This window comes from Canis lupus, chromosome 17 (assembly GCF_011100685.1).
Source record: "Canis lupus familiaris isolate Mischka breed German Shepherd chromosome 17, alternate assembly UU_Cfam_GSD_1.0, whole genome shotgun sequence".
Lineage (NCBI taxonomy): Eukaryota > Metazoa > Chordata > Mammalia > Carnivora > Canidae > Canis > Canis lupus.
This window is the reverse complement of record NC_049238.1, coordinates 54,149,141-54,210,088: the sequence shown is the minus strand read 5'-3', so window position 1 is coordinate 54,210,088 and position 60,948 is coordinate 54,149,141. Positions and strand designations below refer to the sequence as shown.

General features: G+C 47.0%; 2 long non-coding RNA genes across 4 annotated transcripts; both read right to left on the bottom strand.

Annotated features, from left to right (window-relative positions):
• Positions 1 to 1,607: 1,607 nt before the first annotated feature.
• On the bottom strand, positions 1,608 to 9,286 carry LOC119869814. The gene is made up of 3 exons (XR_005371911.1): positions 8,301 to 9,286; positions 3,218 to 3,368; positions 1,608 to 1,860 (listed from the first exon to the last, which is right to left on the bottom strand). It is a non-coding gene; the product is annotated as an uncharacterized LOC119869814 (long non-coding RNA).
• Positions 9,287 to 28,098: 18,812 nt separating this feature from the next.
• Positions 28,099 to 45,152, bottom strand: LOC119869773. 3 transcript variants are annotated; one of them, XR_005371910.1, is made up of 3 exons: positions 44,635 to 45,152; positions 30,360 to 30,496; positions 28,099 to 29,309 (listed from the first exon to the last, which is right to left on the bottom strand). It is a non-coding gene; the product is annotated as an uncharacterized LOC119869773 (long non-coding RNA). The 3 variants fall into 3 exon arrangements; XR_005371908.1 differs by having other exon boundaries at positions 30,433 to 30,496; XR_005371909.1 differs by having other exon boundaries at positions 30,433 to 30,496; positions 44,909 to 45,152.
• Positions 45,153 to 60,948: the final 15,796 nt, after the last annotated feature.

Below are 60,948 nucleotides of genomic sequence, written 5' to 3'. Positions count from 1 at the left end.
TATGGCTCATTGGTGGGCACCCAGTGAGACAAGTCACTTGGGTGATAATGAGTTTAACCCCATAGGCTTGTCACATGAGCAAAATTGCTTTTTAGTCCAGAGAAGAAAAGACTCAGGGGCATATGTTACCTATTTTCACATACCTGAAGAGCCATTCACTTAGGAGGGGTGGGAGTATAGGTTGTTGGGGGTAGGTTGACATCCTGTGAAGCTTCAGAGAGTGAAAAAGAGACACAGGAAAATCTGAAAGGACCAGAATTCATTTTATTTCTAAGAACCAGAGATGTACAGCAATAGGGTGGTCTCTCTTGTGAGAAGGTGATACTCCCATCCTTGGAAATATTCAAGCAAAGCTATCATTGCAGTGATCACCAAGGTGGGCCAGACTGGAGTCACCAGCTGGTTGGGGTCCTCTTCCACCTTCACCAATCAGGATATATCTTCTTAAAAGCCACATGGTTGGGATCCCTGGGTGGCGCAGCGGTTTGGCGCCTGCCTTTGGCCCAGGGTGCTATCCTGGAGACCCGGGATCGAATCCCACGTCGGGCTCCTGGTGCATGGAGCCTGCTTCTCCCTCTGCCTATGTCTCTGCCTCTCTCTCTCTCTCTCTCTCTGTGACTATCATAAATAAATAAAAAATTTAAAAAAATAAAAATATTTTTAAAAAAAGCCACATGGTTGATCAAAAAGGATGGCTCTTCCAGATGCAAGGCAGCCACTCTTGGTTAGAGTCCTAAGTGGCATTGTCACTGGTTACAACCTCTAAATAAGCTCTCAAAATCCATTTCAATGAATCTCTTGGATAATATATTACTTGTAGATAGTATTTTATTAGGATTAGTTTGATTTCAGGTGAAAAATGCCCAACTCACACAGGCTTATGGGGGGAATAAAGGAATTTTTTTTCATGTGACAAATATAATTTGTTCCTTTGATTCTGGAAGACAGAAGTGAAGCTGCTCTCAGAAACAACAGGTCAGAGCCTCCCTCTCCACCTCTGAATTCTGCTTCCTCTGTTCAGAACCCAGCGCTGTGAAGAATTCCAGGCAGCCTTCATTCCAGCTAGTAACCCAATAAAACAAAGGGACAAGCTCTTCCTAGGGAAGAACTTTGATTGGCTTGGCATGGGTCATGTGTTCACCCTTGGACCAATCACTGTGGCTAGACCTGGGTCACTTTCTCACTCCTTTGGCCCAGGTGGAAGGGCTCTATGATCAGCAGTCAGAATCACAGGATAGATAATGGGAGGAAGCTGCCAGGCAGATAAAACAAGAGCCACCCATTACTGGGCTTAAGAGCTTACAGAGCACTTTGTATGTATGTATGTATGTATGTATGTATTTATTTATTTTAGAGAAAGAGAGAGAGTGAGAGACTGAGCGCCCAGGCAGGAGGGGCAAAGGGAGAGGGAGAGTCTTAAGCAGACTCCACACTCACTGCTAGCCTGACTAGGAGCTTGAGCCCACCACCCAAGCAGAAACCAGGAGTCCCACACTCAACCACATGTGCCACCCAGGCACTACCCACCCCACCCCCCTCCCCCGCCCCAGTACTTTTGCACACATGATTTCATTTAATTCTCACTATTAGTCCTGTGAGGAATGCGGAGCACATACATATTTGTTCTTCATCGTATGATGCGATTTCACCTTACAGAGGCAGTTTGCCCCATAGTAGACAAAAATACTTTGAATTTCCTAAAAAACCTTGTCACAAGAAGGATAGATTGATTGAACGTCCTTTATTGTCATCTGATACTGCCCTTGCACACTGCCAGCTGAAGCTATTTCAATAACTCCTGATAGTAGAAAGTCCTTTTTGAGTTTTCTGATAGCAGGTCCCTGGGGAGCAGCTTGATTCCTGCACAAAAAGTAGATCAGTAGCATGGCCATCACTAGACTTCCTAGGGACCCACCTTTAGAAGCATAGGTCCTCCCTCTCTTCCCCAAACTCTTTCCTGGCTCTTTCTCAATCAGGAAAGTCAGACACCATTAGGAAACTTCAACAGGTGTTATTTCAAGCAGAACTGCACTTGGCACCAGGCCATTTACTTATTCGTGCATTCATTTTTATTTATTCTTTTGTTTATCCATGCAGCCATTCATTCACATACACAAAAATTGTGTAGAGCACCTGTATGCTGATTAGTGATTAGGCAAAGCAATTTTAATAAAGGGATCTCAAAATAGAATAGCTTAAGAAAAATTGTGATTTAGTTGTCTCTCATTAAGTGTCTGGAATGAGCTGTCCAGCGGGTGGGGTGGGGGGAAGGGGATGAGGGTTTGCTAGGGACTCAGTTTCCTTCCATCTTGTTGCTCTGCCATCCTGAGGGTATAGTTCTTTTCTACATCGTGGGAAGGGAGAAGCACAAAGAGGCAAGTTACTCCATGGTTAGGAATGTGAAGTGGAACCTCACCTCACTTCTGCTCGTACCCATTTGACAAAAACCACCTATGGCCAAGCCTAACTGCAAAGGAATCAGGGAATGTAGCTCTAGCTGGTTAGGCAGCCACATACTCAGCCAAGATTTACTCCCAGGAAGAATAGGAGAAGGGGTTATTGGGACAATGGTCTGCCACAACCTGCTCTGGCTATAGTGCACTGTGTGGGGTGGAATGGCACGAGCCTCACTCTCAGGGTGCTTGTAAACTGTCAGGAAAAGGGGATCCCTGGGTGGCTCAGCAGTTTAGCACCTGCCTTTGGCCCAGGGTGCGATCCTGGAGTCCCAGGATCGAGTCCCACGTCAGGCTCCCAGCATGGAGCCTGCTTCTCCCTCCTCCTGTGTCTCCGCCTCTCTCTCTCTCTCTCTCTCTCTTTCTCTCTCTCTTATGAATAAATAAATAAATAAATCTTTAAAAAAAATAAATAAACTGTCAGGAAAGGAATGCCTTGTTTCCCAGCAGTAACACAAGGTGATATGGAAAAAAGGTCAGGGGAGTGGGGCAAAGAGCATAGAAAGTTCACAGGAGGAAGGATGACTTGGACTTGAGATGCTTAGAACAGGTTCCTGAAGCAGGTGGCATTAGAGCTGGTTGGCCTTGGCTTGAAAGATGGGTATGAACCTGAACCCGACAATGGGTGAGGACAGCAGGCAGGACAAAGAGCAGTTACAGTTGTCAAGCAAGGGTCAGATTCTCCTGTGAATGTCAGATTCTTCAGCTACCCCTCCTGGACAGTTCTGAACACATCCCGACCCATGAGCCATTTATGTACCCACCTGCATTAGCATCTGCGAGCTCCTGGTCCCCCTTGGCCCTTCCTGGAAGACACAATGCCATCCAGATGTCTAGGACAGTTTTCCAAGTATGGCTAGGCAGTGTTCACTGGGGCCAGCTTCCATCCTTTTGGAGCAAGAGAGGCTGTGAGGCCTAAAGAGACAAGCCAGGCGGTGAGTCAGAGCCGGGAGACCTAGAGTCTAATAACTTAGTAATTGCAAACATTTTCAGAGCTTTGCTGTTTACAGAGCATACCAAATATAGAATTTGCTTTCATTCTCATCTCAACTCAGAGGGGCGGCTAAGTAAGACATCAGCTATCAAAATGCTTTCAAAAGTCAACAGAGCCACAGGATGGAAAAACATCATTATGGAAACACCAAAATCTTATTCTTGCAAACTCCATTGATTCTGAATGTGTGGTAATTTGCACAAGGGTCTAGGCCGAAAACCCTTTTTACACTCACCATAACTAAAAGGATTTGCTCAGCAAATTTCAGAGTGTGGCCAAGATGGCTGGGAGACATTTGTAACCTACGGAGGACAACTGTTTTCCGTGAAAATTGTGTCACTATTGCGAGAGTACTATGCTTCAATTAAGTTTGCATAGTGCTCTTTTCATTAAAGTAGGTCTGGTGGGACTTCTACAAGGCAATAAAACTTTGTTGGCCATTTGTTTGAGCTTCTGACTATGCTAAAGAGGATGAACATTACTAAGCAAATTAGTCTGGGGCCTCACAGAAAGAATTTAAGTGTTTAAGAAAAGGCAGGGCCATCATTTGGCTAGGATGTGGAAGAGCAGATTTTGGCGCTCGTCTGCAGTTTGGATTAATTTTGGCAGCAAAAGCTCTTCCTTTCTCCTTTCCCTTAAAATTGCCATAAATGTTCAACCAAGCAGAGGCATGCAGAGCAATTCTGGCCAAAGTGAGGTGTGTCTTCTCATCTATTTCTCACTGCTTCCCTAACTAGTTCTCAAAGCACCTTTGACCAGGTGCTGAAGAGCTCAAAACCTTGGTGATGGGTAAAATCTCTTTGAGCCCTGTGTCTATACACTGATGGAAAGTCACAATCCATAGCTGCCGGTGTTTATTTGGAGCTTATGCTGCCATAGGTCTATGCTGCCTGCGTGCTTGCACAAGATGAAGCCACTGCAGCTTTAGAGGGTTTCAGACCCGGTCCACAGTCACACTAACAGTACACGGTGGATCCAAGACTCATGCTGGTCTCACAGGTACAAAGAATGTGCTTTTATAACCATCGTCCCTATAGATGACACCTTGGCACCAGCATCCCCCTCTCTATTGGGTTGGACACGACTTAGTGGCCTTCTGGTCTACATTTGTAATATTTATGTCCTAACAAAACTCTGAAGATGAGGACCTCTCTTCTAACCATATCCTCTTGAAGCCTTACTAGGAGAGCATGGTGACATGGCCCTGTCCCCAGGGGCCCAGAGCCAGTCGTTGGAGTGGACAAGAACCAAGGAGCTCAGTTAATGGGAAACTAAGTGTATAAATGTACATAGTGTTTTGGGCACATGGGTGGCTCAGTGGTTGAGCGTCTGCCTTTGGTTCAGGTCATGATCCCGGGGTCCTGGGATCGAGTCCCACATCAGGCTCCCCACAAGGAGCCTGCTCCTCCCTCTGCCTATGTCTCTGTCTCTGTCTCTCTCTCTCTCTGTCTCTCATGAATTAAAAAACAAACAAACAAACAAAAAAACACATAGTGTTTCAAAGTGGAGACATTCTTGTGGGGAGCATGGGGGGCGGTCCAGAAACAGACATTGGGGATGAATATAGGGCTGATCAAGCTGTTTATGGAGCTTAAATTTGGTTATTCTATTTGAAGGTCATTCATTTATCAGACCTTTATTGAGTCTGCCTTCCATGACAGGCACCAGGCTCTGTGTTGAGGATACAGAAGGAAGATGAGACCGCTGCCCCTCAAGGGAAATGTGAAAAAAAATAACATCCAAAAAATCAGAATAACAAGAGCATGGGCAAGGAGCAGTCAGAGCGGAAGTGGCTGTGGGTGACCGGCACGCACTGCAGGGCTCTGTGGGGCCCATCTGTCAAGTGTTTCACTGCAGTGACAAGGGGGGAGTGATCCTTCTTGCTTGAAGGGTAGGAGTCAAGACAGGCTTCATCAGGAAGACTCTAATGAATCTTCATGATGACACTGCAGCCATCTTACAGACAGAGGAGATTTGGCCAAGGCATGGGGGCCCTTGGGAGAGGTCACCAGGCTCCCTCTGCAGCCTCAGGCTCCCTGGGCTGTTGGCTCCTGCGGCAAGGATTTAGAGAACAGGTCATGATTGATTAGAGGATTCAGAGGCTGCTTTCTCACCTCAGATACCCTCTCACTTTTGCAGAGGGAGGCCGCATTCGATTCGCGCTCAAACTCCTTCTGGCTGAAGCATCTAGTACTCTGTCTACCTGGCAGGCCCTCCCCACCAGGCACTGCATTCTCATTCCACGGCTCCCTGGGCCCGTGATGGGAGAGAAGCAGATGCACAAGAAAAATTGGAAGTGCTGGCTCCCAGAGTGTCAGCCGTAGGGAGTGGGTGACGGGTCTGGGGGGAGAAGATTGTCTAACCACATGGGGATATGCCCAGGTCTGGTGCTGAGCCAAAGCCTGTCATTAGCTGTGCCACAGCAGAAACCCTTTTCAAAACCCAAGAGGTCACTGCCTTGCCTCCTTAGGACTTTTCCTCAATGCCTTGAGTTTCAAGAAAGAGGATCTTACTCAGTTGCTTCAAGTACGAGGCTTGTTTCCCTGGGTGGGCTTGGCTATAAAGACAAGTGAGCTCTCGTGGGAGCTCAGGGAGCGTGCTTTGCTGGATTGCATGGCCATGAGAGGTGCAAGAGCCAGACCCATAGGACCCAGAACAGTAACAGCCAACTATCTGCCCCCGTCTTGGCCGCAGGGGCTTCTCTGTTCCAGGCCTCCTCCTGTGCTGCTGTTGGAACACCTGGCACCATACACCGCCCTGCAACTTGTGCCGCATCACCACCCCTGCCGCCTCCGTGGCCCTGCCCACCAGCCTACTCTCTGGATTTGTTTCAGTTTGTCTTGTTGTCCTGTAACCCCCGACCCCTCTCCTTATAACCTCCAGTTCCAATTCCTGCTGTTCTGGAGCTTTCTTGCAATAGTACTTGCCTGCGGCTGGTTCAGGTCGTCACTGACAGATGGTCACAGTACCATAATATTGAAGTTGCTTCTGATGAAGGAATGTCCCTTAGCAGAGTTCTTTGGGCTGGTGGCTGGACCCCCCATCCACCCTGAGGCTCCCCACACTGTGGCTCTTCACCTCCCTGAGAAGGGAGCATTAGGACTGTCCTGCCCAGTTGGGGCTCTGTTTTCAAGACACAGACTCTGAGCAGGGGGTCTTAAAGATTATCTAGTCCAAAGTCCCTATAGGCTGAGATTCCTGGTACCACAGCCTGGCCAAAGCAATGTCTAGCCTCTTTTTTAATTGATTTACTTTGAGGGGTGGGGAGAGGCAAAGGGAGAGGGAGAGAGAATCTGAAGCAGACTCCACACCCTACACAGAGCCTGACATGGGGCTCAATCTCACAACCCTGAGATCATCACGTGAGCCAAAACCAAGAGTCAGACACTTAACGGACTGAGCCACCCAGGCGCCCCAATGTCCAGCCTTTTCTTAAACACCCCCTGGGACAAGGCATGCACACAGCCCAAAGCAACCTGCTGTGACAAAGAACGAGGTTCTCCTCCTGAGCTTTCTGCCAAGGACGGAATCTTGGGTCCTGCTCTATCCTACCAGGGCTTACCACTTCCTCCCAGTTACACCTTATGGCCTCTTACATAACAGAAGACCGTTTTCTTACATTTTTTCCTCAGTACTAAGTTCCCTCCAGTTCTGACAAGCATTCCTCATGTGACTTATTTTGAATGATCTGAGCACAGGATCGTTCTCCTGGGAATGTGGCCCCGTTTGTTAGTGTCCCTTTTGAGGTGTGGCCCGGAAGAGAAGCAGTTCTGAGTGTGGGCTGACAAGTGCAGCCCTGGGTGGCCAGGCCTGCTCCCACTCCCGATTTCTTTCTCCCCACTAGGGGCTCCATGGTCCCCGCCGATCCTACTAGGGAGCATACGGCCAACAGCAATACTTCTGTTTTCAGGGTGCACGTATTGTTAAAATGGCATCAGCCAAAGACCACCAGGGACAACCTGCAGTCTGACAGGCACACAGTCAGATCATTGGTCTGTTCCCCTCTGGAGTCGGAGGAGCGGCCAAGAGGGAGGAAGGGAGCAAGTTTTGTGTCCCTGCAGGATTCTGAGAGGACCCCAGGGGAACAGGAATCTGTGGCCAAGGGGCTGGTCTCTGAGGTGGGGTGCTGTCTCGAGGTGAGGGCAGCCTGGCAGTTGGGAACCCTCAGTACCAGATGGGTTAGCGAGGTGGCTCTGGGCCACCACTGGGGAAAAAAGCAGTGGTCACTCATTTTCCAGCCACGGCGTGGCCTTGGGAGAAATGAAGTCTCCTGTTAACTTTGCAGCTGGTTTTATCCATGTCCCTCCAGCCTGATTAGCTGCAGGAATCTTCTTCTTTGTCAGGCTGAGCTGACTTCACTCTTTCAATCCCAGATGGTTTATTTTTGCAGTGTCTGTGTGGATTCTAGGGGCTTTATTTAGGTGGCAGCACACTCTGTCAGTGTTTACAAGGTGGTTACAAACGAGATGCCCGTGTGAATCATGCAGGACCTTCTGTTAGTTCTTGCATGGACCCTCTTTTTACTTGTCCCACTGTCAATCTGATTCAGACCCCCCCCCCACCAGACTGTGCCCACAATCTCCAAGTGCCTCCGAACTCCTCGGGGGCCCCAGGTCTGTTCATCCAGCTGTCTGCCGAAATGGCCCACTGGGGATCCAACAGGCTCCTGAGATGCAACACACCCCAACTCAACTGTCCTGTCTCCTCCACCACCCTTGGTCACTCCATCCTGCCTTCTAGTTGTTATTGGGTGCATTGTATATCCAACTGCCACCTCGTTTGGACCAAACAACCAGGTGTCCCCCCTAACCAAGATGCCTCCCTCACCCGTAGGCCCAACTGGTTTCAATCACCTGCCAATTCTTCTTCCTAAATGTCTTTCAGATCTGCTTCTCCTCCTCCTTGTGTGGGTTCTCTGATCCTTTGCTTGGATTAGTGCAAAAGCCTCCTTATCCATCTGCCCACTCCAGTCCCTTCTCCCTCTATCCCGCTGAATGCCCTGCTGCCAGAGGGAGATTTTTAAAATGCAAATCTGATCTCTCCCTCCCTCCATAACATCCTTTAATAGCATCTCATAACCTAGTGTGAAATCTGAAACATCTTACACAGCACATAAGGCTTTGCATCTGACAGGGCCCGTTTACTAGCACGTCTTCCCTTGCACTGGGTGCTCCAGCCACAGAAAGCCACCGGCAGCTCCGCAAACTGGCTGCCCTGTGTCTTCTCTGACCATCAGACAGGCCACTTCCACTGTCTGGGATGTCAGAAATATTAACGGCATGAATACAGTTACATTGCCATTTATTGATCACATCCTCTAGGTCCGGCACCCCACTAATGAGTTCACATGTGTCATCGTGGCAATTCCGTACAACAGATCCTATCATGAGGTCCATTTTCCAAATGAAGAAAGAGCAGCTTCAGAGAGGTGGAGGGAAAGCCAAGGCCACACAGCAGATAAGCCATAGGGCCAGGATAGGAATCTAGGTATCTGATGGACAGATTCTCCTGCACAGAGGTACCGTACACAACAAATCCTACTAGTCATGTTCTAAAACCCAGTGGCTGTATCTGTTTATTCCAAACCCTTCCCTGACCTCTCATTTGCAAGCAGGTAGCTAATTCCCTCCTTCCTGCCACTATGTCTGGTATAGCAGCCATCTCCCCTCTCTCTCCTGGGCCTGTGGGCAGTGCCAGCCTGCACATATAGCCCTCCCTGTCTAAGCAGCCATGCACTATCCTGGGGCCTGCCCACAACCCAGGCTGTGGCCGACTGACCCTGGAACAGACACCTAACCCCCAAGGCTAGTCCATGGGCTTGGAATATACCTGTGATGCATATGTTTATATGCCTAAATCAAGAGCAGGTCCAAATCAAGAGCATCTGGAAGGCCGTGTCGGCCATGGACATGCTCCATTCAGCTCTCTTTCAAAAGAAGGTGCTGAGGGATAAGTAGCTGACCTACAGGCCCCAGCTGCTACCTTTTGGATCATACCATGGTGTTCACATTTCTGCCTGCCTGCTTTTATTTTATTTTATTTATGATAGACACACAGTGAGAGAGAGAGAGAGGCAGAGACACAGACAGAGGGAGAAGCAGGCTCCATGCACTGGGAGCCCGACGTGGGATTCGATCCCGGGTCTCCAGGATCACGCCCTGGGCCAAAGGCAGGCGCTAAACCGCTGCACCACCCAGGGATCCCTGCCTGCCTGCTTTTAACCAACAAGCGTGCTGATGGTGCCGGAGCCAGTCCCTTCCTGCCCCACATGGGACTCCTCCAACGGACAGCCTTGGCCTAGAGGCTGTTGGCCTCAAGACTTTCTGCCAATTGCCCTGCGACCTGCCACTCTTCCTCCGGCTCTCTTCTCACAGGGTCAGACTGGTGTCCCCATCTGAGGGTTCTCCCCACCAGCCCCTGCTTCTCCCTCCTTCATCTTCCATAGGCATGTCCCCCAGGAAATTTCTTGCATGTCATATTCTGTTTCGGTGTCTGCTTCTTAAAGGACCTGAAATGACACGGAGGGAAGAAACCATCTTTAGGCATGTGACACATACCAAGTGCCCAGTCGATGTTTACTGACTAAGGGAAGAAATGAGCCACCTCCCCAACTATTGCTGTTCCTGCCCCCCGCCCCCACCCGCCCAGTCCATTTCTCTACCACTTCCAGATCAATCTTCCTAGAACATGACTTTGTGCCCGGCACTTCCTTTCCTTCCCCAAGGTAAAGTAATAGCAGATAAAAAAAAGAAAGAAAGAAAGAAAGAAAGAAAGAAAGAAAGAAAGAAAGAAAGAAAGAAAAAAGAAAAAAAGAAAAAGATACAATGTTTTAGGCTTTGTAAACCCGGTCACGCATCATAGAGATATTAATGATGTGGGATGTACCTTCTCTAATTACGAGTCTTTAAAACAAGAAGAAGTACAAAATGGGAGGATGACTTTTGATACTTGAGTAATGCAAATGGGTCAAGAAGTATTTTTAGAAAATCAAAATTTTACTAGAGAGAAAGTTCCTCCCGCCTCAACATGACCCTTGGCAAGTTCGATGTGTCAGGCTTGGGGGTCTGCTGTCTCCCCTCGGAAGAGCTCAGAACCCTCACTTACCACCTTAAGTCACCTGTTTTCCCCATCATTAGTCTTTAAATCAGGATTCAGTGCCTTCCATAGATGCCCACTCCCTGTGGCTGGCAAGGGCTGCCACCATGCTCAGTTCCAAGGGCATACTGTTCCCATCACAATTTCTGCATCCAGCAGCCCCTCAATGGCAATGTAGGCAATGCACAGCCCTGTGTGGATTCTCCTTCCCCAGGACAGTCTTCAGGAAAATTTTCTCCTCCCCCAACCCCCTGCACCAGACTCTATAGCTTGAAACCAGCCCAAAACTATTCCAATGTGATCAGATGCTTGCTGCCTTCCCTGGCAAATTTCCTTGAAAAAGACTATTCATGTAGTGTTTTGGCATGATCGTCCCAAGAAAGGGTTATAATAAGCATCATCTTGAAGACTTAAATACAGTCTCTGGTTCTGCAAATACCATAATGACAGACTTGCGTTCTCAGTCCCAGGAAATTTTGTGGGCACCAGAGCTCAGAAATGTCCTAGGCATGTAAGCCTTATTCTTCTTTGTGTCTGGGAGCCAAAGAGAAAATAAGGGGTTCCCAGAACTAGTTCACACAACACTCTCATGGAGGCAGGGGGAGGATCTCCACAACCGCATTTGTGTGATGAGAAGGTGAGCAGAATGCACCTGTGTGGGTTGCTCAGGGCCCATGGGCTATGGTACCGTGAGAGTGCAGCGTTGGGGGCGTGTTTCCAATGGCCAAACGCAGAGGCAGAGGGGAGGTCTGGGCAGATGGAATCAAGCCTCCTGGCACACACTGCCTGTGGTCAGAAATGCTCATGGTTACTGCTGGAACTGGAGACATTATGGCTGGAAAGACGTCAGGGGGTTACCGAGGGGTTAGCACACAAGCACCACCCAGCAGTGGACACCAGGCTTCCCTGTGCACACAGTCCTTGGCCATCCTCTCCTCTCTCAGTGGCAACCAGGAGCTTCATCTTGCCCATCCCGAGGCCTAAGGCCAACTTGTTCTCATAAGATCGACTCCAATACCTGTTTCAAATCCATGTGTACCCTTATGTTGCAGGTATACGTCTAATTGAGGAATTCAATGAAAAGCACAAGTATTTTAAAACCTTGTACTTTTGTTAGAAAAGAAGGAAGGGCCTAGTAAGAGCATGTCTGTTCAGTTTTCTTATAAGTCAAGAAAGTCAAGAGTTTGTAAAACCAGCTTTTTCGTGCACTGAGCTCCTAAGACACAGATAAAAGATACAATGGCATCTTCCTAAGGAAACTCTGGGATCCTGGTGAGCTGCTCTACCTTTTAGGATTTGGGCAGAGAGGGACACAGTGTGGGTGGCCTGTGGCTCTGGCTGTTGGGGGAACTGTCTGGGCCCTAGTGCCGGCACGAATGCTGTCCTGGACAGTGGGGTGGGGTGGGAGGAGGTGGGGCTGGAGTCAGTTCTCTGGGACTTTCACTGATAGGGGTGGACTGTCCACAGTTCTCTCGGAGCACCCAATTCCCTGCAGGGCAGCCAGGCTTTGGCCGGCTTCCAGGAAACTGCTGTGGTCTGACCTGTGAAGCTTCCAGGCTTCACCAGACGCGTGGCTTGGAAGGGATGAGGCAGAGGAACCCCTCCCCTGAGCAAATTCTCCGTGAATGGCACTTTTGCAATCATGTTTGCAGGGTGATATTGTGGCCCAGTGGCTGCTCAGATTAGATGAAAATTCATTACAGGAAGCAGGCGGAAACTGCAGGTCGCTTGGACCTGTTAGCAACTGACATCTTAGTGGTTGCATTAGTCTAATCTAGCTGCTATAACAAAATACCACAGGCTGGGTCTTCACACGGTTCTGGAAGCTAAAGTCCAAGATCAAGGGGTTGGCCAATTCGGTTTCTGGGAAGATCTGTCTTCCTATCTTGCAGATGGGGCCACCTTCTTGCTGTGTCCTCACGAGAAAGAGAGGTGAGGGGGAGAGAGAGAGAGAAAGAGAGAGAGAGGGGGGAATCAAGCTCTCTAGTGTCTTTTCTTGTAAGGACACTAATCCTAATAGACCAGGGCTCCACCCCTAAGGATCTCAATGAACAGTAACTACCTCCTTATGCATCCTATCTCCAAATTACCCTGGTACGAGGGCGTCGGCGTAGGATTTGGAGGAATACAATTCAGGCCATAACAGTGGTTGAACCAAGAGATATTCAGGGAATGGGGTGCCTTTTGAGGCGTTTCCTGCCCTCATCCCCTGGTCTACCCACACTTCAGGCTTCTTTCTCCATCTTAGAATCTGGCTGTGCTTCTGCCACACCATCCAGAGGGCAGGGTGGTGGCCCTGGAGGCAGAATGCAGGACCTCAGGCTGGCAGAGCTGCCTGGATGCAGCATTGTGTCCAGGAAGCCCACCAGCACCTTGCCCACTCTCATTTGTCTTTGTTCCCATCTCAGCCATGGGCCAGGCCCTGGGGAAGCCTGGAGGCAGGGTGAAAGGAAGCCGAGAGTGACAAATCTCATCTGTTACTTAGCAGAAGTAGGAACCCACCTGGGGACAGAACACAGATGCTGCAGGCTTCCTTGCGCATTTCATAGGTTAAACCACTGAAAACTGGGGTCCTTTGCATGCCCAGCCTATGATGTGGAGAGAGCTCATCACCAGCGGAGGCCAGGTTAATCTGCTAAATAAAAACAGGAGTGAATGAAAACCACTTGTCATTTGCCTAACGTTGCAAAGAGCTCAAATGATAGCCTCAGAAAAGGCTCCAGTCCCTGCTATTCTCTTTCCACCCTGAAAATGCTGCAGTCCCCCGTCCTGCTCCCCTCAGCCTGCACTCCCGCCTGGCTGTTATCCTTTCTCTGCCTGTGTTTCACTGTGGTGAAGGGCTACGCCCTTCCAAAGCTCAGGGGATGGTCCTCCAGTGTCAGAGCACCCAGCCATGCCGCTCAGACTGCCCCCACTCAAGAGTTTATTCTTCTAGCGATGAGTCACTGCTACCACCTTGTCCCGATGCTTCCTGCAAGCAGATAAGGCGAGGAAAAGGAAAGGAGGGGTACTCCGCTAGCTCATGTGGCACCTTGTGGGCCTGGGTGGGCTCCAGCCATAGGAATCTAGAAGGGATGGAACAGGCAGCAAAATGATCAGTCCTGCTGCCCTGGAATAGGGGCAAAAACCCTGCCTCCATAGGATGGGAGGGTCACATGGGGCTGCGCTGTCCCCCAGGTAGGGGACCACGGCAATCTCACTGAGACAGCATGAGCTTTGGGCTCCAGCAGATCTGATTTTGAAGTCTGGATCCACTGCTTCCAGCATCCTGGCACACTACCTAGTACCTGTTTGGGACTTGATTTCCTCAGCTATAGGATAGAGACCCCAATGTCCTTCATAGGATTAGCATGAAGGCTAAAGGGCATGGCCTCAGCAAAGCACCAGAGCGGTGCCCTGCATGAAACGGGAGCTGAGCCCGTATTAGGGTTCTCCTTGTGCCATCATCCAATGCCAGGACGCTGTCCTCAGAAATGTTCAGCCCACTGTTCCACCATCTCACAAAGGCAGGCTGCCACATGCCCAGAGACCGTGCTTCTTGCTGGGAAACAGGAACAGCTGGTGATCGGGATGGGGGCGAGGGGTGGGGGGTATGAGCCTGTGCACCCTGGACCAAGGGGGCCCTACGCACCCTCGTTCGTTTTATCTCAACACTGTGTTTGGCAATGATTTATTAGCTAATTCTCACATCTCAAGCTCGTGGCAAGAATTTGAATCCCCTTTTAAACGCAGTTCTTATCATCATGCAGCTCCATAGTCATTATTCAATATTTATTATGTTCAGGGCCATCTTCCAGACACTATATATTTACTTCAGTCTGGAAAGCTGAAGGCTGGGAGGGGCTGCTGGCAATGTCCATAGTGTCCCAAAGGGCAAACAGGGCTCCAGGAGCAAGTCCTTATCCACACAATCTCAGCATTGGAGTTTAGGGAGGGATCAGTGACATTGGAGCAAGGGGACTTTTAGGTTAAGTGAAAGGAAATGCTTTTCCTTTTCTAGCAAGTAATAAACCCACAGAATTCATTATCCAACAGGGAGTTGGATGTAAGTGTAAAAGTACATCGAAAGGAGTTTTAGGTAAATTCATAGTTGGCTGGCTGACCTCTGCAGAGGGTGTTCCATGACTCTCTGAACTTGCTACCGGGAAGGACGGCCAGTGTTTTACAAGGTCTAAAGGAGGAGAACTCTGTGCCCTTGGGCCTTGGGTTCTGGCCCATGTCGCAGTTCCCATGTCCACAGGATTGCCCTGGATTTCTCAGATTTGTGATTTTTCAATGCTGTTCATCTGAGCTGGGAGAGAAAGGAGGGAGCATTCCTGGAGAAAGTGGGGTAAGCATCTCCCAGGCAAAATACTGGACAGCGAAATTTTTTTTTCCTGCTTAAAATTCCAAAGGCCTACACCCTTTTAAGACTGCAGCAATTTCACAAGAGCATAGAACATTTGCATTGGAAAAGAATTGCTGGACCATTCCACTTACTGCAGTTTCTGCCCTGAACAGTTTTGTGCAATAGCAATTAGATTCAGAAATAGAAACAGTGACAGTGCTAGAAATGCAGTTGCTGAGCTGTGTATCTTTGATGCAAAAAAAAAAAAAAAAAAAAAAAAAGTCTATGTACCTAACAAATGAACGTTTGCTCATTTATACAACAAATGTTCTGAGCACCAATTCTGAGCTATGAGCTTTGGATACAGGATGAATAAGACAAAACATCTGCCTCCTGAGAATTTAGCCAGTGGTGAAAACAAACAGCCCCAATATTGTGGGTGTTATGAGAACAGGGGGTCTATCTGTACTTGCAGAAGTCAGGATATAAAGGACAGCCAGGAAGTCCCTGGTGGAAATGAGAGGGGCAGAGAGGGCTTTTCTGCAGACCACATTAGTGTGGACTAGCTGGAGACGTGCTAAAATTCACTTGGGTTGTCCGAGACAAAGGGGCAGGAGGAGACTATGGAGAGAAGACAAGACAGGGATGACCTTGACAGTGGTAGTCCAAGCTAAGGCACAGGGCACCAATTGTGGAAGGAAAGCTGGAAAGAGGTATGATCAGTTTCTAATTGTAGGGAGATGACGGGGGTGGGGGGGTGACCTAGGTGAGGGCAAGACTCTAAACACCCACGAGTCAGGTGACTATTGCAATATCCAGGAGAACATGACTGAGGACAACAGCAAAGTCCTGAAGTTATTCGAAAGGTAGGACCAATACCTTTGGCTGCCAGAGGTGCAAGGTAAAGGGAGAAAAGAAAGGAGGTCAAGGATCACCTCCTGGTTTCTCTGAGTGGATGGAGGGACCATTCACTGAATGGTAAGTGGGCACTATAGAAGAATGTCACACTGAAAATAATGATGAAGATTTTGATAGGTTTGCACTTGATTTCTGAATGAGGCAGCCACACAGAGATAGCCATCAGGCTGTTTCTGTCAAGATCCAAGTTCTGGAGAAGAGTGGAGACCCCAGGCCTCGAGACATCAGCAGATGGAGGTGAAAGCTAGCCAAGGAAGAACCCAAATGGAACCAGAGGAGCACACTGAAGGTGCCACACCACAGAATGGTGCAGGCAGAGGAAAAGAAGCCCGCCAAGGAGAACAAGCAAGGAGGTGGAGGAGACAGGCTTACCAAAAAACACAGGAGGCTGATTTTTTTAGGAAAAGGGCAATGTTGTATATGCAAAGGCCATGAAGGGACTCCAAAGAAGCCAGTAATGAGGTCCCTGGGTGGCTCAGTCAGTTAAGTATCTGACTCTTGATTTTGGCTGGGGTCATGAACTCAGGGTCATGGGAGACCTCCTGCATCAGGCTCCATGCTCAGTGGGCAGTCTGCTTGAGGATTCTCTCTCTTCCCCTCCCCCTGCTTGTGCTCTCTCTCTCTCTCAAATAAATAAAAAAAAATCTGAAGAAGAAGAAGAAGAAGAAGAAGAAGAAGAAGAAGAAGAAGCAGCCTCCAGTAACTCTGCCACCTGGGTAATTTTGCTGACCGGGTGAAAGATTCTTTGGGAAGATATGAGGAGATGCCAGAGAGTCAAGCAGTAGATGAAAGCAAGGAGTGGTGACAGTAGGTAGACTGTTCCAACCAGAAATGTAGCCACGAAGAGGAGAGCTTGGAGGATGCACCAAGGAGGCAAGTTCAACAGAGTGGACTTGAACATCATGACCTGGACAGGAGAAGTGGATCGTCTAGGACAAGTAAGAGACCACCCTGGTGGAACAGCAGGTGGAAGGTGCTCAGAGTGCAGCTCAGGTATCTCGTGCTCCAATTTCCCTCCCAGTTTTGTCCCTTCTTCACAGCCCAAAGACCTTCACCCAGACCTCTCACCCTGAGTGCTCACACACTGCCCTCCAATATGGTCATTTCACTGTGTATCTTCCATAATTCATTTTGAATCTCTTCCAGGGCGGGAACTCTATCTGAAACATATCTGATGTAATTCATGGTGCTTTTTATTATTATTATTATTATTATTATTATTATTATTATTATTATTAAGGGAACTCCGTTTTATAGCATTTTTTTAAAATTGACATATAACTTACATACCATAAAGAACACAAAGAGGGTGCAGTTTGATAACTTTTTACATATGTACACATCCGTGAATCTACTACTCCAACTATATAGAATATATCCAGCTCCACTAGAAGGCTCTCTCATGGCCCACCCAGGATGTGTCTCACTTCAAAGTAACTTCCATTCTGACCTTTATGTTTGTATTAACCTTTGCCTGCTCTTGGTCTTATAAATGGGATCAGATGGTGTGTGTTATTTTGTACCAAGTTTTTTTCTCTCAACAGTACATCTTTTGTTGTGGGCAATGGTTACTAAGCTCTTGCTCATTGCTGTGAAGTACACTATGGTGGTTTTTTTTTTTTTTAAGATTTTATTCATTTATTCATGAAAGACAGAGAGTGAGAGAGAGAGAGAGAGAGAGAGAAACAGGCAGAGGGAGAAGCAGGTTCCATGCAAGAAGCCTGATGTGGAACTCGATCCCCAGACTCTGGGATCTCATCCTGAGCCAAAGGGAGATCCTCAACCACTGAGCCACCCACTTGAGCCACCCACGTGTCCCACACTGTGGGGTTTCTATCTGTTGATAGATACTAGTTTGGATACGAGTTTACTACAATTTGGGGCTATTGGAGATAGTGCTGCCATGAACCATCCTATATGTGCACAGTGGGGGTCGCAGCACTCATTCTGCTCCATATGTGCTCCAGAGTGGTATGGCAGGGTCACAGGCTAGACATTCATTCAGCCTTAGTAGATCCTGCCAAAGTTTGTGCCAAGTGATATCCCCTTTCGCAATGTATGAGTGCTCTGGCTCTACAGTATTTTCAAATAAAATACGATTCTATGAAGAATGCTTAACACACTGAAAAAAAACGATTGCTCTCAACACTTCAGAAGTATCTATTGATAAGTTAACAATTACTATGCAAGTAATACATACCTCAATCCACTAAGGCTTCCCTTATAGAAACCCTCATTGGCCTGATGAGAGTTAAGGTAAATCTTTGGATATAAAATAAGCCAATTTCTTTATAAATAATTTTATCGTGTGCAAAACTGTCGCTAATTTAAAAAGACTTTCTCGCCTTACATTCAGAGTCATAAGATTTTATTCTAATTCTCAATTGTGAGGATCCCGTTTTTCCTGGGAGCTAGCAGAACTGCCTTATCCTAACTGCACAGCCTATGAATCTTGGGCGGCTGAGAATCTCATCTTGATCTAATTCAATTAGATCTTCATGTGTGCACTCTGTACACTGAGCAGCTACTCTGTGTCAGGCACTGGACTAGGCCCTGGGGTATCACCCACCCCCCAGTGGATACAAAGAGCCAAAATGCAGAGTAGAAAGTTACCAAGTCTCAGACCTCATTGCAAGTTTTTCTACAGGGCGGGGCAAGCTGCCAGCTTAGGTGGAACTCTGGCAGGAGAAACCCCCATTTCATACAATCGCTTCTTTTCTGTCTGAATGGAGACCACATGTCACCTGAGGGCAGATTTTGTTCTCCAGCCACTTGAGTATACCGTCAATGTAAGCTTCTCAGACACCCATTACCTAGAAAGGACAGAAACCTCTGGATTTGATAAAGCCTGCCCTTTTAAATGTCCCTAGGAAGAAACTGGGCAAAATTGCTTAAAGTCAAAGAACCTCTTGGAATCTAGAAGTCCTAGACCCTGTCATGTTTATAATCCTGCCAATTATTGAGATGGTTCCAAGCGGTGTCAGCTGGCAGGGAAGGAGAGAACTCTCACTCATTAAATCCAGTGCTAGGGCCTCGATGGTTGACACAGAAGTGCTGATTCTGGCACAGTAAGCAAGTGAGGAGAGAAGCCTCTCTCTTTGGACCCACCAGGCTTGCACAAAGAACCTACTTTGGGAACAGGGGCTGAATATGTGAGTGTGACCTTGGAATCCAAGCATAGAGCATCTTTAGCTGAATATAACTCAGGAGAGAGTGGGATGTGCACATCTAAAAGCTGAGTTCCTATTCACACTTCAAGCTGCTGAAGACTTTCATACCAATTGTAGGCTTAGCAGATATCGTTGGCTATTATAGGCACTCTCTGCATCCCATATTCTCTGCAGATCCCTTTACTATTCTTGTGCACATAGGCTTCTGTGGCCTTCCTGAAGGAAGGGAAATTGTCAGGGAAAATGGACTGCTCTGTATAGTCCACATTCTAAGTTCATCTCAGCTAACTTTAGCTCTTAGAAATGTGTCACAACAGAGGGCTTCTTGGTGGGGGGGGGGTGGGGGGTGCGGTCAGACTAGCTCATCTAGCTAGCAAGCAAAGAGTAGAGAACGGCACATGGTAAAGAATCCTGTCCATGGGTTGAAAGCTGATAGGGTGAATCTGGGCATCTCCCAATGTGCCTGTCTCTTTGACTGGTGTTGTACACATCTGGGCTGCTGCCCTCTGTGTTTGGTTTATACAGTGTCATCCTGGGATCTTTTTTAACCATCCTCCTGGAAATCCCCTTTACTTCTCTTCAGTGTTGAAACTTCTGTTCCTGTTACATGTTTCGCTTTCTCAGAAATACATTCTCGAGACTTTGTGTGTGTGAAAATGTCTTTATTCAATTTTTGTGCTTTTTTAGGGTAATTTGGCTGGGTATGGAACTCTAGGTTAGAGAGCATTTCCTTTTAGAATTTGGAATACACTGCCCCATTTTCTTTGTTTCTGGTGATGCTATTGAGAAGTCTGCAACCATTCTAATTTCTGATCCTGGTATGTGACTTTTTTTCTTTCTCTAGAACCTTGTCGACTCTTTATTTCCTCCAATTTTTGGAAAATTTCCAACGATGTGCCTCAGTGTGCATCTATTTTCATTTACTGTGACCCAATATTTGACGTATTCTTTGAAGCTGGAAACATATGTCTTTTTTTAATCTCTGGGAAATTTGAAGAAATAATTTCATTTGTGATTAACTCCGTTCTGTCTTGTTTTCTTCTTTCTCTCTCTCTCTCTCTCTCTCTCTCTCTCTCTCTCTCTGGAACTCCTATTATTTACAGGCTGTACTTCTTGCACTATTCTTTTAATTTTGCTTTCTTTTCAAAATTTTTTGCTCTACTTTCAACTTTTTGCCCTACTTTTTGAGAGAGTTACTATTGAGTTTTTCATTTCTGCTGTTTTTATTTTCCAAGAATTTTGTTTTGGCCTCAGAATGCTCTTTTTTTGTTTCACCCTGTTCTTTTTTCTTGGATTCAGTATCTTCTCTATGTAAAGATGCAATAAATATACACTTTAATTTTCCTCTCCTCTCATGTTCTCACTTTTCCCAGATACTACTTTGTTTGTTGTTTGTTTTGTTGTTTATCTTCCACATACTTGGCTTTCCTCAGATGTTTGGTAGCACTGACACATCCATGTGGACAAGCATGTGGACCTGGGGCACCTGGGTGGCTCAGTTGGTTAAGCATCTTCCTTCAGCTCAGGTCGTGATCCCAGGGTCCCGGGATTCAGCCCTGCATTGGGCTCCCTGCTCAGCGGGGAGTCTGCTTCTCCCTCTCACTCTGTCTGCCACTCCTCCTGTTTGTGTGTGCTCTCTCTCTAATCTGATTGGGAATCCTTAAGCTGATTTAAAACTACAGGCAAGTGGGTAGAACTTCGGACTTCAGCTAGATCTGTTGATCTTGAATTACAGATTCCCCAACTACTCTAAAGGTTTAAGAGAATGCCTGACATATTAGAAGTGTTCAATATGTGTTACTCTTGTTGTTGTTGTAGAAAATACGTATGCTGAGAAGCGAATGTAGACACAACTTAACTAATCAAAAGCCCATACCTTTGTTAGGAGCTTCACAGAGACTTATAAAGATGCAATCATTCTCAGAAATTTGGGCACAAGCTTTAAATGGCGGCTTCAGTGCTTCATGGTTGGTGGGTGGATGATGGAGAAAACAAATGGAATGAAGATACTGGAGGCCACCACAGGAGAAGATGGGAGGCAGCTGGCTGAGAAGGAGAAGGTGGCTAGAAGAGGTGTCAAGTCACCATGGTGGCTTCCAGAGAATGCTAGTGGTTTCCTCATTAAGCTTGTGTCTAAACACCCTCCATCTTTACAGTTCTAGGAGAATGGGTTCTTGGGGACAAATTTGTTAATTACTTCCATGACTTCTTGGGTGGCTGTCCATTTTTTTTTTAATTTTTATTTATTTATGATAGGCACACAGTGAGAGAGAGAGAGGCAGAGACACAGGCAAAGGGAGAAGCAGGCTCCATGCACCGGGAGCCCGACGTGGGTTTCGATCCCGGGTCTCCAGGATCACGCCCTGGGTCAAAGGCAGGCACCAAACCGCTGCGCCACCCAGGGATCCCCGGGTGGCTGTCCATTTTACAGGTGATGGCCCCAGAGGCCCAGCTCTGCCAGGGGAAAGAAGGAATATTCCATTCATCGGGCTATGGGTTATTAAGCCACTCTCTTCCTGTCACAGACAGATTGTGAATAACACTGTGTTCTCTTCCATCCCCTTTGCTGCCTCCTCTTCTCTTTCCACAGCCAGGGGAAGACAGTGGGTGTAACAAGGCCTTGCTATCCTCAGTCTGGTGGGTGCTGGCCTGTCTGGCCCTTGGTAATGGGAAGAGTACCTTTTTCCTTCTTCCCACACCTGTCAGTCCCCAACCACCTGGGAGTCCCCTCCAGAAATCTGACCTCCAGCTTCCGCAGTGCTGGGCCACTGGCCACAGTGGTGGATTCCTCCTGGAAGCTGGTGTAGCCTTTGGCAGGAGACCAGCTCTGCAAGTCATTGATTTCAACTACTCAGCATCTTGTCTCGGCAATTCTTGTGCATCCGCCTCTCTCAATTCAATTCTAATAACTTTATTGGCACAAAGAGATGAAGAAAGGATTGCCAAAGACAATAATCAAATTTCTGCAACTAGGATGATATGTGTGTGTTTATTTATTTATTTACTTATTTATTTATTTAGAGGCTGTTTCATTAAGATAAGAACTGTATGGGCTCATATTGTGTATTATCTTTGGATTCTTCTCCAGTGAGACAGTCTATATTAGGAGGTTTGATTCAGATCCTTCCTCCCAGTTGTGCAGCCTCATTATTTTCTCTTCTTGTTTTATTCTTGTTCATTCCCGTGTCTTTTTCGTGCAACGTTTTTAATGATGAAAGAAGCCAAATAAGCAAATATTTTCTGAGAACCTACTATGTCCTAGGCAGAGTGATGGAGTATTTAAAAACATACACTACTTTTTAATCTAAAGTAGGAAAAAAGCTGGGGCAAGCCATAGCAAAGTGATCACATAAGTTTACCCATCCATCCAAGATAATATCCTTTCTATAAATTAAAGAGAAAGGAAAGCTGAGGGGTTAAGTGTGCAGGTGTCCAGGTCTGCCCCTCACTAGATGTGATTTGGGGCAAACTACTTTGTGTCTGTTTCCTCACTTACAAAGAAGTGAATGGTAACAGTAACACCTACCTCTTAGGGTTGTTATGAAAATCATGCAAGGTTGAACACAGCACTTAGAAAAGCCTGGCGCTTAGTAAGCACTTACTAAATGGTAACTATTATTATTATTGTTATGGTTATGGTTATTGTTATTATTATTATCAATATTATTATTATGACTTACAGAGACCTTCCCAGTTTTCTCACCCAAGCTCCTCCTCTTCATAGTGAGGATATAAAAGACCAGAGAGATTTACTTGCCCAAAGTCATAGTTTGGTCTCTTTCATTGCAGACAAAGATGCTAAATAATCTACATCATGCTGCTCCCTTGGCCAATGGTGTGAGTTTTGATTCTGGAAACTCAATCAAAATTTTGGCAAGGGATTCTTCTCTGGGCCACCATTCAGTGAATAACCCCTCACAGAGTTTGCTGGACTTTCATTGTCTCCTAATCACTTGATTGATTGGGATAGAGTTATACAGACATCACCAGTATCTAGGTGAGGGATGGTACTTTGGTTCAGATGGTCACAAGACAGTGCAGTGGTTAAAAGCCACTGAGTCTGGTGCCAAACAGACTGATTCAAATCCTGGCTCTTTCCTTTTCACCTGCTGTGTGAACTTGGACCAATTACTTAACATCTCGAAGCCTCAAAGTCCTTAGGAACAAATGTGGATAGCAATGACACTACCCCTTATTACAATGTCATGAGGATGAAACAAAATTATTTAGAATAGTAAGTAAAGAGCTTAGCTTAGTGGCTGGGATACAGTAATACTCAATACATGGAAATTAATATGATTTTTATACTAGTTTTTAGTGTTCTCTTTTTTACCTGTGACCTCATTTTATCCTCAAGACCTCCCTCTAAGAGAAGCAGGAGAGATTCTTTTATTTCCACTCCTAGCTAAAGGAAAGAGTCTTCATGGAGGCTGAGGATCACACCACTAGCAAGTGGCGGCAGCAGGACCTGAGGCACACAGAGACTTAGTGACACCTAAAGCAGGGCTTTTTCTCCTCCACAAGTGTACCTTAGGCACTAAGCAAATCTAAACACATCCTCATAATTGAGAAGGGAAAAAAATAAAGAGAACTGGGAAAAAAATGAATGGAATCATCGTAAAGTTACAGTGATGTTTTTGTTAGACCCATTAAATCAAAGCACCTACATGAGGTGCAGGTGGGAAAAAGGAAGCTCTTCATATAGCCCCACAAGAACCCCAAACGAAACAAAACAGAAGCACGCTGTCTATAGAGAAGAACAGAGGAACCAATCATCAGAAGTTGCCTTGGAAGTCAAAGCCAGGATATGGTAGCCTGAATTAATACTCTCAGCTCATCTCAGACGTAGGGCAGAACAAAGTCTCGGAGAGAAAGATAAGCAGATCAGAGTCAGATTGCTTGGGTGAAGCGTCAGATCAGAGTCTGCAAAGACAGTACCTGCTCATGAAAATGACTGTGATGGTGAGTGCAGCTGTTAAGATAATAATCTTTGCATCCATGTAACCATCAGCCAGGGAGCCAATGCATTGTGGGACTGTTCATTAAGTCAGGAAGCATTAGGACGTCTGCAGCTGATCTTTTTTCTCCCTTGGTTCCCAAAACACTATGAATCCGAAGGAGGTCCCAAGCAGACCTGCTGAGGAGATGAGTCATTTTTGTCAGAATCAGTGGTCTGCACTAAGGCCAAAGCCACCTCCCAGCCACCCTGCATCTCGTGCCTTGCATGGCCTGACTGGTCTGTCTTCTCCCAAAAACCTCCAGACATTGGCTACCCTCTAGATGGGTGGAAAACCTGAAATCTCTCTTGGCATCAGTTTCCCCAACAACTTCTGTTGTTGATACATGTGGCAGGGGCCTGGGAGTTTGTGGGATAAGAAGCAAGAGTGAGTCAGGAGGCACTGTCGCTCAGGATCTGGGATGTTGATGGTTATGGAATAAACTGGGACTGGGCCCTCTCTCTCTTCCTGCTCCACAACCATAGAGTTCAAGCATGGTGGAGCATGCTGCACTAAATATGGAAACACAGAATGCAGAGAAACTGCCCCTTCTGAAAGTCCTGAAACCCCTCTAGGTAGAAATTGTTGTCCTACCAAATGGAACAGTTGGGCCTAAGAAGCAGGCAACATGGGTCCAAGGCATATCAGACAAATATGGGCCCCAGGCCCCAGGAGACAGCTGTACTGGTAGCAGCATCGTGATAGCTTTGACACATCTGGTTTCATCTTTCTTTCTTTCTTTCTTTCTTTCTTTCTTTCTTTCTTTCTTTCTTTCTTTTTTTTTATTGTTTTATTACAGGTACATGTGGGTACAGTGCTGACACTCTTCGTCACCCAGCAAAATCTCCTAATGCTCACAGTCAGCTGTCTGCTCGTACTGGGAGAGGCAAGAAGGGCTCCTTACATCTGCCTGCCTGCTATCTGGAGGCAGGAGCCAGGTCTGTTTGCCTCAGACGGTCTGCCACTCTCTGTAACTCTCCTTTGATCGATCCCTGGGAAAACTCTGATGGGCATTTTGCCATTCAGTGGTACACGATCGGCTGCCAAGGCAGTTGGGCATGGAAAGGAAGAATGTTATAAAAACAAGAGAGGAAGTTGGGCTTCTCACATTGAGAGAAAGGAAGGATGGGGAATTTAAGGTGAAGAATGGGAGATGGGTACCATGGTGAGAAAACTGGACTTGGCATTCCTGCCTCCAAGGGCATGAGGGGTTTAGAATGGGTCCACAGCGGGGACCAAGTAAAGGCAGGGATAGTGCCAGTGGAGATGGGTAATGAGGAATCCCGGGGTGGCTGCTAGCATGGGATGGGCGGAGGAGGGGCATCTAGAAGACTGTTCTTTTCCCTCGCTCTGAGGATTGGTATGCTCTGACTTCACCAGCATGGTGAATTAAGGATGTTTCAGTCAGTGCCTCTTTTTAAACCAGCTGCTGAGAAAGGGTACTGGGTTCAATCCATTGCTTGTGGAGGAAATAACTTCTGCTCCTTGAAACCTCATGGAGTGCACTATTTTGAATTTAGTAAATCCAATTTGGAAGTAAGAGCCATCATGCTGTTTGGATTTATCAGCAATTAAGTTTTTAAGCCAACATTTGTAAAGTGCTATTGAATTTAAAACAATCTTATGCGCTATCCACTTGGTTTTTGAAATAACTCCAGTAGTTCCACTTTATAGAGGTAAAATTGAGGTCTTAAAAAAAGATTCAAAAAAGGCCGCAGAGCTAACAAAAGTCCAATAGACGTCCCGATTTTGCTGTTTTGCTTTGCTTATTTCCTCACACTAAATCTTATTTTTTTCGTCACACTAAATCTTTTTTGGGGGTGCCTGGGTGGCTCAGTGCTTGAGAGTCTGCCTTTGGCTCAGGTCATGATCCCAGAATCCTGGGATCAAGCGCCATATCAGGCTTTCTGCAGGGAGCCTGCTTCTCCCTCTGCCTATGTCTCTGCCTCTTTCTCTGTCTCTCTGTCTCTCATGAGTAAATAAATAAAATCTTTCAAAAATAGATAAATAAATAAATACCTTTTTTTTCAGTGATATCATAGGGCTATAACTTGGAGATCATGAATAAGTGACAAGACATCAGTGGATCTCCTAAAATTATTTACAAAATTTGTACGAAAGTGCCTGTGTGCTCTTTTTTCTAAGGAGGGGGTCCACACTTAGAGCAGAGTCATAAATATTTTCATGATAGCAAAACATTAAACAAAATATCAGGGGATCCCTGGGTGGCTCAGTGGTTTAGCGCCTGCCTTCGGCCCAGGGCATGATCCTGGAGTCTCGGGATCAAGTCCCACATCGGACTCCCTGCATGGAGCCTGCTTCTCCCTCTGCCTGTGTCTCTGCCTCTCTCTCTCTCTCTCTCTCTCTGTCTCTCATAAATAAATAAATAAAATCTTTGGAAAAAAACATCATAAAAGGAAAAGCTGTTTGGCTAACAGTTATGCACCTAACACCTATATCCCCTGCACACACCAGTATCACAACGAACCAAAACGAAATTGTTAGTACAAGTATAACAATCTCCAAAAGCTACGCGAAACAGATCAATTGAATCTTCAATTCTATTGGAATTTTGGGATCTGTGTAGGCACAATGTAGCTCTCTTGTCCTAACTGCTTCCTGCGTCTTTTGCTCCCATTCCCACCCAGCCTGGGGAGGGGGGCCAGCAGACAGGCAGGAGATAGGTTTCTGGCTCTCTTCAGAATGCTATCCTTTAGACTCTTGCAGCCACTCTTGATTTTTCACCCAGAATCCCGCTCTGTTGTTTGCTTTCCAACATGCTCAGTCCTCAGTGTGGCCATGGGCTCTCCTGAATTTGGCCCTAATCCCAGGCCCAGCACATCAATCTTGATCATCTAACCAATCAAGGTAATTTTATTCCCCTTGCTAGGAACTGACTTAAGAAAGAACATGTAACTTAATTCTGATCAATGAGATTGGAGGCTAACTCTACTGGGGATGCTTCTGGGAAAGGTTTTTTAGCTTTTAAGAGAACTGAAAAGAATCCAGACATCTCTTTTCTACCTCTGAATATGGCTGTGCACAAATATGATCACTGGAGCTGTGGCAGCCATCTTGAGGCCACAAGAAAAAATGACCAACATGGTAAAGACAGCTGAGCAGAAAGTACAGAAAATACTGAATGAATCAACCAAGAAGCTGTCCTCCTACACTTCATGTTATGTGAGATAGTAAATGCCCTAATTGTTTAAGACATTTTTTTAATAATAAATTTATTTTTTACTGGTGTTCAATTTGCCAACATACAGAATAACACCCAGTGCTCATCCCGTCAAGTGTCCCCCCCGGTGCCCACCACCCAGTCACCCCCACCCCTCACTCTCCTCCCCTTCCACCACCCCTAGTTCGTTTCCCAGAGTTAGAAGTCTTCCATGTTCTTTCTCCCTTTCTGATATTTCCCACCCATTTCTTCTCCCTTCCCCTCTATTCCCTTTCACTATTATTTATATTCCCCAAATGAATGAGAACATATAATGTTTGTCCTTCTCCAATTGACTTATTTCACTCAGCATAATACCCTCCAGTTCCATCCACGTCGAAGCAAATGGTGGGTATTTGTCGTTTCTAATGGCTGAGTAATATTCCATTGTATACATAGACCACAGCTTCTTTATCCATTCGTCTTTCGATGGACACCGAGGCTCCTTCCACAGTTTGGCTATTGTGGACATTGCTGCTATAAACATCGGGGTGCAGGTGTCCCGGCGTTTCACTGCATCTGTATCTTTGGGGTAAATCCCCAGCAGTGCAATTGCTGGGTCATAGGGCAGATCTATTTTTAACTCTTTGAGGAACCATCAAGATAAGAAGCTTTTGCACAGCAAAGGATACAGTCAACAAAACTAAAAGACAACCTACAGAATGGGAGAAGATATTTGCAAATGACATATCAGATAAAGGGCTAGTCTCCAAGATCTATAAAGAACTTATTAAACTCAACAGCAAAGAAACAAACAATCCAATCATGAAATGGGCAAAAGACATGAACAGAAATCTCACAGAGGAAGACCTAGACATGGCCAACAAGCACATGAGAAAATGCTCCGCATCACTTGCCATCAGGGAAATACAAATCAAAACCACAATGAGATACCACCTCACACCAGGGAGAATGGGGAAAATTAACAAGGTAGGAAACCACAAATGTTGGAGAGGATGCGGAGAAAAGGGAACCCTCTTGCACTGTTGGTGGGAATGTGAAATGGTGCAGCCACTCTGGAAAACTGTGTGGAGGTTCCTCTAAGACATTTTAAATTCAGATGACAATGACCTGTTGGCAACAACAAGTTGGCAACTTGTTGGCAATGACTAATTTATTTAAGTCCTATGCTATGGAACCACCTTCTATGGAATGTCTTAAAGTAAGAGAATTCTATTAGTTTTGAGGTAGACTCACCTTATAGAGAATAGAGAGCCAGCGTACCTGGATGAATGACCAAAGTAGGAGGGGTTGGATCTCATGCATTCATCTCTGTAACTTAAAATTCCAAATTTTCGAAGGGACTCTAGGGATAGTTTGGATCATTGTTGAACTCTGGTCAATGGACAACTACAGTCATGCAGGGATACTTTAGGAGCCTACAAATACTTGATTTTTGTTGTACAGGGTGCCTGAGGGGCTCTGTCAGTTAAGCAACTGTTTTTGGCTCAGATCATGATCCCAGGGTCCTGGGATTGAGTCCCATGTCAGGCTCCCTGCTTTTCCTTCTCCCTCTGCCTGCCACTCCTGTTTGTGCTCTCTCTCTCTCTCTCTCTCTCTGTCAAATAAATAAATAAAATCATTTTTTAAAAAAGATTTTTGTTTTACAATCACAAATACCTCGATTAAAGAAATTCACGTTAAATATTTCGCACACCAAATGTTTATATACTAGAAACAACCAACATCTTTAAATTGGGCTTCCAGCTTTACATGTTTCTGTGTATGTAGCTCCTGCCGGAAATATGTTGTAAATGTTTGTTGATTCAGAATGTTGCAGCTCTGTACTGGTTCTTTCTATGTTATTATTGTTTGGGCTTTTTTTTTCTTTTTTAATGCAGGCCTTCCCATGTCTATTTACATAAAATTGTACACATGACTATCAAATATAGCATGCACAGGCCCTAAGAAATTAAATGCCAGATGAAATATATATTTGCCTAGCACCCCTCAAGATCACAGTACAGTAATTAGTCTTAAAATACTATTGGACAAAGGTTGCAGGGCAATGATTGCTTCACATTATACATAGTTCCAGCATCTATTGTAAGATCTGAATGCTTCTCTTCCTTTGAAAGGCTGAAGAAGTTTACCTTGGCAAGGTGAAGCTTTTGGGTTAATCATAGGTAATTGATCTGCAAAGACATCAAACCATGTAGTCAATGTTTCAAGCAAAATAGACTTATCTATTTTAAATTTTTTAGTAAATATCTGACAGAGACAGGCAATGGAGAAGCTAGGACCTCATTGGACATCTCACCATTGTTAACAGTTGTTGTTATGAGGTGTCCATCATTATTCTAGAGCCTCGCCTGTATTGGTGGATGCAAGCCACCCACAACCTCATAAGGTAGGCACCATTAACGTGCCCATTTTGCAAACATATGACACAAAAACAGAGGCACTCAGTCCACAGGGAATAGTCTTAGGAGTTGAAGTCATAAAGTGTGCCTCCAGAATCTGGACTGTTTTTCACTGCATGATATTTTGCTTTGAGGAATGAGGATTTCCTTGGTCGAACAAACTGTTTGCTAACTCCCTCCCTCCAGACTGGACATTCTCCCCTTCAGGAAGAACAGGTCTCACGTGCTGGTATTAACTCCATCTTGAAGGGAAATTATCCTCACACTCCTCTTTGACACCTTCTGATCTGAAATTGCCAGGTGAACACACCTGTACATTTGCAACCACCCACGTGTGTGAATTAGGATTCTCTTAATACCACGCAGCTAAAACAAAACTACATCGAACAATGGGGCTGAGATGAGACAGCAACTGTTTTCCTCTGTTCTCAAATTTTATGTATTCTTGAGACAACATTTTTTTAATGGGGTGACAGGGAAATGTTACAAAACTGAACCTATAAAGTACATTAATAGCAATATCCACATCTGTCAGCCTGTCCCTCCTGTTTAGCCAGGTTCTGCAGCTGACTTAGAGTAAATATCAGAAAAGCACCTAGAAGCAAGGAATAGAAACTCAGTGGCTTGAACAAAGAGGGACCTGTTGCTCTCACATCACAAGAAGCAGGGATGTAGATGGTGCTGGTGTTGGTCTGGCCATTCTACATCAGCCAACATCCCCGACATTCTCTTGGCTTTTCCCAATGGACACAAGCAGGCTGATGTAGGTGCAGCCAACACAGTCACCCCACAGACAGAAAAAGGAGCAAGGAAAGTATCTACCTCCTTTGTCCCTTCCATCAGGAAAGGAAAATGTTCCCAGAAAACTGCAGGCTTCTGCTTACATCTCACTTACTTCAAAACTGTCGCCTGGTCACTTCCAATACAGCGAGGCTGACAAAGTGCTTAGCTTCCCTGGGCTTTAGAAGCAAAAGTGGACAAGAGAAATGAGGTTAGAAATGGATACCGAGTCGTATCCTGTGTCTGCTACAAAGAAAAACAAAGATTTTCCAGGTTACTGTGGGTACATGTCCTTTAGGGAACCATACAATATCGGCTTTGAGGGATTTAACAAATAGGACACGCATGCAGCCATTTAAAAACATTTGGTTAATTGCTTATTTTTCATGTAACACTGCACTGGGGCCTGGGAAGTCTCAGAGGTCTGGCACTAGCAGCTTTCCCCACCTGAAGAAGGAAGAGATGAGCTCGCTAACCAATTTTTCATAGCGCTAAGGAATCACGGGAAATTTTCAATCTCCATTTCGGTGTTACAAAAAGATTGGCTCTCTAAGGACGTGTCAAACTCTAGAGCTCTCTGATTTTGTATAAATAATAATTTATTAAGATGTTCTCTGTCCCTGCTGCAATGTCACTGTGAGGGTTGCTGTCAGCAACATGTAATGACCCACATTTCCCCAGGAGCTTAAGCCATCATTGCATTAATCTGATGTGATGGGGGCAACCAGAACGTGGCATAGGAATTGTATTTTAATACGAAACAGCACTACAACCTTGAGAAGGCAAGAACAGATGATAAAAGCTTGGAAAAGACTGGAAAAAGTCAACATAAATAGGAAATAAGAATTTAGAACTTGTAGCTAGTATTAATAAACAATTTATAAACAATTTTCATCCATCCAAGATTCTAACACTGCTGAGGCCCCTTTTCAGGAATAAACGGCCTGCCTGTTTCTAAAGGTGGCCGCTCTTCATTCAACCTTCGGTGCTTACCCTGAGTGACCTTGTAGACACGGTCCTTCATACACTCAATAAGTCTTTAATGAGCACATTTATGTTCCAAGCACTGTAGTAGATCCCTGGGACAGAAACATGAAATAAACCCTGGCCTCTTACTTTAGGATGCTTATGTCTGCTGGAGGAGATGGCCACCTTGACTAAACACTGAAATTCATTGGGGCAAGTGGCTATAATAGAATAGTGAACCAGGTGCAGAGAAAGTACTGAGAGATTCAAGTCAATCCTGCCTGATGCAGGTATGAGACAAGGAGGGCATAAGTGGAAGAAGAATGGGCAGAATCTTCCACAAGCAGAGGAAAGGTACCTTTTGAGTGGCAGGACAAGTGCAAAGGCAAGGAAATATGTTTGGAAAGCTGTGTATCATTTTGTGCATCTTCTAGAATACAGGGTCTATCGGGGAGAATGGTGGGTGAAATACTCAGACAGTCCAGCTCATTTTGAAAGTGTTTTTGGTTGCATACATACAGAAGGATAGTCTAGCAAAGTAAGGCAAAACTGTGCTGGCTCTTGGTTTTTCTTGGTTTCTCTTACAACCAACTTTTATTTCTACTATTTGTGTCCTTTATTGTAGGGGTTGGAAGCCTGAGAACTATGTATCCCATGCTCCTTTATGTCCGGCGCTCTGAACCACATAACAGTCAGCCAATGAGATTTGCTTAAGATTTGGAGATGGAAGGGCCTGGAAGCATGCTGTGTTGTTCTGTCTCTGGCAGTGGCTTGTCGGTGCTTGGGCTTTGATAGAAACAAGGGTTTGCAAAGTCCTCAGGGCACCCTGTCAGCTACCACTTTCACTGCTGTACGACAGCCGTGATCCATCAGTGGAGGTTTTTTGTAGTTTCCTGACAACTTTTAATCGTAAAACCACAGCTGCAGGGGTAAACCTAAAAGCTAGCGACTTCCTATGACTTTCACTAATTCCATTTTCCCAACAGTGTTGTAGGCACCTAATCCTCTCTATTAAGTCTCTCCGCCTGCAATACCAAGAGCCACTCCTAATTTCCTGACAGAACTCTCCCTGCTATCAATATATGGGAAGGTGAGGGACAAAACCACTCCTAACTGCAGTTAATGTAACTGTCTACATAGAAAATCCACAGTTACATCTTAGAACTGAAAGGAAAATTCATCAAGTTTGCTAGATAGTAGAGCTGATACATTTAAAAATTGCACAAGTCACACACCTACATGTTATCCTTGATTCTTTCTTCCCCATCACCTCTCACATCTAATCAGTCACCAAGTCCTGTTGATTATATCTACTCAACATTGTGCAAATGCATCAACACCCCCCCCCCCACCACCACCACCCTAATCAGACCACCAACATTTCTCCCCTAGATTACTAACTTAGCCCATTTGGGCTGCTATCTAAAATAATACCACAAACTGGGTGACTGATAACAGATATTTTTTCTCACAGTTCTGGAAGCCAGGAAGTCCTGGATCAAGGTGCTGACAGATTGAGTGTCTGGTAAGAGCTCACTTCCTGGTTCAAAAGTGGATAGTCTTGCTAGACTATCTTTCTGCATGTATGCAACCGAAAACACTTTCAAAATGAGTTGGACTGTCTGAGTTCTGATGTGATAGAAGGGATTAGGGAACTCTCTGGCCTATTTTATAAGGGCACTAATCTTTTTTTTTTTAAATGTTTATTTATTTATGATAGTCACAGAGAGAGAAAGAGAGAGAGGCAGAGGGAGAAGCAGGCTCCATGCACTGGAAGCCCGATGCGGGATTCGATCCCGGGTCTCCAGGATCGCGCCCTGGGCCAAAGGCAGGCGCCAAACCCCTGCGCCACCCAGGGATCCCAGGGCACTAATCTTATTCATGAGGCCTCCACCCCCATGATGTAATCACCTCCCAAAGGTCCCACTTCCAAATGCCATCATGCTGGGGGTTGAGTTTCAACATATGAATTTGGGGGGTAGAGGACACACACATTCAGTCCATAGCAGCAACCCTAACAGCATCCTAACTGGTCTTCTGGATGAGTTTTACCTTCCTGCATTCTTCACAGCACAGATGGAATGGTCTTTCTGAAACATGAACTCAATCCAAGCATTCTCCTGTTTCAAAGGTTCCTCACTGCTCTGGGGATTAATTCCAAATTCTTCCATGTAGTTTTCAAAGTCCTTCACAACCTTCCCTCTGGCTCCCTCTCTAGTTTCACTCTTTCTACACCACACTTGCCTCTTGAGAGCTCTAGTCTTACTGTAATTCTGTCATGTTCTCAAATAAGCCTTTTCACGAACAGTTATCTCTGAGAGCCTCATCCTTCTCATTAGTCCCTCCTGCCCCTCAGATCCTAATCAAGCTTCAGGCTGGGGACTGGACCTCATGTCTTCTGACTGGCAAATGGGGCTCTTCTAATTCTGATACCTCTGCTCCACTATGGCCCTTACTATACTTTATTATTACTGCTTGTTTAATTGTTGTTCTCCAACAGCCAACTATAAGCTCCATGAGACTGAGAATGTGTAGATCATTGTACACCTAGTGCTGACACATGGAAGATACCCCTTAAACATTTGTTGAAAATAAACCCTTATATTCATCTTCAGATGTTAGATTGAGGGGTGACGGGTGGGCAGGGGTAAGGGAGGCCATGACAAAGACAAGCAAGGCTCCACTGTTGGGTTATTGTCCTACACAAACCACCATAGGTTACCACAGGGAAGTTCATTTCCATCTCAGTAAACCCCAGGATGAGGTGAGACACTTGCCTTGGACGTACAATATAGGGAGGTACCAGGAAATTCATTAATCAAGATAACATTTTTTTAAGATAAAGAACATTTTAGTGAACACAAAAGAGCCACATTAGAGATGGAGGCAAAAAGGAAAAAAATGGGAAAAATACTGATCCAGTCTATATTTAAAATTTGTAAATTTTATCTATTTTATTCGTCAAGGAGTTTTTACATTAATTTTATTTTTTTAAATGTTGCATTAAGATACTGTTTAGTTTACTTGATTGCTGAGTGTTTTGGCATGCTCTTAGCATTTGTACCTCAGTCAGGTTCCTCACTTACCTAACTATAGTCTCAGCTCTGTAGAGTGTTTCACCAAACTCTGATGGGAGGGCTTGTTCTGTTTCCTTGTTCAACATAATGTGTGTTATGGGGGTTTTAAAAAAGATATACTCTTTATAAATTAAGGGTTTTCCTTTTATTCCTGGCTTACTAAAAATATTTATTAGGGATAGTCACCGAATTCAAAAACAAGTGCTTTTTTAGCATCTCTTGAAATGATCATGTAGTGTTCCTCCTTTATTTTCTTTTTAAAGTTTTACTTATTTGTTCATGACAGACACACAGAGAGAAAGAGAGACAGGCAGAGACACAGGCAGAGGGAGAGGCAGGCCCACATGGGACTCGATCCCAGGTCTCCAGGATCACACCCCGGGCTGAAGGTAGCACTAAACCGCTGAGCCACCGGGGCTGCCCACGTTCCTCCTTTATTTTTTTTTTTTAATTTTTATTTATTTATGATAGTCACACAGAATGAGAGAGAGAGAGGCAGAGACACAGGCAGAGGGAGAAGCAGGCTCCATGCACCGGGAGCCCGACGTGGGATTCGATCCCGGGTCTCCAGGATCGCGCCCCGGGCCAAAGGCAGGCGCCAAACCGCTGCGCCACCCAGGGATCCCACGTTCCTCCTTTAATGTAAGAATGTAGTGAATTACATGGATAACAGTAAGAAAAGTTGTTCCCATTTTTTTATCATAAGCAAACAATAATCATATCTATGAATCAATGATCTTTAGTCATTTGAATTATATCTTTAGGTTAAATCCCCTAACATTCTAAGTGGAATTAATGGGTTGTCATTTTATTTGAAGTTTTTTCATTTTAAACTTTTCTCCAGGCACCTGGGTTGCTCTGTGTTTGAGCGTCTGCCTTTAGCTCAATGATTAGATCCTAATGTCTCAGGATCAAGTCCCGCATCCGGCTTCCCTCAGAGATCCTGTTCCTCCCTCTGCCTGTGTCTCTGCCTCTCTCTCTCTCTGTGTCTCTCTGAATAAATAAAATCTTTATAAAGAAGAAAGAAAGAAGAAAGAAAGAAAGAAAGAAGAAAGAAAGAAAGAAAGAAAGAAAGAAAGAAAGAAAGAAAGAAAGAAAAGAAAGAAAGAAAGAAAAGAAAAGAAAGAAAAAACCACCTTTTCTCAAATGAAGCACATTTCCAAGACATGCCATTATCAATAGTAGCCGTCTTCCTTCACGAGTGGTCTGGGGGAAGTTGACACGTTTTCACTTCCAATCTCCTCTTTTACAATTTCCTGGCACAGTCGTGTGTGAGTGAGGGTCTGGCAGTGGTAACAGTGCAGTAACTGTTAAACCTGATGGGAACTTTCAATACCTTTTATAGGAAATGAAAGAAGAGCCCCACTCAACCGTACTTGAGTTACAAATTAAAAGGAGAAAAAGAAATTTAAAAAAAGAAAACAGAGAATCCCCACATATGGCAGGATTCTGTCAAGGGGAAATTGCTACTTTGGAATCTCCTAACGTGTTTGAGTATTGCAGAAAAATAAAGTTGGGGCTTAGGTAGGAGAAAAGGTAGCCAACTCTTTTTTTTTTTTTTTTTTTTGTAGCCAACTCTTTTGTGTCTTCTCTTCATATCTTGGCTGGGAATACGGAAGAGAGATAATATCATAACTGACTCACCACGGGGCAGCTCAGCCTCTTCTCTCTTTTCTAGGAGGATCTGTGGACTGTTGCTTAATTAGATAGCTCAATGTGAAGTCCTGCATGAGAATGAGGCAGAGGCACATGGGGACGCTGCAAAAGTGAGTGAGGTTTCCCAGGAGGAGTATGGACAGCAGCTGGGGCAGCGCCCAGGACTACAGTGTAAGCTCCATCAGAGCAGGGGCCTCGTCTATCTGCCCGGCTGCACCTGCCATGCTTCATATAAGGCCCAACACACGGCAGCGCCCAGTAAATACTTAGCAATGAGTAAAAGAATGAACCACTAAGTGCTGCCAGACCCCACTATCAAGGACTGGACTCTGGAGAGGAAATACAAGAAGTGATCAGAAAAATCTAGTGACCTGGTACCCTGAATGCCAAGGGAAGAATATTTTAAGTGGGGGAAATAGATAACATTGTGCCAAATTATGCTGAGCAGGGGAAGTCATAGCAGTTACAAAACAGTCCATCTGAAGTAAAAAAAAAAAAAAAAAAAAAATCGCAGCTATGACTTCAAAAGATAAGGGTTTTGATGCTGCTATTGTTGTTTGTTTGATGCATAGTAAGAAATTTAGAGACACAATGCTCAACAATGGCCCAGTGCCTTTCTTTCTCTCTGCCACTGGCAGCATGTTGGATGTCCTTCTCCTGCCACAAGATGGGTGCTCCACCTCCAGGGATCGAGGTCCACATCCATGGGAAGGAGAGTAAAGCAAGCCAGCTGAGTCCACCTATTTTTCTCAGGAACACTAAAGCTTTCCCAGAACAAGCTTTTACTTTCCTCTCTTTCCTCTCTAGGTCATGTGGTCACCTTTAGATCAATCCTGGACCCAAAGTTGTAACCTTCCACCCATCCCTGCCTTTGTCAATCAGATTCATTCTCTATAGCTCAGGAATGGCCTCCCCCTGAAATCAAGGGGTCTCAATGGCAGCTGAAAAGAATGGGAATCTGTTGGAGGAATGGAGGGAGAAGGCATGTTGGGTGGACCATGGATGATGTTTGATACAGAAGTTACATTTTTAAAAGATCCCAGCAGGATTAGCAGCATAATTTGTGAGGCCTGGTGCAAAATGGGAATCTAGAATCCCTTGTTCAAAAAATATATTAAGAATTTCAAGACAGCAACAGTGGAGCGCTAAACCAAGCATGGGGCCCTTCTGCGGAGGGGTGCCCGTGCCACTGTCTTCCTCTCGTGCCCCCGAAGTCAGCCCTGGGCCCCAAAGCTGTCCATTGAGCTGGGAGCTGGGGGCTCACTGGTCAATTCAGGTGAAGTGGGGAGGGGGAGGAGAGAAGAGTGCAGTAGGTTGGGGAGTGAATGGGGGTGAGCAAGTGGCAACAGCATCAACACTCACTGGAGAAAATAGATACAACGTGGTAGGAGAAGGCTGGCTAACTAGGGAAAGAGAGAAGAGAGGGGGCGGAGGCTATGTGTACCCAGAGAACTGCTGCTCAGGCATTTTCTGTCTCTCTTCTGGGCCAGCTTGCTTTGGAGCCTGGGGCGGGAGGTGGCGGGGAGGGAGAGACATTCATGTAGGGCAGGTGGGAGAGGAGCTGGGGCTGAGAGCTGCACTCACCCCTCACCAAGCACTCGCCACCAAACCAGGGGATCATGGAAACAGAGCCCTGGGTCTGAAAAGCTAGGTTGGAATCCTAGGTCAGAACTAGCCCAACTCTGAGTCTCCATCCCTTAGTTAGCTCACCTGTCAACAGAGGCAGGAAAATGCATGTCACGTGGTTTATAAGGGGGTGACTCGCTACAAAGGGAAGGCACAGTTACTGCCCTTTGAGCAGATGCCCTCCACACAAAAGCTGGGCATCCCTCTGCTGCCCATCCCTCCACCACTACTGACCCCAGCCACTCAACACTGATTTTAAGGGGAGGTGTCAATTTTAATAGATTCCTCTAATTATGTTATGATACTGTCAATACAAGTGGTGGGTGGGATTGTGCAGGGAAGGGAAGGAAAGGAAGAGGTAGGCATGTTTGTTTATGTAAATTCACTCTGTTCCTTTCCCCCCACCCCTTTGCCATCCATTAGAGACCGGCTCAGGGCTTACGGCACCCGGTGATGTAAACAGTGCCTCGGTGATATCACCCCCATCAGTGCCAGGAGACATAAATTTCATTTCCCAGAAGATGCAGCAGAGAGTAGCTTCTGGGCAACAGTGACTCTAGCAATAAATATTGGCAGAGGAGAGAGACCTTTAATGGAAAAGCTTTGCGAACTCTAGAGCAGCCAGGCTGTAAATCCCAAAACAGTGAGGGATTCGATATCTCAGATCAGAAGACAGATTCATGAGAGCAAAATAAATAATTCTATAGCCCATTTGAGGCAATCAACTATTAAAATGTAAGTATTAAAATAAAAAGCACATCGGAGGTAGGAAAGCATGGAAAGGAGGCAGAAACCCCCTAACTAGAGCAAGCCACCTAGCCTGGGCGGGCTGAGGGGCGTGTCCTCCCGCAGGAGGAGCAGGTGGGCGGAGCCAGCCAGGAGGTGGTGGGCGGAGCTCCTCTGGGTTCTGGGTAGGAAGAGGGGGCACCTCAGAGCCCCCAAGGTAGATCCCACCAGATGGAGCTACCTCGTGGCAAGCACAGACTGTGCAGGGAGGACAGCAAGAATTCACCTGGGAAACACAAAAGGCCAAGTTGCAAGCTAACATAAAAGTCAGAGTGTGTCCCCCCAATATCACTTGTCAACAGAATACTTTGGGAACCTGAGTGCCATGACATTTCAAGTGATGTAATGCGTGTTCCTCTGCAGGGCGCTCGCTCAAAACACTGCCTGGATTCAGGAAGAATCCTAGGCTTCTCTTCATCTTGCACGATGTCTGGGCATCTGATGCTTCGGAACAGGTTGGTTCTTCTGAAAAGGTGACACCAAAATGCAGGGACCAAATCCTGCTCTAGTTGACCCAGGAGATCGCACATCATTCCCTAGGTCTACAAAGGCAGATCTAGAGTGGGAAGGATGCACCCAGATGATAGTGCTTCCACGTCTTCGTGGCCAGTTCTTGGAATGTTTGCACCCAGTGGGGTAGACAGGGCATGTCTCCTCTTATACCCTCAGATGTAGAAATGGAAATTCAAAGAGGTTAGATGACTTGCTCAGGGTCACAATAACCTGGGGCTTCTTGCTAAAAATAACCTGGAAGCTTTTCTCACTTTACAAGGAAGCAGAGGGAAATTCTCACTCAGCATGAGAAACCTTCCCCAGCAATTCTGCCTCTGGAATGAGAGATTCAAATGTGCATGGGTGTGTCTGGCGATTCCCTGGGGCTCCCCAACAGCCCCTGCCACCAAATCCCATTCTAGACTTGATCCCCATGAAGGAGCATCCCCTGGACAAAAGGAGCATCTCCTGGGGCTTAGGGTCCATCTTTTCTAGACCTGGTGCTGGTGTGAGCAGATGGAGGTGAAGGAGGGTGCTCAGCCTATGGCATTTGTCCCATAGGATGTTTGCCATGACTGAAGATCCAGGTATAGTCCAGAAAAGCTGGCGCTGAAAATCATCCTTACAGAGAGCGCCAGGGGAGTCAGTTTCTCAGGGGAGCCTTGAGCAACTGGAGGGACATACCCTGAGGGCAAGAGCCAAGTCTTATTCATCTCTAATTCCTCTTGCCTGGCACGTTGTATGACATTTACTACCCTCAAAACTTGTTTATGGAATAAATGAACAAATAAACTGAGTCTCGGCTCTTGCACGGACAGCACATGACAGTGAGCAAATCAATCCCCCAAGCTCTCTAGCCTCTAGTTTCCTCCGTGGGGTGAATTACTCCTTATGAGTTGGCAAGGAACACATGAACCAAAGCATGTGAAAGAGCCTGAAAGATTAAAATGCACCAAAAGATGTAAAGCTTTGAGAGGAAGCATTGCTAATATTAGGAATTATTTTCTTTTCTTTTTTTTTTTTTTTAAATTTTTATTTATTTATGATAGTCACAGAGAGACAGAGAGAGAGAGGCAGAGACATAGGCAGAGGGAGAAGCAGGCTCCATGCACCGGGAGCCTGATGTGGGACTCGATCCCGGGTCTCCAGGATCGCGCCCTGGGCCAAAGGCAAGCGCCAAACTGCTGCGCCACCCAGGGATCCCCAGGAATTATTTTCTTGACCACTGTCATCTTTCCTTGCTACTCAGTCTCTCTCTTTCTCTCTCAGTGTCACACTAATTATGGTCTCCCACCCTGATCTCTGTGTGCTGGGTAGTGGCAAGGGGGTTGGGCAGAAGGATAAATCAGGTTCGAGTCGTTGACAGTCTACACATCTTACTCTTACCAAGAAGCAGCAGTTTTGAAAGTGTATCTGCAATTACTGTGGCAACCTGGAGACTGCCCACCCCACACCCTGGTGTCCGGAACAGTGGCCTTGTTAGATCTGTGTGTGTGTGTGTGTGTGTGTGTGTGTGTATACAAGTGCACCAGGGAGGAGTGGGGTGATCCAGCTGTTGAGCCATGCCCCTCCCAACAGCTGTAAAGAGCCCCCCACTGGAAACAGCAAGTGGAGGCTCTTAACGTATCAACTGTTTTGATATGTTAGACCAGGAGTCAGTAAACTAAAACCCATGAGCCAAATCTGGCCTGCTATCTGTTTTTGTGCAGCCAACAGGCTAAGAACGACTTTTACTTTTTTTTTTTTTTTTTTTTTTGGCTTTTACATTTTTAAATGGTGGAAAAAAACCAAAAGAGTATTTCATGACATGAGATAATTGTATGAAACTCAAGTGTCCACATCCATCCAATAAAGTTTTATCAGAACATCACCTCATCCCTTTGTTTACATAATTATCTGTGGCTGCTTTCGAAGTTGAAATAGATCTGCAGTGGAGACCATTCGCCCACCCCTGGTCTAGGCCTTCAGCTCAACGAACCTTCCATGGCAACAGACACCTGCCAAACTCTGGGCTCATCTCTGAGGGTACACAGATGAATAAAATACAGCTCTGTTCTTGTGAGGCCTGAGGACTAGTAGAAGAGCACATAGGTTAAGAACCTAGTCCTCTGTTCTTAGAGATGCCAGATCCATTCTGGCAAAGAGATTTTCAAAGAGATTCCAGTTTGAAGGAATGTGACCCCTACAAGGACTCCTATCCATTCATGATTCCAGCGAGGGCACAATTTTGCAGGAGAGTGAGCTGGTTCCTTGAGGCACACCCAGTGGTCCCTATCAGTACTTGGGGTATGGGCTGCCTTACACCAGCCTATTCTACTGGCTCTTTGCAAGCGGGTGTAGGGAGATCTAGTCACGATAGTCTGAAGTCCCTTGCGCCAGTTCTCCAACAGTCCATGGGTCACCCACCCTCTGTGCACAGCTGCATCTGCTGTTCCTTTAGTGGATTGTTTTATTGTTTCACTATTACCATTTTATTGTGGGTACTGCATGCAATCTGGTTTCTCCCTCTTACTGCTCTCCCTGCCTCACACAGATGTAAAATGTCTCTTTCCCCAGGGAAACTGCCCAAGTCTCTCCTGGGGCCACCTTTGGTCAGAGGCTCCTCGCAGGAGGCAGAGCCAGGGCCAGCAACAGTCGGCCCTGAGCACGAAGCAGTAACAACATGGTGAGTAGTAAAATCATGTTCAAGATGCCAGCAACCTCCATGTCAACGTGTCTGGTGCAGAACTAGTGGATCCCTCAGCCCAGTTCGAGAGAGAAAGGCTACCCTTAAAAGTTATACAGGCCAAAGGGCTCTCTGCCTCCATGCCCAGCGCACACATGGTGCTGATCCAATAGGATCTATGAGCTGAGCCCAAGGTGATGGTAGGGCTAAGCTGAGCTTAGAAGGAGAGCCTTAAAGATAACTAAGGAAGTAAAAGAAACTCCTCTTTCTATTGAATCACAGGGACATGTGAGAGCCAAGGCAAAGCCCCATAGACACTGACTGGCAAGGAGGGAGAAGAGGAGGTCCACTGGGGAAATGAGCTCCAGTGGGGAGCAACATGGAGGGGGAAGAGGGTATGCATGCTTCATCCAGGAAGGAAGACCTGCTATGGCAAGGGGGTGCTTTTGCTTGTTTGGGAGGGGTGCACTCAGAATGAAATTTGTAATCTTAGAGGGAGACTTGAAATGGGCTATGGGATTTCAAAAAGGGGGAGATATATCAGTGGGGCGAGGAGCTGCAGTGCTTTGGGCTGCGGAATTTGCTCTTTTGCAAGTACTTTGGGGCCTGTTTTACCCCCAGCTGAACCTCAAAGTCCCTCTGGTGAGAGCCTCTGCCTGTGAGGTGCACTGGCTGGCTGGTGTCCTGAGACAAAGGATTCCCACTTAGGACTGGCTGCTTAAGGTAAAAGCATTGTTGCCTTCACCATCACCGTCACTCACTTTGTAGAAAAGTGTATATGAGGGTGCCTGGGTGGCTCAGAGGTTCAGCGTCTGCCTTCATTAGGCTCAGGATGTGATCCCAGAGTCCTGGGATCGAGTTCCACATCCGGCCCCCTGCAGGGAGCCTGCCTCTCCCTCTGCCTGTGTCTCTGCCTCTGTGTGTGTGTCTCTCTCATGAATAAATAAATAAAATCTTTTTTTAAAAAAGTGTATATGAAATAAAATGCATAAAATTGGAGCCACAGTACAAGAGTGCTAATGGAAATAACATTAGTGATTGACATTTGTGTGGTGTTTTATGATAATGGAAGCTATTTTCAACAGCGTGACCTTCCTTTGCTCTTTAGAACCCTCATGGGTGGTGGCTATTACTACCAGTTTTCCTATTTTATCGATGAGGATGTGGTGACAGAGCATGAGTCTGGTACATTCCATGTCAGTCAGTCAGTCCAGAGGTGGCGAAGTTTGTCCAGAGGTCTGGTGCAGTGCCTGAACAGCATCGTCAGGAATCTGGCGCCTTCCCTTCCACTCTGCCCTCCTCTTGGCCTGGTCCTCAGGCTGTTTTCCTGGGCGGGAAGACACTGCCATATCTCGGCACCACAAAACCCTGAAGCAAAAAAGAAATTGCCTCTTCCTGGAACCCATTTTTTAAGACGGAGGGCGTCATTGCTAAAAGCCCTTCTCTGCAGACTTTTCCATCCGCCACATTAGCTGGAACAGGCGACGTGTCCGTTCCTAGTGGAATCGCTGGAAGGGGGACAGCAGTCTCCGCACGGGCTCTGCTGAATCGTCCTCACTGGCTTCACTCTAAATCCACCATCACAGGGATCCCTGGGTGGCGCAGCGGTTTGGCGCCTGCCTTTGGCCCAGGGCACGATCCTGGAGACCCGGGATCGAATCCCACGTCGGGCTCCCGGTGCATGGAGCCTGCTTCTCCCTCTGCCTATGTCTCTGCCTCATTCTCTCTCTCTCTCTGTGACTATCACAAATAAATAAAAAATTAAAAAATAAAAATAAAAAATAAATCCACCACCACTATCCTCAGGAAGGCTCTTACTGCTGCCCGGCAACACACAATATATTTATTCCTACCCCAGTGCTTCCTGGCCCTAAGTGTGCATCAGAGTCCCCTGGAGGCTTGTCAGAACACAGACTGCCAGACTTGGCGCCAGAGTTCCTGACCCAGGAGGCCTGGAGTGGGGCCTGAGAATCTCTGGCGAGTTCTCAGATGCCCCTGACGCTGTGCATCCTGCTGGGGCTCACACTTTGGGAACCACTGCTCTAGATCACTGACCATCGTATGGTTCTAGACCACCCCATGGGCCTCTTCTCTCTTCTCAGACATTGTAAACCTCGTCCAACTTCCTCCTCAGTCTCAGCTGACACCAGGCCGCCTACTTCACTGAAAACAGAAGTCCACCCACTCCCATCATCCCAAAGAACATTATACCCTTCAGTTTCCCTCTTGCTACTATGGATGAACTGCCGTTCTCAGATTGAAGGCCGATCCTACTGTGTACTGGACCTTATCTCCTCTTAACCAGCCAGGGTGCCCCTCATCAGCAGACTTGCTCTGGTTTCTTTCTTTCTTTCTTTCTTCTTTCTTTCTTTCTTTCTTTCTTTCTTTTTCTTTCTTTCTTTCTTTCTTTCTTTCTTTCTTTCTTTCTTTCTTTCTTTCTTTCTTTTTAAGATTTTATTCATTTATTTGACAGAGAGAGAGAGAGCACAAGCAAGGGGAGCAGCAAGTAGAGGGACAAACAGGCTCACTGCTGTGCAGGGAACCCAACAAGGGACTCCATCCCAGGACCCTGGGATCATGACCTGAGCTAAAGGCAGAAGCTTAACTGACTGAACCACTCAGGCACCCTCTGATATTTTCCATCCTAAAGCAAAACAAAAAACAAAACCCACAAAAACTCCCTTGACCCCAATCCCTCCTCAGCCACCAACTCAATTCTATTTCCCTTTTTGGCAGAACTCTTGAAATCTCTATAGCTTGCCCCTCTCACTTCCCTTCTCTCTTGAACCCCATCCAACCCAACTTTGATTGCCACCCTCTACTGAAATCGCTCCTGTCAAGGTGAGCCAATGACTTCCTGGTGTCTGCTTCCGGGAGTGATGTCTGCTCCCATGTTATTGAGCTCATTAGCAGCATCTGACACAGCTTGTCACTCCTCCCTCAGAATACCCTCTATTGGCTTTGGGCCACTGATCTCTCTTGGATCCCCTCCCTTCTCTCAGGCTGTTCCTTATCAGCCTCTTTTGCAGAGTGCTTTCATTTCACTGACCTCTATTGGTTGCAGAGCCCCAGAGCTCAGGATCTCTGTGCACACTCTCACTTTTGGAGTTTCCGCCAGTGGCAGGATTTGAAATGCCACCTACATGCTGTGACTCCCAAATTTCTATCTCCAGCCTGGATCTCTCCACCGAATTCCAGACACATGCAGCCCATGGCATGCAGCTCCAGATATATAACGGGCACGTCAAAATTAACATCTCCCAAACCAGGCTGCTGCTTCTTCCCCAGCAACACAGCACACGCGTGCACTAGGTTTTTCTTACTGTTCACAGCAAATGGAGACTTGGCTCCCCAGTTCCTCACGCCAAGAGCTTGGAGGCATCCTTGCTTCTCCTCTTTGCTCTCACACACCCAAAGCAAATCATCAGCAAATACCAGCGGGCCTACTTCAGAAGGTATCCAGGATCTGACCTCTGATCACAGTTTCTGCTGCTGTGGAGTCTGGTCCAAGCCAATCTCATTTCCTGCCTCCACTGTTACAAAAGCGTCTTAACTAGTCTCCTCACTTCCTCCCTGGCCTCCTCCCTACCCTGCCCCCCCCCCCCCCCACATCTATTTTCAACTGAGCCAGCCAGAGTGATGCCATTAAAATGTAAATCAGATTATGTCATTCTTCAGCTCAAAACCTCACTTAGAGCAAAGCAAAATCCTTACAAAGGCCTGCAAGGGATCTGGGCCTAGATACTTCTCAGATGTCGCTTCCCGGCCCCCCACGTCTCTGCAGGTAGTCTGGCCTCCTGGCAATTCCCTGAACACATCAAGTACATGCTCACCTTTACATATGCTGTGACTCTGCCAGGGGTCCCCCCTCCCCCCATAGAACCCCCTTTCCATCCCCAGTGCTTTATCTTCCACTTAAAATACTGTCATTTTCTTGTTGCACATGATTACCACCTGATATACTAGATATGTGTTTACCACGTATCTCTCCCCCTAGAATGTACGCAGCATGAAGGCAAGGAATTTGAATGTGTAACAAGCACTCAAAATTTGACTAATTAATTAATGGAAAGGGGAGACCCCTCAGTAAACCGACAAATTGGCAACTAAGTTATACTTTGGACTCTCATGAGTTAGATTAGTTAGTGGTAGTCAGTCCCACAGAGCCCTGTCAACTCTGTATTTCCAGACTGAGATTCTGGATCTGCAAGGCCAAGAAGCAGACTCTGGATAGTGCCCCTCTGTGGGTACTGTCAACCTGACACATTCAGCCAGCCAGCCTCCTTCAAAGGAGCTCCATCTCTCACATTCTCCAAGTCCTGGGCCCTTCAAATTCTGTGGCAAATTCTTTTTGCAGTGCAGATAACGCCTCCCTGATGGGTCAAGTTCACAACCACTCATTTTTTCTAAATTATTTATTTGAGAGAGAGAGAGAAAGAGAGAGAGAGAGCACAAGCAGAGGGGAGGAGCAGAGGGAGAAGCAGACTCCCCACTAAGCAGGGAACCTGATGTGGGGCTCTATCCCGGAACCCTGGGATCATGACCTGAGCCAAAGGCAGATGCTTACCCGACTCAGCCACCCAGGTGCCCCACAACCATCCATTTTTGTTCATCGTTTTTCTCAAAGCTGGCCTGTAGGTACCACAAAGCAACCTACCCAGCATAGTTCATGCTTTCCTTTCCTCTCACAAGATAATACCCTCAGTTTAAAGAACTTGATCAGCCAGACCAGGATCATTTGGACAACTGTGTCTAGTCATACTATAACCACCTGTACTTGGACAAGAGAATTGATCATTCTATGAGGAGGCCTCATTCTCTTATCGGCATTGATGTGAATTTCTTCTTTCATATGAGCCTAAACTTGTTTCTCATCCCCAATGTGTGTGTGTGTGTGTGGGGGGGGGGGGGGGTTGGTTAAAAATAGAAAAATACAAGTACAAAAAAAATACATTTAAAAATAAATAAATAGAAAATAGAAAAATACAGCAACCTGTGCAAACAGAAGAATTTCCATGAGGAACTGTCTTGCTTGGAGCCCTGCCAGTGTAGCATTTAATACATGCCTGCACTGCTATGTAGACCAAAAGTGACCTCCCAGGTGATTTTTTCACTCCTTCTTCTTCTTCTTCTTCTTTTGTTTAAGGATTTTATTTATTGGGGCACCTGGGTGGCTCAGCGGTTGAGCATCTGCCTTTGGCTCAGGGCGTGATCCTGGGTCCGGGGATCGAGTTCCACATCAGGTTCCCTGCAATGAGCCTGCTTCTCTCTCTGCCTGTGTCTCTGCCTCTCTCTCTCTCATGAATAAATAAATAAATGTTTTTTAAAAGATATACATTTTATTTATTTATTTGAGAGAGAGAGAGAGAACATGAGATGGGAAGGGTCAGAGGGAGAAGCAGAGTCCCCACTGAGCAGGGCACCCAATGCAGGGCTCGATCCTGGGACTCCAGGATCATGACTTGAGCCAAAGGCAGATGTTTAACAACTGACCCACCCCGGCGCCCCAATTTTCTCTCCTATGAAAGACCACCCTTCAGGTTTTGGAACAATCCAACAGATCATGAGATTGGCAAAAGGAGGCAGAGGGACCCCACTGGAAATGAAGCAGGGTGGCAGCCTGAACCCTGCTTCACCCACCCACTGAGTAGGATTAAATTGAACTAATCAGATAAAAAGATAAGGCAAGAGGTCTGGAACACCGCAATAGGATAGGAAGACTTTCATTATCTTGCCAATGACAATGCATCAGTATAGCAGGTTTAGAGTAAGGCGACTTCCAAACACACTGGGAGAAATGGATTTTGCTGAATGGATCCTTACTCTCTACATGGTGAAGAGGGAAAAAAAAAAGAGAGAGAGAGAGAGACCAACAATAAAACCCTGAGGCAAGAAAAAAAAAAGGCAGTTAGGAGCATTTAGTTTTGAGTGGGTACCAGAGCAGTGTGAAAGAGCTAATCAATACCTGAATTCAGAACAGCAGCTTCATACTGTCTGGAACTGGGCCAAATGCTGTGCAAATGGCTTGGGGCCACCCATTGGTAGGTGTGAAGAAAAGAAATTTAAAGTACTGGGTACTCCTGAGAATTAAGTGATTCATTTCCCTTTATTTGTGCCTTAGTTGGCTATTTAAACACTTTTTAATAGATGTAGAATAGATGGAGATGGTAAAAATGCTAAATAAATTGTGGAAGTCTACAAAACAAAACCAAAAATATACACAACACCTGTTGAAGTCTGTTATCTAGCTGCTATTTTCCAATTCATTGTTTCTGTATTGAAAAGCTCGGTGATTCCTGTGCTACCAATGTGTCACCACCCCGTCTCAGGTAAGTCATTATAGCCACTGTGCCTAAAGCTGTCTACTCATCTTGTGACACTATCAAGATTCAGACATCCATGAGGAATTAGCACTCAGCACTTAGCTAAAGAGCAGAGCTTCTCAAACGACTGCACCTTCAAATCAGCTGGACAATCTCATTAAAAGATTTTGATTCCTGGAGTCTGGGCTGTGGCATGAGAGTCTACATTACTAACAAGCCCCCAGGTGCTACAAATGCTGGCCCAGGGATGGACCACACTCTGCACAGCAGGGCTTTAGGCTACACAATCTGCAAACCTGAGTTCTGCTTTCAGTGACAGGATTTCTGAAGGGGCGGATTCGATGTGTAACTAGTTAGATCAATTGTCTGGAGCAGTGGGTCTCAGAGTGTGATGCAGGGACTAGCAACGAGGGCATCACGTGGGGGCACGTTAGAGATGCTAATTCTTGGGCCCCATTCCCAGAATGTCTGATTTTCTGGTTTCTAAACCAGACATTCCGGGGGTGGGACCCAGTAATCTGTGTTTTGATAAGCCCTCCATATGATTCTGATGTGCACTAGCATTTGAGGAACACTGCTCTAGCACATTGAAATCATGTGGGGAGTCAAAAAAAAATCAAGATCTGGGTCCCCTCCCAGAGAATCTGAACTTTTTCATTCTAGGGTAGACCAGGCATTGGGATATTCTAAAGGCATCCATGGAGATACTAATGTGCAGTGTTGTGAACACTTGGTTTAGAACAGAAAAGCTAATCCTGCTCAATAGGACAGTAAAGCATCTGAGTGAACCAGCACAGCCTGGTTGCAGCGCTGGATGTCTATGGGAAGAGTGTGCACTCGGGCTGTCCAGGCTGACTGGGTGAGAGCGGGGGACGATGCAACACTCACCCTCATCCCTGGCTACTCTGGCTCCTTCTGCTCATGAAGTGCTCTGGCTGGAGCTATGCTGCTATACTGCCACCAAAAGTTTCATCCACCCTTAAAGGCCCATATCAATCCAGGTCTTCAGAAATCCCTTCCTAAACCCCCTTGCTGGATGAGATTTATCCTTTGGTAGATGTTCATGGCACGTTATTTGCAAGTCTTATTTTCTCTACCTTTCTTGACTCTTACCATCTGCTGAATTGTGAACTCCTGGACACCCAGAACTGCATAACCCTCAATTTTGCACCTCTTTTGCCACTGTTAAGTGCTGCACTGTGAAACTAGTAGGCACCCAGTCAATATCTTCTGGAATCTGGGATCACAACACCCGTGGTTGAGGCTAGCCTTTGCAATCAGGCTTGAGAGCCAGGTGGTTAGATATCTTCTAGCCTTGCTTATCTGTAAAATCAGGAGGTTGAACTAGATTATCTTTAAGGCACCTCCCAATTCTTGGATTGACGGTTCCTTATAGTCTATTATTATTCCTGGAAAAATAAGTCTGTGGATACTGGTTGTCATCGGACACTGGGTCAGAGATGGACACAAGTTCTTTGGCCTTCTTCCCACAGAGCAATGAGGTCTCCCTGTGTCTCTGGGCCACATCATACCTTCACTGCAGTAGGAATCAAACTGTGATAATTTTGGGCACAGTAAATGAGAGGCAGGATTGGGGTGAGGTAAGGTGAAAGAAGGTGAGGAAGAAATTTAGAACATTGAGGCCCCAAAGAAGGCCTTCACCAGGCCCTGGCCATCTTGACTTTATGCACACTTGGTGTCAGACACCTGAACTATTATGAGAAATCCTGCCATCTTGCTATGTGGAGAGGCCTTCTGCCTCCATGGAGAGAGACATGACCCGACAGCCATCCCTGCCAAGGAGCTACGGATGAGAGTAAAATGGTTTGGGACCCTCTAGATCAGCCTCACCACTAGCTGATGACCACTGAGTGATCCCAGCTGATGCCACCTGGAGCAAGAGAATCACCCAGCTGAGCCCTGTCTCATTCCTGATCTACAAAATCATGATACATAATAAAATGGTTGCTACTTAGGTCACCAAGTTTAGGGGAGTGTGTTATGTAGCAATGGGTAACCGGAACATCTTGTACATAGCATTACTCTTGTATATGAAATTCTATGTAGTTTAGCAAGCAAATATTTGATAGATCTTGGAGAAAATATATACACATACATACATAACATGGGCTTGTAAGAGTGCATGACACTTTGAGCTGTTCCCACTGACTTATATTTCTTGAGTCAATTACATGGCCCATGGATACATTTCTAGAGCAAAATGCACAACTCCTAACAAGAACCTCCTTGAGAGCTGTGCTCAAGGCCCATGATGTAGCACCAAGTGCAATGTCAGGACTTGTTAAATGGATATAGGAGGAGCCAGCGAATTGCCCTGAGGGCTCAGAAAGGTGGAGCCCTCACACAAAGAGGGCTTTGTCTGCTCCCTGAACACCGTGGGACCATTTCCTTGGGGAAAATTTTCAGTTTGGGGAGAGATCTGCCATTGGAAAAGGGGGGAGGGGGGGATATGATTTTCTCCTCTCCTGGACTAATTTAAACCTCCTCCGATCCCAAGGGAGATTTTTAGTGCAGTATAATAAGGACACCTTCAGAATCACAGCCTCTTTTTCTGAACGTGTTTCTTATGTAAATGCTGCATCAGAGAAATTTCCCTCTGCTTGACACTTTGATTCTGCTTTTAAAACCTGCAAAACAGAAACACAGAGAAAGACACCTTGGAAATACTTTGGGTTTCATCTATTTTCCATTTTTACCTCAAGCTCCCACATTTTTTTTTTTCCAAAATCCTTGTTCTTCAAGTGGAGCATATTTTAAAATCATCCTCTGTTGAACTGGGAAAGCAAAAAAAAAAAAAAAAAAAAGGATGATTCCTGTACAGTTAGGCTGCCCAAATCCACCAGAAATACAAGGCCTTCATAGTGATCTAATAATCCTCAGAATGCCGCAGTGAAGTCAGGTGGCCCGGGGTGGGGATGGGTGGGAGGGAGTGGTCAAGGGACATTGAAAGAGGTGCCATCTGAGGCCTCTGGGTGCCCCTCCCCCATGCCACAGAGCTTCCAAAGGCAGCACAGGGGAGAGAAGAAAAAGGCCTGGTTCCATAGATCTGTTTTAAGACAATTTCCTTTTTTTCCCTGACTCCTTCCACTTTGCCACCACATACCCCTCCCCAACCCCCGGCGGTAGGACTACCTTCTATTTAGTGTTTGTGACCCACCCACAGCGCCCCATTGGGCTACTATCAGACTATCACACAACACCTTACTGTACCAATTCATTCCCATCTATTCGCTTACTTGGGAACAGAAGCGGTGAGAGAAGAAGGATTGTATCTCTTCTCCATATCCCTGCACACAGCAAAATAATAAAAGTGCACTTAAGGAATGAACGGGTTTGAATTCCCACTCCGCTGACTCGCAGCACTTTCTTAAGCAAGTTATTAACTCTTGGAGACCCGGGTTTCCTTCTCTGTGAGATGGGAAGTAGCAACCAACCTCTCAGGTGGTGAGGAAGCAAGGGGGTGACATTTGTGAAGTGTGTGGCTGACCGTGCTAGGCTGCAGCAGGTTCTCAACTAAGGCACCGTCACTCATCTTTCCCAGACCCACCTCCTAAGGCCAGGGCCACAGATGGAATGAGTCCTGCCTACCTCCTGCAGGGGTACCTGCAGAGCCAGCTGCCCCCCACCATACCGCTCCACATTCCTGGCTGTCACTTGGATCAATTCCTTTAAGAATCTGTCTTTAACCTGAGGCTTGGAGTCTACTTAAAAGGCAAATCTTGGGAAGGGAGGACACTCCAGGCTGTTACAGTCAGTGAAACCTCGGTGCGAACTAGTCTCTGATCCTTCTCAGAGAACACCTTATAATGCAGAAGTGAGGTAGAGAGGGCAGTGAGGCAGAGCTGGGGATGGGATAGAGACAGAGGGTGAGGAGGAAACTGCGGATGTAGGAAGGCAAAAGGATCAAGGGGGGCTGCCTGGTACACAGGAAAACGTGGCAAAGTCAGAGAGAGATCCGGGTTCAAATGTGAGCTTTTCCTGCTGCTGGCAGTGTGACTGCAGGCAAGTTACCTAACTTGTTTGAATTGTAGTTTTCTGATCTGTAAAATGGAGCTAATACTAGCTAATTTGGAGGTGCCTCTGGGGATAAAGTGAAGCAACATAACAAGTGTTTAGCAAGTGGCTGGTGTTCCCCCGTCGGGGGTGCCCAGTGGGGGCCTGAGAGACCTGGCCAGCGCCCCCCTGGGTCCACCACTTAGCAGCAGGCCCAGGAAGCGGCCCATCTGGGTTGTGGTTATTATTTCCCTTCCCACGGGCCGGATTTCCTGGGCTCTGCTCTGCCGGGGGCCAGCTGTGACCACAGTGACAGCCACCTACATTAATTAATTATGAGACCGTGCACCTTCTCCATCCTCAAATCCCAGACCCGAGGCAGAGGCGAGAGAACACTAGTGTCTGGTTCTGGCGGAGACGCTCGGCCTCCAGCCCCGCAGCAGGAAGGAAAAGGGGACAGCATCGCCCCGGGGCGGCGCGGCGGGCGAGCCCGCGGCTGCAAGCGGCGGCGCAGGAGGGAGGGGCGCGCGCCCCGGCCCCGGCCCCGCCCCGCCCCGCCCCTTCCCCCCTCCCCGGGTCCCCGGCGCGGGCTCCGGCCACGCGGGTTGTCCCCTTCTGCGCCAGCCCCTGCCGCCGCCGCCCCTGCACCTGCTCTCCGGGTGCCCGAGCCGGGGACAGCGCGCGCCACCGGCCCCCGCGTGGTGGGGCCCAAGGAGCGCGGGGGTCGCCAGCTGGGCGCGCCTGTGTCGTTCCTCTCCTCGCCCCAGCCCTGGCTCCTCCTCCCCCTCCTCCTCCTCCTTTTTCTCCCCACCCCCCACGCGCAATTCCCCCCACTTCCTCCCCGCCAGCTACCTCCTCCTGTCCCCACCTCTTCCAGCCCCCGGGTGTGGACCCCCCGGGGAAGGCCGGTGCCGTTGACAGCGACCCCAGCACCCGCCGACCCACTGTCGCTCTGCCTAGAGAAGGAGCTTGCGAGCCCAGCGCAGCAGCAGGCCCCGGGCAGGGCCCCGTCAGCCCGCCTATGCCGCTGAGCCCCGCGGCCGGGGCCTGCCCTGTGCGCCCAGGCTGGGCTGGGCCCGGCCTCCGTAAACTGGGCGGGCTCGCAGTCCCCCGACACCATCTCCGAGAGCCACATGTTGGGGAAAAAGAAATGTAACTAAGACGCCATCCCTGCCTGCCTCTGGGTACAGAAACCTTCCAAAAAGCTCAGGTTTTCACTGGGCCCAGCTGGGGCAGTGGGGGGGCGGGGGGCGGGGGGGTAGGAATGTGGGGTACTGTGATGGGTGGGGCTGGAGGGGGCCTCTCACACTGAGACTGCAGATCGTTCTGGCAAGCCTGGGCCCCAGAGCAGAGTGGAGCCTTATCCAAATTCAGCCTGGCACTCTGGAAGCCTTTGACATTTCCTCTGCGGGAATAGGCTCCACTATAGGTCACATTGCTCTAGGAATGAAAAAAGAATCGTGATCTGAATTATTGTGGAAAGTGTTTACCTAAAATCTTATGAAGGTTTATTTTTAGAGCCAATGTCCCCTGGCCTTATCACCAGAGACAAATTATAGAGGGGTCTCTCTGTCCTACTGCCGGTTAAGGAAAGACTTCAAAGATAAGAGGCAAGCAGGGAGAGGCAGCTTCTGTCCTTGGAGAACAGGTCTTGCTGTGCCGGCCGCCTTCACCTGCCTCGACAGGCTGCCTCCACCAAACATCCTGGATGCATTCAGTAATGCTAGGACACTGGGAGTCCTTTCAGGGGTGAAGGGCATTGCCCCTCCCTTCTTCCTCTGAGCCTAGACAAGTCTCCCTACCTACTCCCATCCCATCCCAGCACCACCCCACCCCTAGCAGACCTTGCAAAAAGACCAGATTGACCTTTGGGATGGTCTCATAATAACAATTAGTAAGTGCTTCCGACATGCCAGTACCGTTCTAAACACTTCACTACAGTAACTCATTTAATTCTTACCATAACCCTATCATTATCCCCATTTTACAGATTAAAAAACAGTCACAAGAGGGGTCAAAGCAATTTCTGTGAAGTCACAGAGCTTTCTGATTGTTCTCTACACAGCAGAGTCCTAACTCGGAGGCCCACCGCCTAAACCCTATGGGCCAGGGAACAGTCCCAAAGGTGGCCACAGCCTGGCAGGCATGGGGCACTGTGAGAGCCCCTGCAGAGGCATGGACTTTGCATCACACTCTGGAGCCCGGCCAAGAGCTGCTCTGCCTGCCAGGCTATAGAACCCATCTCTAGTCACAGGTTTTAATGGCCCCCAGTTCCCAGGTCCCCCCAGCTTTGCAGGGTGGTGTGTGGAGGCTACGAAGGAAATCTCTGGAGACCCAGAGGGGCAGCTGGAGGTGGCTCAGTGATGCCACTCACTCCCCACTGTGAACCAATCAGAATGACTGGGGAGGGCAGGGCACTCACCCAGGAGCTGTGCCCAGCTGGGTGGGAGGAGAGGCTCTGGTCAACAGATGGGGGATGAGACGCTGAAATTCATGCACATGGACCACGGACTGCTCGGGCACTATCCTTTCTTTGGCTTAAAAGCTGCCCCGAACCACATGTTTGCCAGCTCCCTCTGATGTGGCCCGGGGTGGGGTGGGGTGGGGGGCAGTCCAGAGCCCTGGCCAGAGCAGAGCAGGGTCAGTGGAAAGTACCATGGAAACAGGAGGGGTTGTTTCCTGGGGAAGCAAAATCAAGCCCACAAAGAACTAAGCTGCCTCCCTGTGCAAGGCAGGGCCTGGATCACCTTGGAACATTGCTTTAGAGCAGCAAAGGGGGTGTGTCAAGGTGGCTATGAGCCACAACTGCACTGAGAGTCACCAGGAGGGTGTATCCCCCCCCCACACACACACACACAGGGATACACAGCTGTATACTTCCAGCCTCCCTTTCACATGCACGAACTTTAACACACTTCATGCTCATATCAGTACATACCCAGATTTAGACATAAGCCCTGACACAGGCATGTACTAGGGCAAAATAAAGATACAAACGTAGCAACCACTGAAGCACCCCCCTCCTCGTGAGATAGACATTTGTCTGCTGACACTGAGACCAGTCCAGACCCAACAGATACAGCCTAGCAGACCCCAAGATGTATCAGCATGGCCCGCTGCTGCCCGCACCCACACAGCTGGCCCCGGTCCCCACAGCCAGCCGCTCAGCCCAAGGCTGCTCTGGGAAGAACTGCTCGGCAGGTGCTAGGCTTCCCAGAGGGATTTGAGACACTCAGACTCTGGGGTTACCTGAGAAGCTCCAGGAACATCCTTAGAGAGAAAGGGAAGTTTTGTCTACTTTGGCCTAAAGCTTCCATGAAGTCAGTGCTGGTCAACAGCACTCCTCAGATTTACCGCCTCCAGGGGCTCGGATGCCAAGCTTCATGCCTCCCCCAGTTTGTTCCGTACGTAGATCCACACGGAAATAGCACCAGAGCTGGAGGCTGAATAGGGCGGGTTATTAGCTCAAATTATGGAGCCAGATGGCCGGGTTTGAATCTGGGCTCTGCCAGTTACTGTGTGACCCTGGGCAAGTGACTGAACCTCTCTAGGCTAGGTTTCCTCAACTGTGACATGACAGCAGCGGTAATCCCTACCTCCTAGGGCTGTTGTAAGAATCAAACGGACACATTTCAGTGAAGCTCTTAAACAGCACAGAGCTCCCCAGAACCTGGGTAGTCAGGTGAGAAGGCCTGAGGCCCCGGGGGCAGGCACCAGGGTGGCTGAGGAGCAGAGGGGGTGGGCAGGGAGAGGCGAATAGTCTGGAAACGACCACAGGCCTGAGCCTCTGTGCTGTCCACTTTAATATTACGGAGGGAAAATGCATAAGAGCATATTTCCTCATGGGGCACGGTGTGCTCAGCCAGAAAGCCGCAGAACACAGGAACATTTTCTCATTACTGTATAATAATATCGAAGATAATGTTCTCCTTTTCAAAGGAGCCGAGAGCACTTAGAGGTTGCATAGTCAGGGTCCAGCTTGCATGGGCCCTGGGCTAGGGTGGCCGAGGCGGCCCGCTGCCAGCACCAGCCTGCTCCTGCAGTGGGGATCCCAGAACCTGGGCCACGGGCATCTAGGGCAGTCCCCGCCCCACTCAGCGGCAGGACTGTGTCCTCATTGCCCCCCCGCAGCAGGCTCACTGCCACATGGCGACCCTTAGAGAGAGAAGGCCACCACCAGCTTGGAAGCACAGAAGCCTCAGAGGGGGACACAAGGAAGGGCAGGAAGTGACTGCTCTTCTGTCCAGTGCAAGACCTCCCTGTGGTGTTCAGAGGCCAGGAACCCCACATGGGCACAGCTCATGAGTGACAGCCTTCCCGCCTCTAGGTGTTCAGCTCCAGACTGCAGGGAGAGGTGTTCTTCGTCGGAGGAGACAGAGACCCACTGAAGGACTGCATGAGCCCAAAGAAATTGCAGACACCCAATGACTTGAGATTCGCTGAAGCAAAGAGAAGTCGTCGGGGATCAAGTGTGAGTTGAGTCCGGGGAAGGCTCACTACCTTTCTCCAGCTCTTAAGCCAGATTTGATATTTCCCTTTTAGGAGGAAGAGGGAAGCTCTGAACAACGGCTCCCGAACTGAGTTCTTCATGCCCCCGTCCCATGGCGCTCCCATGCAAACAGCCATGCTCAGAGTGGACGCCTGGGTGCGGTCAGCCCGGAGGGGATGGACCACGGCCTTTTCCTGAGCGCCAGCAACTGGCACCGGGGAACCCCGGAGTCCGAGCACCTCTTGCCTGGATTTCTGCAAGGGCCACGGTCTCGGACCGTAGCCACCGGACAAGTCAGAGACAGGCTCACGGCAGGTGCTCACAGCTTCTCAGGGCCCGGCCCCCCGCGGCTACAATTACCCGCGTTTGCCGAGTGTGAATTCCCAGCCGCCAGGGTTCTGCGTGCTTTGTAGGTACTGTGTCATTTGTCATTGTAGGTACTGTGTCATTCGGCGTTCTCGGCTGAGACAGGTCTTCCCCTCTGCCACAGGTTACAGGTAGGGAAGCTGAGACCCAGGAAGGTTTGCCTAGGGCCACCCAACGACCAAGTGATGGGGCCAGCATTTGAAGCCGGTAAAGTGCAAGCATCTATCTAGCTGTGAGACACAAGGGCCTTTGAGTGGCCCTGGGATCCTCTCCAGGGTCAGCTCCTAGCACTCTCTACCCTGTGCCCTGCTAACAGCCCCTGTGCCCACATCTCCCTCTCTCTGCCTCTGTCTCCCTGCCTGGGCTGTATTTTCTACCTCCCCCTCCCCACTTCTCCACATCCTTCTCCTGGCTAATACCCACTTCTCTTTCTAGGTTAATTTTACCTGTCACCTGTTCTTGGAAACCTCCCCTTATGTACACTCCCTAAGCCGCCAAGGCTGAGCTAAGGGCCCCTCTTTGGTGCTTCCACAGCAGCATGTATGGGGCCCCATCTCTCTGCACACTGCACTTGCCGTGTGGTGCATTTATTTTCTCCCACACATGACTCTTGCCCCTCGGGGCAACAGTGAGGTCTTCTCCAGCATCGTACCACCAGCACCTGGCAGTACTTGGTCACTGCTTGTGAAATTGTGACCTTTGCCTGTAAAGGTCCGGAGAAGAGATACAGGCTTCCTCTCCTCTTCCTCCCAACCCTTTTTTAAAAATATGAAAATCATTCTTAGCTTGAGAATCATACAAAACCCGGGTGTGCGCCAAACTGTACCTGGGGCTTGCAGTTTGCCAGCCCCACTGTCCCTAGGTAAGCTATTTCTAAACAAAAATATTACTAGTCAAACTAATTCAGTGATTTTCATGTGAGAGCCATACTGACATTTCAAAATAGCACGTTAGCAATACTCAGTGCCCAGAAGGTGGGGATGGTAAGCATCTGGCAATGCTCAGGGCAGTCCCACAGAGCTACTCCCTGAGGAGCACAGGCTGGCCATTTGATGCTTCCCTCTCTCACTGCTTTCCGTAGCAAATGAAACTGCCTCAAGAATCCACCGAAAAAAAAAAGACAGTAGAGGGATCCCTGGGTGGCTCTGTGGTTGAGAGTCTGCCTTCCGCTCAGGGTGTGATCCTGGGATCCTGGAATCGAGTCCCACATCAGGCTCCCTGCATGGAGCCTGCTTCTCCCTCTGCCTCTGCCTGTGTCTCTGCCTCTCTCTCTGTTTCTTATGAATAAATAAAAAATCTTAGGAAAAAAAGGCCAGTAGAGAACCAAATCCTTCTCAGAGCCAATTATTTAGGTAGTAAGGACAGGAAAAGTGAGAATATAAGCCTTGAGGCAAGGACTCTCTCTGATTCTTCATGGGACTCCTGGCATTGGGAGTCTTCGTGCACAACATACCTGGGCCTCTGTGTCTGTTAACCTTGCCCATCCCTGCTGCTGAGGCTTGATGGAGGGCTGTGGTGCTTCAAGATCTGCTACAGCAGAAAGGATCTTCTGCAGTCTCCGCCCCAGAGCAGGGCCAGCCATGAAGAGCTGGAAGCTCACTCGAGGAGCCTGAATGGAGGCAGGGATCCCTTAAAATGGTTCAGAATCTGTCCTGAGCAGGCCACATCCATCTGCAAGCCTGTCCCCGGCTCTGTTTGCATGGGGGCATGAAGCCGTGTGCTGGCAGGCTTCATTGAAAAGGTATCACCAAGCCACAGGCACCATGCAGGAGGCTTGGTGAGTGGCCAAAGCCAGTTAAGCCCAGAGCAGCCTGTAGAGCTGCCCACTTGACTCCCCCCTTTTCTCCCTCACTTCATCCCCATTATACATCTGGAGTTTATGCATACGTTGCTATTGAAATAACTTAGGTAAAACCTCACACTCTCTCATCATGAAAATGAATCAAATAGCAGTTTAAAACCATTACTCAAATACCTGTAGGTACTTTAGGAAAATGCACCGATTAGTACAAAAGGGTTCAAACTTCCTTTTGAATTGCTTTGACCATAGTATCCTAGGCCAAAGAGACCTTATTTAGAAATGGACACAGAAGGTTGAAACTGCTTCTAGTCCCTATAAGCCATGAATTTCTTCACTCTCTTGGAATCTTTACTGCCCCAGTTATAAGGCCAGAGTGATTGATCCCTGCCCAGCCTTTTTTCTGGGGGTGATTCTGGTAATCTGAAAGAGATGTGGCATGTTAAAGTCTTTTATGAGCTGCAAAGAGCCATGAAAAATATAAAATCCCTTAGGATGCTTTGTTTTTGCATAAATCAGAATCTGGTTCTTCCTAAAGATTATTCTTCTGTCTTAAAATTATTCCTCTTTAGAACAAACTAGTTATTTGAATGAGAAAAGAGGTCATATAGACGTTTCATTGTTTCATTTTGGGGCCAACTGGAAAGGTACCAAAATTAGTTCCAATTTCATAGCAGCGTTTGGAAATTCTGCAGTGGGATTTTGTAATGTCTTTCATTTCTTCATGCAGTCCATCTCCATACCATGGTGTCTACATCTGCCCAGCTGTGCTAGGTGCTAAAACTGCTGTCTTATCTTCCCCATATTGTGGGCCCCCCCTAGAGAGTTTGTGTAACTTGCCCCCCAAAATTCAATGAGAAATCAACCATTTTCTTAAAAAATGTTTGTCTATAAAATTAAATCTAGTTATTTTCATCTTTGCTAGGAGACTTAAAACATATTTCCTTCTTGTTAAATCACCAACATATGCACAATCAGTCTTCAGTAAAAACCAAAATATGCAAGTGCAAAGTAAATTGACAGGAAAAATGCAAATTCCAAAATCTCAAGAAGCATTGCTTTTTGTCTGTTTTCTTGTGTGCTGAAAGCAGACCCTGGAAATCAGGTTGTGAAGAAAAATGAGAAAGAAGGAAGAATGAAGAAGACATGGTTATGGATCCCCTGGAATTCTTTCTCTGTGGTTGAGCTGTCCTGTGGCTCAAGAGGATGGGAGCTGTTTTTACCTCACACGTCCCCCTCTGTTCCTTGACACAGTGAGCCCAAACACTCAGGACAGGGGCAAATATTTCTCTCCTACCACCTGCCATTCCACTCTCCTTTGGCTTCAATAACGCTAACATTCTCCTGGCCTCCATAGGCCTAAGAGGCCCAAATTCCAGAGCTGATTCTGGACACAGCAGCATGCTCCAGGGCCTGTCAGAGTCTGCCTTAACTTCCAAGTTCAGCTCAAGCTCTGACAAGGCAGAAGGACAGGCCACATCTGTGAGGTGGCAGGATATGAAGGAAGCAAAATACTCTTTCGATGTTAGCTTTATTTTTGTCACCCCGTCTTCCCTCTTGTTGGCCCAGAAAACACTACTTGTTTCTCTACAGGCTGTAGGAGAAATTTCTCTCAATTTCTGGAAGAGTTCAGTCCAGTCAGATTAGTTCACTCCCCAAACATATGTGAAATAAGCAGGCCCAGTGCGCCAAGTCATAGCAGGCTCAGTGGGGTATTGTGGGAAAATCTACTGCCACAGCCAGGGAACATTCCCTCTTACCAACATGGTGCTACCCTAAGATCTTCACTATGGAAAGCCTACCTATTCTCAAAGCCCAGTTGACACCCTTGACCTTGATCACCTAGGCCAGAAGAGACTGACCCCCATGGCAGCCCTTCTCTGCACCGTGTAGAAGCTTTATCACTGACCACCATGCATCTCATTTGTTTTGCAAGAATGTCTTGGCTTTTCTCCTGAACCATCAGTTCTTCGAAGGAGGCTGGATCGAAATCTCATCGTATACTCCAGACAACACCCAGCCTAGTGCTTTGCACACATGAGGTGCTCAATAAATTATTTCATTTTTCTAAAACAATGGCTTCTTTAGATTTCTGCAGCTTCCCCAGGTCTAATGGTTATAAAAGCATATGTGGGGAAATCTCTAAACACTTGGAGATTAAACAAAACATTTAAAAATAATCCATTAGTCAGAAAGTCTCAAGGAAAATTAGAAAATATTTTCAACTCAATGAAAATAAAGGCATAAAATATCAAAATTTATGGGATGTACCTAAAGCAGGGCTTAGAAGAAAACGTTAACACTTATATTAGAAAAGAAAGGTGTCAGATTATTTGTTTAAACTTATGCCTTAAGAAACTTGAACAAGAAGAG